Here is a 71,745-nt window from a genome sequence, read left to right on the forward strand (position 1 = left end):
TCAAAGTTCCTTCCATAACTTGCCACAAAGATTTGGGAGATCACATCTGTTACGCCTGCCTCAAGAGATCCAAGATTATGACCAAGACAAAAAGAAGTAAATAGCTCAAAACGTGCTTGATTGTTTTTTATCATTTTATTCCGTTACTGAATATTTTATGTATTGTTCACATAACAAACAATAAGTATCCTAACTTCGTGACTCAGTCAAACTGTCATAATAATATATAGTTCTGAATTTGTAAAGAAGGTACTCCCTGAAGCCCAAGGTATGTTATTTAGGGCTTGATAAAAACTGAAAAGAGCTTCAGCCTGAAGATAGGTAGGGTGCTGTTCAGACATTCTAGCTGACATTGGCTGGCATCAATGGTAAGACATGGTTGGGCACCTGCCAAAGGCCCACACCACAGCAAGGGCCCACTGAGAAGAGACCCCGGGAGTTGCCCCTCCTCTTCACCATTGCAACCTGATTGTTCACCTGCCTCTCGCTTTGGCCAGACATCTGTGATGGTGTGAAGTAGGAGCAGTAGATGCCTCTGCCTACTTGTTCACTGCCTCTCTGCCTGGCAAGCAAAGAGGTGGTAGCAGTGATGTGGAAGAGGAGGAGGAGAAGGAGCAGTAGCTGGTGAGAGTGCTGGTAAGAAGGCAGGCTCAGTGAGGGACAGGCCCATTCAGGGTGTCCTACCCAAGGGCCCTCCAAAAACTGGAGCCAGCACAGGACCCCACCTTCTCCCTTACATCATGAATGATTGCCCCACTCTCCTGCCCTCCATGCACTGGAGGGTGACAGCTTCCCGTGGGGAGTCTGATCTATTCAGGTAGGCTGTCCACACAACTGAGAAGCCATCTCACACAGTCTTCTAAAACGCATGGGGAGGCTACATGGGTGGAGCAGACTCCCGGTTGCAGGAGTTCACTTTCAAACTTGTGGAGAGTGGCAGGCCCAGGTGACAGGGACATGACCGGGGTAGGGGAGGGTTTGTCCATGAGTTTGTCCACACTTTCCCCAAACAAGATTCCAGTGGAGGCTGGTGGCTCTGATGTCAGTGGGGCAGCGAACCAGCTCTGTGTTTCAGTCAGAACCACTCAGAACTAGGGATGTAAGGATTGTGTAAAATCCATTCCATCTGTGTTTTGTGGATTGTCAGGCACCTTTAGTTCCGTTGTCCGCCCATCGACGGAATTGGATTTTTATTTTTATTTTTTGTTTCCAAATCTGTGCAAATATGCATTTGCACAAATTTGCCCATGCGAATTTCAACAAAATTCAACAAAATTTGGGAAAGTTAGAAAACCAGTCTGCAAGTCCATGGAATCTGTCTGACTGTGGAAAAGCTGGTCCACTGCAGAATCTATGCATCATATTCATGAAAATCTCAACTCATTTGGTTCCGTTGCAGATTTATCCAACATCCCTAGTCAGAACTCTAAAGGACCTATCCAAGGTACACCTTGGATAGGTCCTTTAGAGTTCTGACTGGTTCTGACTAAAACCCAGAGCAGATGCACCGCCCCACTGCCATCAGAGCCACCAGCCTCCACTGCATGAGTCTAACTGCATGCATTTTAGAATGCCTGGACAGAACATAGGGATGGAGACAAATGTAATATGTTTAGACCACTGGGGCATCCTCTTTCCTCTCTGGGGTCAAGCTCCAAAAAAGAAGGCAAGAAAACAGTTCTGCAGAGACCAGCCGTGCACCACTGATTGTCAGGGAGGGGGGCATGATGTCATCAAGAAACCTGCCCCCAATCCCTGCAGAAGTTTTGTATTTACATGTCCCTTTTAAAAATAATTAACAAGTTGACAAATGAATCGATACACACATAAACATTTGCACAGCCATTTTAAAAATAAAAAGGAGCTGCACAGTCCACGTAAAGCATAGAGGAACACCTGATCCGGCAAATGAATGCTCTCCAGTGGAACGCCATCACTCATGCCTTTGTTGAAAATTCTGTGCACGTGGTTTCCTGCTCCTGCTTCAGACTAGGGATGGTGTGAAACTTCAAGTTCGTGATGTGACCTTCCACTGCTCAAATGGTCTGGCCCCATTTTAAGTTGGGCCCAGCCCCCTTCAAGCTGGCCCAGTTCCAAATGAGCTTCAAACCCTGCCTCCTGGTTCCATGTCAGTCTTGCCCTACTTACCCTGAGCCAAATAAAGCCCCATGCTCCTTGGGAAAAGAAGAGATGGAACAGCCAGCAGGAGACAGGTAATTTCCTGCTGGGGAATCATGTTATTTTCTGGCTACGTGCCTCATAATCTCCTGGCTGGAAATGACACTCCATCAGTCTTGAAGGCATCAGCAATTTGATGTCCTCCAAATGTTTTGGATGACAATTCCCAGAATCCTTGTTCATTGGCCATGCTGGTTAGGGCTTATGGGAGTTGCAGTGTAAAACATCTGGAGGGCAATGGTTGCCAACCCTAAATTTACAGCTAAGGAGAGGCCTTGTGGGGATCCCTCCACCACCTGTTACCCGAGGGGTGTTGAACCTCTTTTGACCCGAGGGCCAATTTCCATTTTGGAGAATCTCTCAGGGGCTGCATTCCAGTGATGGGTGGGGCCAAAGGCAAGAGGGGCCAAAAGGAGCCAAAAGACCAAAACACCAGCATATTGTAGCGTAAAGCTCTTGTTGCCAGTCGCTAAGCCTTAGGAGAAACATTTCAAGCTTTGAGAAAGGGGGAAAAATGCACAGAAGCTGAGAAACCATCAAATGACCAGTGGCCAGGGGAAAGGCCATCTGGGGAACCCTAGAGGCCTGGATTGGGACCCTGGCCCTGAGGCTCTGCACCCATTTGTTACCCTCACTCTGGCTCTCCCTTCCACCAGATTGTGTGTGTTCATGTGTGTGCTGGGGAAAGGGGGACTAGCAGAGAAGGGCTATTTCAAGTGTTGATTGAGCTTTTCAAGTGTTCGTGATATTGCACCCTTGTCAGGCAGGAACTCATGAGGTTTTTGTAACATTCAACAGGAACACTTGAAAAGCCCAATTAATTTCCAGGATGAGCCAGAGATGGCGCAAGGTTACACATCCTTACTTCCCATCCATACCTGTTAATCTTTTCAGCACCCTGATTTGTAATTGATTCTTTCTTTCTTTTTCTTCCTTCCTTCCAGATTTGGCAGTTCAAACAACCATATGAAAAGGGGTTCTGATGATGAAGAGGACAGCCTTTGGAAGACTTTGGATGAATTTCCTTTCTAATAAGGCAGTGTGGAGGGGGAAAAGAACAAAATGAGGGAAAGAAAACCCTCTGCTTTCCAACAATTATTTCCATTGCAAAGCATTTGTCCTTAGGCAAGCACTTGTAGGGTGCTGACGATAACTGTTGTACTTGTTTGTTTCCATAGCCATGCTGGAGATTTCTGCTCTCTACAGGTGATGTCCAGTTAATTGTAAATAACATTTTGAAAAATATTATTGTATGTAACCAAAGATACTGTAAGCAAAATAAAAAAGTAGTCACTACATTAAGTCTACCTTGTTCATGAGGAGCTGCAACAGTGCTAGAAGGGTTCATTTTCTTTAGGTTAAAAGCTTAAAAGAAAAGTCACTAGAGGCACAATCCTATGCATGTTTAGACAGAGAAAAGACCTACAACTCCCAGCATGCCCCAGCAGCCATGCTGGCTGGGACATGCTAGGAGTTATGGGCCTTTTTCTCTGTCTAAACATGCATAGGATTACACTCTAACAGCATAAGAAAAGCAGTAGGTTCAGATCAATTGCCTCTCCACTGCACTTTGCCGTTGGAAATGTCTGCATCAGAATATGTAAAGATATTTTAACATCTTGAGAATAATAGTAATAGTCCAGGGGTGGGGAACCTGTGAGTTTCCCAGATGTTGATGAACTCCAACTCCTATCAGCCCCAGCCAGCATGGCCAATAGTTGGGATGATGGAAGTTGTAGTCCACAAGTTCCAACGGTTTCTCTCTCCTGTAATAGTCCATTCCTTGCCATTCACTTGCAGCTTCCAAAATTAAAAATATGTTCGGCTTTAAGAATGAAGTATCCTGTCTAATAGCTCTTGATATTCCTCTCTTCCATAAGCTGACTAGTCTACTTTGCATATTGCACATAGCTGTTGAATAGAAATAGCCTTTTTGCTCTGTATTAATAACCATTACTCCTGCTGTCTTTAACAATATTTGAGGGAATCACTAGAGCTGAATGTTTTGAAGTCTTGCACTATGAACAAGTTCCATTCAGTCTGACAGTGACTATCTCCCTTTTCAGACAGCAATGCATCTATGTTGACTGAACACATGTAGAGGAGAGTGGTTTTGCACTTCCTGTCCTGCACCCCACTGTCATCTTAAACCAGGGGTGTTGAAGCTCTTTCAGCCTGAGGCCAAATTCAGTTCTGGAGAAGCTATTGGGGGCCACATTCCAGTGGTGGGTGGGGACAAAGGCAAAAGGGGATGTAAAAACTTAGACATGTACAAACTTTCCATGCGTAAGTTCTGCATGAGCAACTAGGGACCCTGATTTTTGCATGTATGAGAAGAGTGCATGAGTTCTGTTCAGAAGTTATACTTTCCCCATAGAAGATCTCAGCTGAACAATGCTGTAGTTATTTAATGGGTGGTAGGTAAGCACATGCTTTGTTTCCATAAGGTCCCAAATTCAGTGCTTGGCACCCAACACTTAAAGGATCTCAGATGGTACGGTTGGGAAAGTCCTCTGCCTGAAACTCAGGTTGGCCACTGTCAGGCAAAGCAGATAATGCAGACCAGACAATACCGTGCTACGTGATAAATGCTGTTTTAGTCCTCGATACACTTGCTCAATAGGTAGCCCAGTCATAATTATTTATGTATTTATTTTATTTATATACCACTCTTCATAATGAATCAAAAACCAGTCCAGAAAGAAAAAGATACATGCACTAATAAAACAATACTATTAAAACCCGAAACAATTCAGCTAGATTTGCAATACAAGAGACTGTTCAAACAAAACCAAAGACTCAAAGATCTCCTGAAGCAAGTCAAATGGTCCCGAAGGCCAGGGTGAAGAGCAGGTGGTAGATGGTCTTAGGCAGGTGGCAAAAACAGAATTCCTGAAGACATCTGACGCACCTCCAAAAGCAGGGACTTCCATAACAAGAGTGCCACACCTGAGAAGGCCCTCTCTTGGGTCACTGCTCCCTCGGCATTACCCATAGGGGAGCCACAAGCAGGGCCCCCCCAGAGATCTCAAAGGCTGGGTTGGTGCATACCGGAAGAGGCGCTCCAACAAGTGTTTGGGCCCCAAGCCATTTAAGACAACATCAATACCATGAAGTAGGCTCAGAAGCGAATAGGCAGCCAGCGCAGATCACAGATGACACATGTAATATGACTCCCACAGTGCACAGTGCTCAATAATCAAAAGGCAGCATGCTGTACCAGCTGAGGCCTCTGAACCATCCTCCAGGGCAGCCCACACAGGGTGTATTCCACTAGTCCAGACACAAAGTTACTACGGCATGGGTCAATGTGGCCAGGCTATCCTGGTCAAAGAAGGGCCATAGCTGGTGAATCAGCCAAAGCTGAAAGTAGGCACACCATCTCCAGAGCCTGTCCTTCTCTCCCTCACATTGCCTCAACCCTTCATCTTTCTCTGTAACTCTTAAGTGGCTGCTGTGGTGGTGTACCAAAGACAATGTTTTGACTAGAAGTCTTGTGATTAACACAAATTTGCCAGTACAGATTTGACTAGGACAAACTCTGCTTGGTGCCACTAAAAGAAATTGCATTGATAAATAGCTTTTCTGTATCTTCTCCCTCCCTCCCCCCTTCTATATATATGAAAGTGTGTGTGTGTGTGTATGTGTGTGTGTGTGTGTGTGTACATAACCTCAGCACTATAGCAAGGAAGGCCCGAGTCATTTTGTGCATAGTCATTAAAGGTAACCCCAATAAAAATAAAGCAGATGGCTGAAACCTGAGCTAGAAATAAATATGCTTGCTTCTATAAGGTCTGTGCCCCCCCAAAATACAAACACAAAATATATTGGATTTTTTTTTCTTCCTATGAATGAAGATTTCTATATATCAGAAAGAAAAGTTGAAATGATGTGATGCTATGCAAATTTCTCTTTGGTTGTACAGCCTAGAAGTCAAGAAAATAATCATTGCCAACTGTGTAAAGCCACAAGCAGACACTAGGCAGGTAGCATACCAAGGGATGGCTATCTGTAGATTATTTATTACCCATACACCGATATTATTCATGAACTGGGAAAAGGCCAGGAAAAGAATGGAATAAATCAAACCAGCCTGCAGGCATAAGATTCAGGAAGGTTCAGGAGCTCCCACCTTTCTTTGTTCCTCACACAAAATTAATTGGTTGGATTAAACTCTTCATTTAAAAAAAAACCACCTCTTTTTGAACTTAGACTAAGAGAGTAAAGATGAATGAGTGGACAGCATCCCTAGATGAGTCCAAACGTCTGTAATCTGTATTGTTTTTGTGGTTGCTTTTTTCATGTGTCGTCCGAGATGTGAGGGCCAAACTAAATGCGATGCTAAGTATATCATTGCTAATCATATCAAGGTTTAAATATAATAATAACAACAGCAGCAGCAGCAGGTTGCAGGGGAGGATTTCCATCAAGATGAATGGCACAAGGAGGGAACGTTTAGTGCAGGGGTGTAGAACCTCTGGCTTGGAAGTCAAATGCAGTCCTCCTGGAGTCTCAGGGCAGCCTTCTGCAGTTCCCCAGATGGTCCTGCCCCCTTACCTTGGCCACACTCCCTTTCCCTGACCACCGAATGTTTGGTGGTTCCCCTGCTTTTGCGGGGATTTTGTCCCATTGGAAAAGCTTGAAATGCTTCTCCTAAGACTTAGTTACTGGCAGGAAAGAGCTTCAAGCTACAATGTGCTGGTATTTTTGGTAATTTGGCCTCATCCCTTTTGCCTTTGGCCCCACCCACCACTGGACCATGGGCCCAGACTGAATCCAGCCCTCAGCTGAAAGAGGTTTAACCCTTTTCTCACCCACCATGTTCCCAACAGCCCCCCACCGCTTCCCAATCTGCTATCCATTCAAAGAGAAAAACTTCACTTGGTGCCAGGGGGTGCTTTCCTTCTGTGGTTAATAAGAGCGGTGGGGGGACTGCATCAGGATTGCAGTGAGGGAGGAGAGAGCTACCTCCCCTCCCCACATGTTGCAGTTCTAAGAAAAATCCCCCTCCCCAGCTCCTTTTTGTTGTAAGCCCCAACATGATCACATTTAGCATCATGTCTAGTTTCATCTTTAGAAGGTATATGATATTGTTAATATTACTTTGAACATAATGTTATGTTATTTTGAATAGGATGTAACTAAGAAAATATATCCTGGGCTCACAGAAGGAAGTTCACTTAAAATTCCCATTTATGGTGGGATTACACATGCATTTTCATCATTCAGTGAAAGCGACATTGTTGAGTTGCAGGCAGGACCAGCGACAGGGTCAGGCATCATTGGGCATGTGCTGAGGCTCATACCCATTTGAGGGCCCACTGCCAGTTTCTGAAGCTTCCTGGCCCTGTTCCTCCTCCCCTCCTCCTTGCTGTTTCTGCCTGTCCACCTGCCTTCTCTTAGCATGCAAGCAATGAGAAGAGTGAAGAGATGAAGAAACTTCCTCTGCTTCCCTCTGGGCAGTTGTGCGGATTGGGCCCAGAGGATATGGGCAAGTGAGTGGGCAGCAGTGCCTTGGAGAGGAGGAGAGGGGGCCACACAGAGAGGGACCCAATTGAGGGCACCTTGCCCATGGGCCCCCCAAACTCTCATGCCTCTACTGGAGGACTCCTCAGGGGAGGAAGAGTTGGAGGACCAGGAACCACCTGTCACCAGCAATGCCCAGTAGACCAGGAGGAGTCAGGACCCTCAGGGGTGACTACCATGAGGACATCACCCATGGAGGACAAGCATTCTGCCTCTGAGGTGGAGGCAAAGAAACCCCCAAGGCTTTGGGAGAGATGCTGCCTGAAAAGACAGGAACTCAGATGGAATCCTAGATTGAGCTAGAGGACTCCTTGTGAGAAAAGGTCTACTTGTACGTGGGAGGATGGCTCACATAGAGGACCTTTTCAGCTGCAGCCACTAACAGCCCATAGCTGAAGCTTGGGTGGGGCTCTGACAGCCTCTGCATAATAACAGCGGTGTAAGGCTGAGAGAGTAACTAGAAACAATGTCGACCAGCTTCCTTTGAGTGATCGTGGGCATGAGCGTGACTGGCCTCGTCTCACCTGTTGCTGCCTGTCACATGGACTGAAGTCTGACCCTCTGCCTGCCTGCGCCTTGTCTGCTGTGTTTTCCTTGGAAGCTTGTTGCCCATGAGCTGGATTGTTGAGACCTTGCCTGATCCCTGTTTATGCAGACCACCTTGAAACTCTTGGACCCTTGAACCTGCAACTGCTAGGCTCAAACTTGGGAAAGGTGATACACCTGTTGAAGCTGGAGCTGTTTGCAGGTGTGAATTGATAAAACACAGATCAAGTACCAGAGCCGAATTCTCGCAACTTGCATCAACTGCAACATAATACTTTTCATTGAAGGCAGTTTAAATATTCATTTGAGAGTTACCAAGCGGTAAGTAATGGAATGATATCGAGTGGTGTACATGTTAGCTTATGAGCTGGGCTGACAACTCTTCCTCAAGATAAAACAGGGTAGTAGTAGTAAGCAAACAAGCAACTTGCTGCCACCATTACAGCGTTAGTAGGCATACTAATGCTCAGCAAGATGGATCCTCCGTTGGCTGCTGCTGTCTCCAGTCCTTCCTCTCTCCTTTGAACTGCTGTGTGCACGTGAACAGCTCCCTCCCCGTTTTCATACATATATGTGCAAAATAAACAAATACAGCCACAATAGAGCTATATAAAATTATGCATGATGTGTAGAAGTTCGAACAGGGGATCACCAAGAGCCAGACAGCTTTAAGTAAGCCAAATGTAGGAGATATTATTATTTTAGTAGTATTACTACTACTACATTTCTATCCTGCCTTTTTTCCTCTTGTAAGGAGCCCAAGGGGGCTTACATGGTGGTCTTCTTCCTCTCCATTTGAACCTCACATCAACCCTGTGTGGTAGGTTAGGCTGAGAGTGAGACCAGCCCAAAGTCACCAAAGGAGCTTCATGAGTGAGTGGGGACTAGAGCCCAGACCTCCTGAGTCCCAATTCAGCACTCTAACTGCTACACCACACTGGCTCTTGGATTCAGGGCAGATGAAAGGAAGCATTTCTTCACATACCACATAGCTATACTATGGGATTTGCTACAAGTTGTAGTGATGGATGCCAACCTGGTTCACGTTAAAAGGGGATTAGACAAATTTGTGGAGGATAAAGCTATCAGTGACTACTAGTCATGGTGGCTATATGGTAACTCCAGTCCTGGAGCCAGTACATTCTGTAGCTATTCTTACTTTTTTTTTCCCCTTAACAGATTTTCCTAGGTAGTAAAGAAGATGGAAGAAGTGGCAGAACATGAGCAGGTCATGAGTGGAAGACATTGTCATCTGGATCCCCTGTAAAATGATATAAATGAAGTAGGGTGATGGTGTGATAAAAAAGCCTCATCTGGAAGCCCCTTATGCTGCTGTATGCGAACTCTTGGGGAACACAAGCAGGAAGGTGCTGTTCAACTCATGTCCTGTTTGTGGACTTCTACAGAGGTTGGCCACTATGGGAACAGAATGCTGGACTAGATAGGCCTTTGGTCTCATCCAGCAGGGCTCTTCTTCTGTTCTTATGCTTAGGGGCATGCTGCATATCTCCTTGTACAAATGTGTCACTAAACAGACACTGCTCAAGCATGAACCTTAGGGTAACATGGACACACCAAGTAGAAACCAAATGCTCTGTCCATGCTCAATGTTGTAACGTTTTTCATTCTGTCGATATGGATAGAATACAAAAATAAGCCTCCATTCAATGAGAATGATGATACAGCCAGTGCTGTCATAACGTATCCCTCCATATTAGTCATGTCAAGAGAAAGGGTAACAGCCTGGTTTTCAAAACACAGTGTGGTGAGACCTTACTTTTCCTTAGTTGAATTAACCTTCCTTCCCGTCAAGGTAAATAATAGGTCTTTGTTTTTCATTGTAGAGCAATATGTTTCGGTCTTCTGCATCCATTGACTCAAATCCATTATATCAAATTAAAGAGGCTGTTTAAAGGCTAAAAACTAACAGCCAGAACAATCTCCTCTATTTCATGAGGAGGCAATGACCAAGTCATTGTGATGTCAGACACCACTTAGAGGGCAGGGCAGGCAGTTAGCAGAGTATACTGCACTGCACTTAAACTGAAAGGTAGGCTTGACACTAAAGTGCACCCTTTTAGCCCCGTTGTTCCTCTCTTCTAACTATTATTATGTGTATAACCTTCAACATTGCATGAGATGGACTGGAGAAGGGCATTAGTTCACTCACAGAGCTCATGCTTTAGGTCTCGGGTTCAATCCCTAGCATCTCCAGGAAGGGCTGGAAAGCCTCCTGCGTAAAACCCTGGGCAGATGCTGCCAATCAGTCAATACCAAGCTATATGTACCAGTCGTCTGAACGGTATAAGACATGATCTTTCTATGCTCCTAACCAATGAAACAGCAAGGATAAATCTGGGGGATGCCATGAGATTCATTGTGTTACGGCTGCTGGTGGAATATTCTATTGTTCGGCAGATTGCTGATTAATAGCCCTAAATGTTCAGCTAGTGTGTGTGTGTGTGTGTGTGTGTGTGTGTGTGTGTGAGAGAGAGAGAGAGAGAGAGAGAGAGAGAGAGAGAGAGAGAGCCCGCCTGCTGAGAGCTGATGGAAGGCAATTTGGGAATGCAAGGTATATCTCTCTGGAGACCTGCTATGGCATCCTGGTGCCCTCAAGATATTTTGGACTATAACTCCCCTAATTCCTTACCATTGGCCATACTGGCTGGGGTTTATGGGAGTTGTAGTCCAAAAATATCTGGAGGGCATCAAGCTGCCTTCCCCAGTGCTATGGGGTCATGGATCTGTTGCCTTATAAGAGTGCCTCTTTGCCTCCATTTATGTTCAGCTTATTTATCAGTAAATAAAGCAAATATTACAAAGACATCCTAAATCTCAAGAGTGCTCTCTCATCCAATGGCAATTAATCCCTGGTAGCAGTACCACAGGAATTTCCCACAGCTCAAAGAAGTGGGGACCACAAAACAATATTAATAAATATTAGTTTCTTGATCATCAAATATTTTGTCCCACTCAGGATCACCCGTCATTCCTTTTTTCCCCCTCAAATGCTGACATTGCTATCTTATAAAATAGATAGTAATGCAACCGTGATGGTGTTTAACACAGGCAGAAATGGTCAACTGGACAAATGCAACTTGTGTGTGTGTTTGTAATTGTATGTGATTGTATGTATCTACTATGAATTACCCCTTAAGGGAAATCAAAGCAAGGAGTCGTGTTCATGTAACTACCACCATGTAGACCAGGGGTGTTGAATATCTTTCAACCCAAGGGCCGGATCTCATTTTGGAAAAGCTTTTGGGGGCTGCATTCCAGTGGTGGGCAGGGCCAAAGGTAAAAGGAATGGGGGCAAAAATACTGGCATACTTTAGCTTACAGCTCTTAGTGTCAGTAACTAAGTCTTAGGAGAAGCATTTCAACCTTTTAGAATGGGGAAAAAAACTGCACAAAAGTGGGGAAGTGACCAAACTATTAGTGGTTAGGGGTGAAAGGAGATGGGGCCAGGGTAAAGTGACATGGCCATCTGAGGAACCCCAGATGGGCAGACTAGGACTCTGCAGATGGGCTGAATTTGATCCTGACATTCTGCACTTCTGATGTAGAGACTGACTTCAATTTTCCATAGTAGCTGTCTACTATGAATATACATAGTAGAATTTCACTCCTGCGAATAAGCTTAGTCCCTTCTGTCACTGGTCATTCATGTTCTTCAGGGCAATCAGGGCCTTCTTTTAATCTGAAATAGTGTTCTTTGGAAAATGCAAAATTAGCTCCTCCTTTTGGTAAGAAATCCCCTTGTTTTCAAGTTTTCTCTTCATCCCCACATTCTTTGTCAAGTTTATTTGTCCAAACTCTTTTTAGTTTTGCATTGCAACCTGAAAAGTGATCTCTTTCAGAAATGAAGTTGGCAGTGTTGCAAAGTCAGTTCTATTTACCTATTCAGACAGGAGTTATCTGTTCAGACTAAGCAAATGCAGATGCTGGCTGATTTGACCATTGCATTTTCTGTGTATAAACCTTCTCTGTAGCTGTTAAAGATGGAGGTCCACCCGGGCATGTCCTATTACAATGATGTACAAGATGGAACAGCCTTAGTAACAAAAACCTTGGAATCTACTGATCACCTGACTCCACTGCATATCCCCCCAGGCCCATCTGTGTCACCAGGCAGGTAAAGAGTAGCTCCTCATTGCTTATTTCTGTTTCCTTGGTATCTTGTTTCTAGCTGACTTTTGTATTATAGTAGGAAATATATGCATTGAGCTTCCCAGAGAGGCTCACCTGGTACCTATGTTGTGCTCTTTTCAGCACCAGGTGAAGACCTTATTTTCCCAGGCATTTTAGTCTTTCAGTTTCTGTTTTAAATCTCTTACTGTATTTTAAGTCTTTGCTGCTTGGTTTTACTTTGGGTTTTATTTTTATACTGTAGCTTTAAACTTCTATACTTTCATACCGTACTTCATCATGTTGCATTGTATGGTTGTAACTGTAGTGAATCACCCAGAGACCTATGACTATTGGCCATAAAGAAATGTCATAAAATCAATCAATCAATTGTGGCAGCAATTCTATGTATAATTACTTAGGAGTAAGCCCCTTTGAGTGCACTGGGACCTAATTCTGAGTAAACCCACATAAGATTGGGCTGTATATTTTGCAAGTAGAAACACATCAAAGAGCAGAAATTGGGCATATATCAATTGATAGATTTGTGGGCTAAGCAAGGGCCAAACTGGACATGAGGTTAACCGCATCTTTGCACTGGCACCAATGGGATCTTTCTTCCCAATGCAAGTGGCAGCTTCAGAAGTGTGGTATTTATCAGGATATCAGCAGGGGAGGAAAGGGTTAAATTCCCCAGCTGTGGTCCTGATAATCATCAGCCTGCCTCCTCTTCCCCAGGAGCTGCTACATTCATTTTTTAATGTGCATATTGCATGCAAGAAGGCATTTAATGTCCTACCTAATTTGATCCTGAGCTTTATATAGTGCCCTGACTGTATATTCTTGAAGGACAGAAAGTATCAGGATTTCCTCTGGAAATCCTTACTCTTGCTGAAATGTAGAGATTAGCTGCTCTGATGTGTTGCTTGTGATCCCATTATGGCTGCAAGTCCTGTGTCCGCTTACCTGGGAATCAGGCCCACTGAAATCCTCATGAGTTGTTTCTGAGTAAACTTCCCTAGGACCAGGCTGTGTGTCATCTTAAAGCCAATGTCTTGTGTAACCTTTGAAATTCAATAGAAGTTTTAGCATCATAAAACTGAAAGGTGTTACCTGTTGCCACAAGCAACAGGTAACACCTTTCAGTCTTCCCAAGATGCTTTACCCAAATACTAAACTGTGGTTGACTGCATATCTTACCCAGCTTAACCGGGAAACCTAATCCCTACTGTAGCTGTTGCAATACAAGCAGAAACGTCATGCAAGCCAGCCCTGCTGAAATTCCCTCTTTTAAAGTACAGCTATTAAAAGTGCTGGAGCCCTGTCCTCTTTTGCATCTGGGCACTCCACTTGAACCTCAGCCACTACAGAGGCATCCTTTGAGACAAATCCAGTGGTGTAGCGGGGCCAGGGCTCACAGGGGCACAGCGCCAGCAGGGATACTGACGTCATCTGCCAGTGCCTCAGAATTCCCTGTTCACTCTGAGCTTAGCTGCAATCTTCATAATAGCTGGGGTAGGGTGGGCACAGGCAGATGAATTTTCTCAATAACAGTGTATAGTTGTGAGCTATCCCTGTTGTCATGCAAACTATTTTGGGGGTGGCCTGGTCTTGAATGGGCAATTAATACTCAGTAAAAGACCTGCTTGCGGTGGAGATGTAAACAGCTAGAATTGGTTTGTTGATATGGATTGACACAGCTGCCTGCATTTTTGGACTCTCCTTGGGGGCATGGTTATGATGAGCACCTGCACTTCCACATTTGCCACTGCGTCACAAATGTGTCAACTTCTGCTTCCCTTTTCTCTTTCATATGAATATAAGTACTTGTTATGATGCTCCTATCCCAGTGTATGTTTTTACTGGTGCTGGAGAGCCAGGGACACTGCTCCACACAATCTTTGGAGAGTGACTAGGAATTTGGGCCTACCCCAGCTGATGCTACTGCATTCATGTCCTGTTGTGGGCTTCCCTTTGGTCGGATCCTGCACAGCTGTTCTTATGTTCTTACCTATCTCTATCTCTACCGGTGATGCACCTTGGCGCCAGTGCTAGGAGATCAGTGTTCTGCTTCTGGAGTAGGCTCAAAGTTTGATCTTTTCAGTCAAGAACAGCCTTCCCCAGCCTGGCGCTGTCCAAGACTACAGTTCCCAGCATTCCTGACCATTGGCCATGCTGGCTGGTGTTTATAGGAGCTGTGGTACAAAAATATCTGGTGGGCGCCAGCTTGGGGAAGGCTGGTCCAGAAACATTTGTTCCATTACTCTCCTTGAAAATAATGGTTGGCTTTGTATGGGTTTTATTTGTGAATTTGCGAGAAATATAATCAGGACTGCAAATCCAGGCAGTATGGAGGATCACGTTTCTGGGCTTCCCCCGCCATCATGTGGGATGTGTATGTTTTTACTCTCTGGGCCAAAGAGGTCACTCTTTCAATCTACTAACCTGGAGACAGAAGTCATGCATGATGCATTAACATTTCCTTTGGTTTCATCTTACTCAATGCCATCACCACACGCACAGCAATGATCAATCATTTGAATGCCAAGAACGTAAAGCCTGCCTTACTGGATCAAACCACCAAAGCTGCTAACGGCATCCAGATCAGCTTGACGTATGAAACAGTAAAAGGAACTCAACACACGTGCGTACCACTGGGATGATCATATTCAAAGCAGAGAAACATTGGCTAATTGCCCAAGGCGGGCTGTCAGTTTTAGGGTGTTGTGTATAGGATATACCGATTTGCTACAGACTCATCAACCACGCTGATGGCACAGAAGAGGTGAGAGAAATACTAACAAGTCAGTGTTCGGTAACTATGCTACGAAGCAAACGTCACTTGCTTAGAGCAGGGATGAGGAACCTTTCTTCTGTTGAGGGCACAACTCCCTCAGGGGTAATCTGTCAGGCCTGCATTCTGGAGCTGAAGCCAGTGCCAGGTGGGCCCAGAGCCAAAAGTGAGTGGGCCACCCCACCTCTCTCTTGCCAGATTTCAAAAGCCCCTTGGTCTAATTTCAAAAGTCCCCTGCAAGTGATCAATTGAAACCTCTAACAAGAGCAATCTGTCCCTTCCATGGCGACTGGCTGGGTGCAGGGGTGGGGGGAAAGAGAGAGAGAGAGAAGGGGGGTTCAGAAAGAGAGAGAAGGCAGTGGCAGAGAGAGAGAGAGGACTAAACTACACACTTCATTAAATACATTGTGTGCATATGGGGGCCCAATCTGGATCAGGACTACTGCAAGCAGGTTGGGGAGGTTTCAACCTTTCCACCCAGCCTCTACTTTTCTTTAAATTGAGCCTCCTCCCTCGTGCTAAAAAAAAAAAAAAAAAAAGAATGAATGAAAACTCCATTGTTGCCAATGGAGGGATTTTCTTTTTGCTTACACAGAAGTAAATAAAAGTGCAAGAATCAACTGCACACTATATTTTTAATATAGTTTAGCCCCCCCTCTCTCTCTGCCACACCCTTCTCTCTCTTTTGTTTACTCTCTCTCTTCCCACCTTTCTCCTTCCCCACCCACCCAGCTAGCTGCCATGGAAGGGACAAATTGCCATTGCCAGAGGTTTGAACAGGTCACTTGCAGAGAACATTTGAAATTAGGCCAAAGGATTCATGAAACTAGGCTGAACATCACAGGTTGCCTGCACCTGGCTTACAATCTCAAGGCTGCGGCTGCTTTTTCAGGACATTTGCTCTGGTTTCAGGTATGAGGAACTACGGGAAACATTCCAGCTGTGCAAGCCTGTCTTGAAAGCAGGGCAAGGATCTGGAGGGAGGGAGCCCATGTTGCCAGAATCTCACAGGAACTATGAGCCACCTTGTAAGATTGATCATGAACACCACTACTATGGCAATACCAGAGATGCCCCACTAAGGTAGGTTATTGGCATTTTGCTATGTCTTTTGATGAGTGGATATTGTCTTTTAGGGCATGATACTATGCATGTTTAGACAGGAAAAAAGTCCTGCAACTCACAGCATTCCCCAGCTAGCAGATGTAGGACTTTTTTTCTGCCTAAACATGCATAGGATTGCACTGTTAATCCAGAAGCAAATTCAGAGATGCTGGTGTCTCCTGACAAGTTAGAAAACGATGAGAAGTTACAAGAATATTTTAAGACAGAGGACAATTCTCTCCCCCCACCACCACCTTCATTGGTCTATTTGTTCCCTACAAAGTATGCTTGGGGGAGCTGAATGGCTTTCAGGTATGGTGAATACTTGCAAGGGTTACAAGTGGCCAAAGGTGTTCTTAGTATATATTTTCTTTTTTAAAACTCTTTTAAACTGCCACCAGCCACTGGAAAATCTAGCCTCAAATGTCCTTTTGATATAGAGTCATTCGGGGGGGGGGGATGATGGTTGCCCCCATAGGCCCTCCTCATATAACTGTAAGTACCCACCCCATCTGAACCTGCCCCCATCTCCCTGAATGCTGCAAAAAAAAAAATAGCTGGGCTGAATTATTTGGCCCAGTCCTCGAATAATTGCTTATTTTATTAAAAACACTCCCATATTTCAGTCAAAAATATTTACACGTAAAGTATCTTCAGTGTTCATTAATGTGGCATTGATGTATATGTACTGAAATCCTGTGACATCACCACATTAACATGTATGCTATCATTTGGCAAAAGTGCAATTGCAACGGCAGTCCTAAATATCTTGTGTGATCTTGGAACCGTGGGCTGTCTGCGGACTTATATGTGCCATCATTCAAAAATGACGTGTGCGTTTTACTCATGCCATGATTCGTGAGTATCTGGTTGTAACAGCCCATAGGAAAGTAGCACTTCTACTGCAACAGCGTGATTCTGCCTTTACCAATGGAAGAGAGTAGGGCTACAACCCTAAGCACATTTGTAAAACCAGTTAAACACAATGGGACTTACCTCTGAGTCAATATTGATAGGATTGTGCTATAACTGGAGTCCTTTTTGAGTTTAATGGGCCTTATTTCCTAGAAAGTGTGTTTGGGCTGCAGTCCTATAGCCACTTACCTGGGATTAAACCCCACTTAACTCAATGGGACTTACTTCCGAGTAGACATTTATAGCAGGGGTGCAGAACCTCTTTCAGCCCAAGGGCTGAATTCCATTTGGGATCTAGGGGCCTGCATTCCAGTTCTGGGTGGGGCCAAAACTCCAAATACATTAAATCTATCAGCATATTTTAACTCAAAGCTCTAAGCTTTAGGAAAGGGATTTCAACTTTTTAGAATGGGGAAAAACTGCACAAAGCCCAGAAACCACCCAACAATCAGTGGTTGGGGGAAAGGGGGAGGGATTGGGGAAAGGGAGGTAGCCTCCTGAGGAACCCCAGAGGGCTGGATTGGGACCCCTGGGGGGGCTGGATTTGGCCCCCGGGCCTGGACCCGGCCCCTGGGCCTGGACCCCTGCTACTTATGACTGCATTGTAAGTGGGTTGTTCCCTCCAGTGGGGGAAATCACCTTGCTGCCGTTTTCCATTAAATGTTGTGTTTGAAAATCCTGTGAGACGTGCACTGTGCTGCACGTGTCCATGAATTCAAGTGTCTCTCATCTATCCTGATAACACTTCAGCATTTATATGGCATTTTTTGAGCGTTCCAGGAGCTTCACGTGCATTATCTCTGTAACCCTCACAACAACAACGTAAGATAGATCAGCATTATTGCCCCCATATTGCGGATGGAGAAAGGCTGAAGCGAAGCAAGAGTGTCTCACATAAGGGCAGTTAGTGAGTTCATGGCTGAGGTGAGATGTGAACTGAAAACTTCTTGACTCGGGGCTTTTACTCTTGGCCACTGACTTACAACAGCTTTTATATACATCAGTGTACAGATCAGGGCTGATTTCAGATTTGAGGTTGCCAGTGCAAAGGGCATGCTGGTGAACTCCATTTTTACACTGGTGGTTCCCCCAGTAGGCTTCTGTGGAGCTGGCAGATGTAGAGCTGGGTAGCGACTGCAGTGGTCCATTGTTCACTGGATAGCCCCCAGTGGGGCTACTTGTGAGTGGCAGCGAGTCACTGCTGGCAAGGCAGACATCTACCTGTGTATCACAGGTCTCTGCAAGAAAAAGGCCAGTGGTTACACAATACTGGTTTAAAAGGGGCTATTTTATTTACTTTAAATCTTACAAGGGGGCTTCACATTGGATAATAATGATTGTGTTTGTCCTCACATGCCAAACCACATTGCTTGCTCTGAGCTAGAGCTAAAAGAAAGGTGGGGTGAGGCGGGGGGGGAGTAGAGGAACCATTAACGTGGACCTTCATTTTCAGCTAATTCTTTTTTACAACAACAAAAAATCACAGTGGAGTGATCAGAAGTCTCTTTGATTGACAAAAGGGGTTGTGGGGGGAGGGTAGAATAGGATGTGCTTACATCTATCCTAGTTGAGTGGGCTTTTATTACACATTCAGTGTCACTGACATGTGGGTGCATCTTCATCCCAAGGGTCTGCTCATATCTCCTCCTTGGATCAAAAACAACAAGAGTCCAGCAGCACCTTTAAAGGCAAATTTCTTATGGAATAAGTTTCTGTGAATTGGAGTCCACTTCAGTCCTTGAGTGTTCATGCCAGGATGGCAGAAGGTAGTTTGGGGTCTACTAGTAGATCTCTGGGTAGTTTGCAGTAAATCAACAAGGATTTCTGACTCCCCATTGTTTAACTAAGAGGTGGGAAACTTTTGGTCCTCCAGATGTTGTTAGACTGCACCTCTCAACATCCCTCACCATTGGCTATGCTGGCTAGGGTGGACAGGAGTGAACAGTCCAACCACATGTGAAGGGCTACTAAGTACCCACCCCTGTTTTAACTGCAGCAACAACTGAATGACCCCCTGCCTACAACACTGGAAGTATAAATGCTCACCTCCTATAATGCAATAGATTGAGGACTTAACAACACTAGCAATGTTCAAAGGGGTGTTACACAGGTGCCACGCGCCTGTAATAATTGAAACTAAGGCATTTAAAGCATCTAGTTACACTTTCTTCTTCTTCTGGTTGCTGTTCCTGTTGTTTTTGTTGAAATTTACAATAAAAAATATTTTTAAAAAATGACCCCCCTCCCTTCCACTCCAAAAAAAATTAGGCTGCTGAAACAAAGTCTGGGATTATTAGAAGTGCATTTGAGCACCATTCAGATCTGGTACCCAAATCAAATCCCTGGGCTCGGAATGCTTTAGTTCTTAGTGCCTGTCGTTGCAGCAGGCTGCAGTTGCGGGATCTCAGGATTCTAATAAAATACCAAGTAGATTCTGCCAGCATGAAGTCTGCCCTCCTCTGGTTTATGCTGTATTAAACCAACTAGTCTTTAAAGCACACGTCTTTTTGGTTGGTTTTGCTACGACAGATTAACAGTGCAATCCTGTACATACCTACTTAGCTGTAAGCCCCACTGATTGCTGCTTTAGATTTGGGTGTGGGGGCTCAGCACTTACAAAGAGCTGCTGTACATCAATAACTGAAGGAAAAGCTTCTCTCACGTTGCCTCCACTTTAAAATCTTAGCTGATTGAATACTGAGTGCTGCAGGATTTGGACTGCATTATAATAGTTTCACCACCCGATGGCGCCAAAATACACAAATGTACGGTTACAACTTAAAAAAAAAAAAAAAAAACGGGGGCAAACTGAAATATTTCAGTCTGAATGTTCATAACGCCTGGAAATAAGCAAGTTAAAGTTCTGCGGGTAATTCTAAAGGCTTTCCCCAGGATGTGTCCCAGGAACAGCTACTGCGGTCCCCATGAGATCCTCAGTGGTGTCCAGGGTTAGGTTTCCACAACTAGGTTTTGCCATTGCAAAGGGGGTTCCTCATTTTAAAAGGTGCCCGCTTCACCTGCAATGCTTCTAATGCTCTTGGTTATGTCTGGACAGACTTCATGTTAGGAATACTGCTCCGAGAAAGCTTGAACTTTATATGGAGAAGAAATTAGTTTGGTTCGCATTTTTAATGTGAACTTACCTAATTTTGCACTTTCAAACCAATGTGCAAACTGAAACTCAGTTATCTTTTGAAATTCACACTTCTTTGAATTTTGCAATGGAGTTCTCCAGTCCAAAAATGTGTACAAAAATGTGTATATCAGGGGAAAGTGAGCACACACAATGTGTGTATTAGTGAAAATATTGTTCAGAAATGCATATTAGGAGGGAACAGTGCTTGCAAAAAAATGTGTGTAAGGCAAAATTGCATACAAAAATGCACACATTAGGACAAAATAATGTGCGTGACTTTTCATGTGAACTTAAAAAAACACCTCTCAACATTTAAGACAAACTGAACTTCATACCGGAAAAATCAGAAACGGAGAGGAACTGAAAATGATAGATTCATCCATCCCTAACTACACATAGCTTAGGCTCCTCCACTTCAGATTGTAGGTAGGAGATTGTTGTTGTTGTTGTTGTTCAGTCGTTCAGTCGTGTCCGACTCTTCGTGACCCCATGGACCATAGCACGCCAGGCCTTCCTGTCCTGCGCTCTCTCCCGGAGCGTGCTCAAGTTCATATTCATTGCATCTGTGATGCTATCTAGCCATCTCATCCTCTGCCGTCCCCTTCTCCTTTTGCCTTCAGTCTTTCCCAGCATCAGGGTCTTTTCCAGGGAGTTTTCTCTTCGCATTAGGTGGCCAAAATATTTGAGCTTCAGCTTCAGTATCTGTCCTTCCAATGAGCACTCAGGCTTGATTTCCTTTAGGATTGACTGATTTGACCTCCTTGCAGTCCAGGGCACTCGTAAGAGTCTTCTCCAGCACCATAGTTCGAAAGCATCAATTCTTCGGCGCTCAGCCTTCCTTATAGTCCAGCTCTCACAGCCATATATTACTATTGGGAAAACCATAGCTTTGATTAGACGGACCTTTGTCAGCAAGGTGATGTCTCTGCTTCTTACTATGCTGTCTAGGTTTGCCATAGCTTTCCTCCCAAGGAGCAAGCGTCTTTTAATTTCATGGCTACAGTCACCGTCTGCGGTGATCTTGGAGCCCAAGAAAGTAAAATCTGTCACTGCTTCCATTTCTTCCCCTTCTATATGCCAGGAAGTGATGGGGCCAGATGCCATGATCTTAGTTTTTTTAATGTTGAGTTTCAAACCAGCTTTTGCACTCTCCTCTTTCACCCTCAACAAGAGGCTCTTGAGATCCTCTTCGCTTTCTGCCATTAGGGTGGTATCGTCTGCATATCGGAGGTTGTTGATAATTCTCCCGGCAATCTTAATTCCGACCTCTGATTCATCCAACCCGGCATTTCTCATGATGTACTCTGCATATAAGTTAAACAAGCAGGGTGACAATATGCAGCCTTGTCGTACTCCTTTCCCAATTTTGAACCAATCGGTTGTTCCATCTCTGGTTCTTACTGTTGCTTCTTGACCCTCGTACAGGTTTCTCAGGAGACAGGTAAGGTGGTCTGGTACTCCCATCACTTTAAGAATTTGCCACAGTTTGTTGTGATCCACACAATCAATACTATGGTTGAATTGTGTCCCTCCACCCTACATTGCTATCCCTGCAAGTAAAAAGCTAGCACATCTGGGTGGGAGATGGTTTCTAGCCAATCTGGATAGCTCCATCCAGTGAGAATGCTGCTAATCCCAAATGAATTTCATGAATGCCCATATACCTCCCCACTGCTTGGAGTTTCTAGACAGATTTCTGGGACTAGCAAAATTCGCACACAGGACATTTGCCAAATTGTGGACACTTCCTGTAAAAACACAACAAAATTACTTCAGAAAGTGAACCGGCATCAAGGTGGAGAGAGAAAGGAGAAATAAAGTGAGACAGATTTTATATACTGATTTGAGCTTACCAGCCAAATTTCTGGCTATATATGTCCATTATCTCTGCTCTAAATCTTTAAGTAGCTTTGCATGACAGTGAGTCACTTTACAGTCAGTGCAGTGAAAGGTACAAGTTTGGTTCCAGGTGACCTTCAGGGTTTAATCAAGAACATTTCTCTATGCATGATGAATAATACATGAAAATATAACCATTTTATCATGTGAATAGTTTTAGCACATGAAAAAGGCAGCTAGATGGTCATTTGTAATTACATGTAATCTCACAGCCATGTTTTTAATTTACAGCTCTAGGAAATAGAGAAATACAGGGGAGACCTGCAACAAAATATTGTAGTTAACCCTCTTCCAGGATACTCAATTCCATTCCCCCTCTATCCTGGTTTTCCACTATTTTCTCCCAACAAACACTCTGTATCTCGGTATCAACAGCACAGTTGGGGAGTGCTTGTGGATTTGGCGTTAACTGGGAAAACTGAAGTGGCAGCAGTGGCAGGAGTACTTTTTACCAGCTTACGCTGGTATGACAGCTGTGACCCTATCTGGGGAGAGAGGATATTGCCTTGGTTATCCATGCTTTGATGACATCCAGGCTGGATTCCTGCAATGCACTCTATATGGAACTGCCTTTTAAGATGGTTTGGAAACTTCATCTGGTGCAGAATGTGGCCGCCCAAATATTGGTGGGGACTGGGTGTTGGCTCATGTGACACCAACACTGTGTACATCTCTGAGTTCAATTTATATTCCTGGTTTTAACCTTCAAAGCCTTAAATGGTTTGGGCCTGTTACTTGAAGGACCACCTTCACCTGTAGGTGAAGCCGATCCACACTTGGAGGTTGCCAACAGCTCTTCTTACTTGTCTGCTTCCAAAGGTGGTTAGGTTATGTTGGTGAGTATGAGGAAGGCCTTTTTGGTGGTGGCCCTGTACCTCTCCAGTAAGGTTCCATCAGGGGCTTGTCTGGCTCCTTCTTTGCATGCCTTCAGGAAAACTCTGAAGATCCACCTGTTTTTGTTCACTTTCCCTTGAATTGTATTTTAGGCTGATGACTTCAGTTGCTATAGTTGTTTGTGGACTGGATTTTGGTTGTATTGCTACCAATTCTTATTTTTATTGATTTTTACTGTTTTACTGCTGTATTGTTTCCTTACTATGTATACCACCTTGAGAGGGTTCCATCCATAAAGGAGGCCTTAAAATGTTAAATAAAGTATTATGTAGTCACTAAATATGCTCAGTCCTCAATCAGCTGTTGGGGTGGCGGGGAGGGGGATCCCCTAAGAGTTTTTGTATTTCTTATATTCTTTGTCTCAATTAGTCCCGTTTTGGCTAGTTCAATATTACATGGAGCGATGGGTGAAATTTACAAAGGTTGCAGTATACCCTTAAGCCATTCAGACAGATACAGCTGGAGTGATGATCAAACTGGTTAAATTACAATTGTTTTTGAATTATGCGCAGCCATCTTGAGCTTGCATTTGTATGGGTTGGAAAGAACTATCCAGTGTGAAAATTCATGGATCCAATCCAGTTCCCTGATCATTTGGCCTCATGAATGTGTAGAATCTATATTAAAAACACTGGAGTAAGTGCTTTGTCTCCCTTTATTCCAGACTTCCTAACCTGGCGGAAAATTCAGCTGAGTAAGTCTATGTAATTTACATTACGTTCTTCCCAGTTAATATAAATAAACCTTGTGTAGCAGGGTAGTATGTTCCAGGGTCTCCAAACATGCCTCACAGGCTGAGGGGTGCTGTTTGGATGGAGACCTGGCATAATATTGTGGACCCTGAACTCTGTGCGATCCCACCCTCCCAGGGTGGTGTTGACTTTTATCCAGTTCTTATGTAGAGTACAGCCTCTGTACGGAGGGGTTTATGTTGCTCATTCTTAGGAACCATTTTCTTTTTGTGATATTAATACAATTTGGATGAGTTTGTTGCAGAAAAGCTGTAGGTTGCAACTGAGGAGATGAAGTTGGGGCCACTATAGATGTAGAGCTGGGCAGAGGATTAAGGTGGTGGGAGGTGATGAGGGGAAGGCAATCGAGATACCTGCGTGCTCTATCCCCTTCCAGTCTGCCTTCCAAACTCAGTAATTCTGGTGGCTTGCCTGCAGCCCCCTCTAGACTGAAGGTGCTGCTGATGAATGCCAGGTTGGCTACTCAAAAAGGTAGCATCATTTCTGAGCTTATAGCTGAAGAACATGCCGACTTGTCTTGTGTTACCGAAACCTGGTTGGAAGAAGAGGAAGGAGCCAGTCTCCCCCAAAAGTGTCTGCCAGGATTTCTTGTGCAGCACAAAGCTTGACTAGAGGGGTGGGGAGGCAGGGTAGCCTTGGTCTATAGGGATTCTGTCCCCCTGGTCAGATGCCCCATCCAATAGTCAGCCAGTTTTGAGTATCTATACCTGGTGTTGGGCACCCGAGACAGGGATTCGGTCGGTGTACTGGTCACCCCGCTACCCAACAGTCTCCCTGGCTGAGCTGACTGAGGTGGTCTCGAGTGTGATGTTGAGGACCCCAAAGTTTATGGTCTTGGGGGACTTTAATATTCATGCTGAGGCTACTTCCTCAGGAGCGTCTCAGGATTTCATGGCTGCCATGTCAACCATGGGCCTGTCTCAAATAATACCTTCCCCAACACATGTGGCAGGACACACTTTGGACCTGGTTTTCTGTACTGGATTGGGAGAAAATGATCTGTGGGTGGGGGAGCCAGTAGTGACTCTTTCGGCATGGACAGATCATTATCTGATTAGTTTTTACCTTCAGGCCACCTGTAACCTCCACAGGGGTGGGGGAGCAAATTTGATGGTCCGTTCCCGGTGGCTACTGAATCCAGATGGATTTTTGAGGTCTCTTGGGGATTTTCCTGCAGGCTTAGCCAGTGGCCCTGCTGAGGTCCTGGTCACCGCTTGGAATGAGGAGATGACCCAGGCTATTGATATGATCACTCCCAAAAGTCCTCGACCTAGTCGTAGAACTGTGTCAGCTCCTTGGTATTCTGAGGAGCTGAGGGTGATGAAACGACTTATGTCGACGATTAGAGCGCAAATGGCAGAAGACTCAGAATGAATATGATCGAACACAGGTAAGAATCCATTTGCGGTCTTATTCTGTGGCAGTGATGGCAGCAAAGAAATCCTACTTCTCTGCCACTGTTGCATCTGCTCAGTGTTGTCCAGCGGAGCTCTTTCATGTGGTTAAAGGCCTCTTGGGTGTAGGCCTTGGAACACAAGAACTCGAGCCCTCAAACATCTGCTGTGAACAATTTGCCAGACACTTTGCAGATAAAATCGTTCACATTTGTGCCGACTTGGATGCTATTGTTTTGACATTATCTGATATGGATGGGGCTGATGCACTATCTAGTCATGTTATGGATACCGTTCAGCTTGTGCAACCTGAGGATGTGGACAAACTGCTTGGAGGACTGAGGTCTACTGCTTGCCCTTTAGATCCTTGCCCATCCTGGCTTGTGAAATCTGCCAGAGCTGGGCCAGATATCTGGACCTCGGAGGTGGTAATTGCCTCCTTGAGTGACAGCAAGGTCCACGCAGCTTTGAAAGAAGCTGTGGTGAGGCCCTTGCTGAAGAAACGACATTTAGATCCTATGGTTCCAGATAATTACTGCCCTGTGTCAAATTTGCCATTCTTGCGCAAGGTGCTGGAGCATGTGGTGGCCTCACAACTCCAAGCCGTTTTGGATGAAACTGATTATTTGGATCCATTCCAATCAGGTTTCAGGCCTGGTTATGGGATGGAAACAGCCTTGGTCGCCCTGGTTGATCACTTACGCCAGGGAATGGATGGGGGGAGTGCAACCCTGTTGGCTCTTCTGGACCTCTCAGCAGCTTTCGATACCATCAACCATGGCATCCTTCTGGATTGTTTATCTGGATTGGGCTTGGGAGGCACAGTTTTAAAGTGGTTCCGGTCCTTTCTGGAGGAGCGGTCTCAGAAGGTGGTGCTGAGGGACTTCGGTTCCACCCCATGGCCATTAGCCTGTGGGATGCTGCAAGGTTCTATCTTGTCCCCCATGGTTTTTAATATCTACATGAAACTGCTGAGGGAAGTCATCAGGAGGTTTGGGCTGAAATGTCATCAGTATGTGGATGATACTCAGCTCTACCTCTCGTTTCCATCTGCGCATCCCAGGCAGGCTGCGGAACTCTTGAACCAGTGTTTGGAGGCTGCTTGGGGATGGACGAGGGTGAACAAGCTGAAACTTAATCCAGACAAGATGGAGGTACTGTGGGTTAGGAAACCAGATGGAGGTGTACAACTGGTCTTAGATGGGGTTGCACTCTCCCTGAAAGACCAAGTGCGCAGTCTGGGAGTCCTCCTGGACTCTGAGCTAACCGGGGAAGCCCAGGTGGCTGCGGTGTCCAGGAGTGCTTTTTAGCAGCTTAGGTTGGTACACGAACTACGGCCCTATCTGGAGAGGACAGACCTTGACTCAGTTATCCATGCACTAGTCACGTCCAGGCTGGACTACTGTAATGCACTATACGTGGGGCTACCTTTGAAGACGGTTCAGAAACTCCAGCTTGTGCAGAATGCGGCTGCCCGAGTATTGGTGGGGGTGAGGTGATTTGATCACGTAACGCCTATACTGTGCCAGCTGACCTGGTTACCAGTGTGTTTCCAAGCCCAATTCAAAGTGCTGGTTTTGACCTTTAACACCTTAAATGGTTTAGGACCAAGTTACTTGAAGGACCACCTTCACCCATATCAGCCTAACCACACTTTAAGATTAGAAAGAGAGGCCCTTCTCATTTGCCTGCCCATGAAAGCAGTCGGGTGGGTGATCACACATGAGAGGGCCTTCTCTGCAGTGGCCCTGCACCTTTGGAACAAGCTGTCATCAGAGGTCCGCCATGCTTTGTCATTGCAGACTTTTAACAAGGCCTTGAAAACATATTATTTTACCTTGGCCTTCTCTTGATATGACTGCTATTGTTGCTGTTACTGCTGTTAGCATTGTTGCTGGTTTTATTGTTGTCTTTTATTGTTTTTGTTTTTATGTTTTCACCACTTTTAATATTTTAACTGTTTTTATGTACCTTATTGCTATAAGCCACCTTGGGAGGGCTTCTGCCCTGAAGGACAGCCAAGAAATACATACATACATACATACATACATACATCTACGACGGAAATCAGGATGTTCCTTTTGTCAGATATAGGACAGTTTGTCCTTGTATTTATTTATTTATTTATTTATAAAATTTATTAATCGCCCATCTGACTGGTCACCCAGCCACTCTGGGCGATGTACAACCCTCATAAAACAATTTAAAACAATAAAATTTTAAGTCCTTTAATGTAGGTCCTTTGCCTCCATTGCCAACAATGGGACTTATTTATATACACTGTTCATAGGATCTGGCTGATCATATGTAATTTTATTCTGTTTTCTTTTCTTAGATATGGAGAAATCAATATATAGAAGGAAGACAAAGTAGTATTTGTTTGTCTAAAATCCAGTCCTAACCAACACGGCCTACCATTACCATACAATGCTCACTGGTTGTGTGTCCTTGTCAAATAGTTAAAAGATCTCCTCCTGTGTTCTTTAGATATGTGAAGTATCCAAAATATAAGACACCAGGGACCCTTCTGGTGGAGAGCCGCTATCGGCCTTTTCATCCCTACATCCATGGCAATGTTGACATCAGAGGTAAAGGCCAAGACATCATTTGTCTGAGGGTTTTGTTTTTAAAGTCTTTACTGTTCTACGATATGGTATTTTTTCTCAGTGAAAGACTAACAAAATGTGTGAACTTAGGATAGCCATAAATCATATCTCAATTGTGTAAGACAACAGACTACTGAATTCAGAAGATTAAGTAAATTCCGCACATTATTTGGGGGGGGGGGGAGCACACCAGAGGCCGGATGCAGTCATGCTTAAGAGTAAACTCACTGAAATCTGTGGGACTTTATTTTAATGGGTCTGCTTTAAGTATGATGAAGTCTGGATACGATCCCATAGCTGCACTTCCTATTTTTGTAAGGCCTCTTACCTTTTTTTAAAAAAAGGCATGCAGGGCCTTGCACATCTCCCCTATCCCCCACCCCATCTCACATATTTCTGTCTTAACATTGACTCTCCTCTTCCTCCAACTTTTGCATAATGCATAAAACTATTCCTGGATTCAAGAGAAAGCAGCTGAAGAGGAGAATTACGTCAAAACCGAAACTACTGATTTGGTTCACAAGAAGCCAAGCCATAGAAACTGCCTTTCCTGTTGAATGTTGGCTTCTGAATCCAAGCTCCACACTAGAGATATGAATGCCTGGAGAGAAAAACAAACCCAGAGAAAATGGGGGTGGAGGTTTCCAGGGATTTTTGGAAAATTTGGAAGATTTTTTTTTCTGGGAGTTTTCCCCATTTTTGTGGGTTTTTTCCAAGCTTTCACATCTCTGCTCCACACACTGGAGTTAACTAAATGGGTTTACTAACAGGGCTCTGTACAGCTCCCAGGCAGGGCTCTTAAAACAGGCCTGCAGCGGTTTCTCTCTAGTCCAGTGTCCTCGTGCCCTCCAGATGTTTTGGACCGCAACTCCCAGCATTCCTGACCATGTTGGCTGGGATGGATGGAACCTGAAGTCCAAAACATCTGGAGAATGCCAGGTTGGGAAAGCCAAGGAACGGGGGAGGAAGCATCTGAAGGCTGGGAGGGCAATGCACAGTTAATTCACTGTTCCTGACCACAGCACGTAAACAACATGCCCACAGACATGGATGGTGTATAAAAAACAGCAGTAATGTTAAGAAACCCTCTTCTTTCATCAGTGCAGTCCTGCTTCAGTTCCCTTGCCACCTCTCTGTGCAATGCAAATATGTGCCTCTAAAAGCAGGGCATTTACAGCAGTGGCCCGGACCCCAAAACTGTGGAATGGCCTCACTTTGAAAATGAGGGATTGTTCCTCCTGACTTGAATTTTTAGGCAAACTCTCCTTTTTTGCCCTTTTGCCTAGCCTTTCGTATATCCCATTAGAGCAGCTTTCCCCAACCTGGTGCTCTTCAGGGGTGTTAGACTACAACTCCCAGCATTCCCAGGGATGCTTTTGACTGGCTGATATGTGTGTGTGTGTGGGGTTGCTTTTTATTGATTGTATTGTTGCAGCTTTCTTTTCCTGCCCACCCCCACCCCCCCAAGCTGATTTGATCACTTACCAGCAAAGGGGCATATACACTTTTAAAATAAATAATAATTAACATATTGCACATTCAGAGTTCGATAAATGTGTTGACAACAACACTATGGATTATATGATAGGCATCTGGAAGTGATATTGTAAAGGCCCTTAAAACCACAGTACGTGTATCCCATTTAAAAGTACAGATACGCATGCTGAAGTGTTAAGAAGCTTTTAATCATTAAGGACTAATGACACTGAGCAACAGCAGGTCAAGCTGAATTAAAGAGCAGGTCTCCCTAGCCACCCATCCTCACAATTCTGAAGTAGGCAGTGTAATGTTTGCCTAGCCAACAATGCAGGGTTGCAAGACACTGTACAATAGTGGGATTAATATCCCTGCGCCCTTTTAACTTTTCCAATCCTGACTGGTCTTTAAACTGGCTCCTTATAAGAAGTATAGAGGTGGATAGATTTTCAGGTTCTATTTTTGTTTTGCAAGGGACCATCAGAAGACACAATCTATTCCAAGCAAAGCTTATCAGGTTAAGAATTATGGCCTCAACAATTGCAAAGGCCTCCCTTGAGGACTGGGTTCTGTTTGCTGTCCTGTCTGTGTGTTCCAGTATTGACAGCAAGATCATTACAAACAGCTTTCTACTGAAACAGCTGCAATTTACAAGACACTTACACATTTCCCCTCTTCTACCATAATTATTAAAAGCACCCTGCAAACCATTGTATTCTATGCACTCCAAAGCCAAGAACAGCAAAATTTGAGAAGTGCAGGGATAACTGCACAACCAGGGAGTCACAGAAGCTCTCTCAAATCTTTCCTGCTCCCCCAGCTTTCACTATCTATATATTTGAAATTCATGTTTCTGGCAAACTCTCTGCTTCCCTTATAATGGGCTTTACTACACCTTTCCTCAGCCAAGCTACTTTTTCTGGAGTTGCTGCTACAAATAAGTGTGTCCAATAATTTCACCTCTCTGTATTTGAAGTGATGGGATGGGTATTATGCATTCAGACAGGCAGAACTGGTTCTGAAACATACAAAGATAGAATGATGGCATGGTTTTGTTTTCACTTTCATGACACCTTTAAAAGCAGTAAAATGTGATGAAAGAATACAACAAACAATGCCAATTTTGTGCTAATCTGGATTTCAGCAGAATTCTTGCAGCAGAACTCAAACCAGGAAAGAGACCTGTGTGCTGACTTGAGCTTGTTAATTGTCATGGTTCAACTGAGTGTGTTCATCTGAATTTTACAGGTCACCCCTCTAGAAATGAAGATGCTGGTGAACCTTTCGATATTAATAGAGAAGTTGTAGGGCCAGGACAGCAGGGATCCTTTTGTGTAGGTAATCGCTACTATGGTTGGAAAACAACAATAGGGGAAAGGCCATAGCTTCATGGTAGAGCACATGGTTTTCATGCAAAAGGTTCCAGGTTCAATCCCCGGCATCTCCTGGTCGAGCTGGGAAATATCCCCATCTGAAAAATCCCAGAGAGCTGCTGCCATTCAGTCCAGGCAATACTAAGTTAGATGGACCAATGGTCTGGCCAGGTATAAGGCAGCTTCTCATGTTACTAACACTCATCCAACAGTTGCTTAGGAAAAATTAAACTGTTTTAAACAGATGGTGGGAGTTAATCGGGAGCATCCAATGTTAGTCCTACATAGAGTAGACCCTTTGAAATGAATGAGACTTAAATTAGTCAGGACATACATGTCCCATTCATTTCAACAGGTCTACTCCACATAAGACTAACATTGGATACTACCCAATGTCTGCATAACCCATTAGCTACTATTATTTTCTGCAGTCACTGGAATAATATCAATTGTGATGATGAAGTATTGATTAGTCTCATTACTCTGAACTCTATTTGGGAAGTGGATTCAGCACCTCAGCGTCACCATTTGTTTCATCCTGAGTAGACAGATTTCTAAATGTTTTCCATTTAATTTGAAAACCTATCATGCAGCAGTATGCAGTCATATGCAGCAATATTTGTTTATACTTGTGTCATTTATTTTATTTATATTTATTTTTTCATGCCAGATTTCTCAGTTTGCAGACAGAAGTGGTCAGACATATGATCCCAGTGCTTCAGCGGCTGGAGTTCCTAAAGCCACTTTCAAACCCCCAGAGCTCGACATCTCATATAGAGCTGCCAATATGCTGGAAAATGTAAAGAAAGCCCTTTGGCTGTCAACTTACAAGCGTGATTATACAGGTACACATTTTTAACAATTTGAAGTGCTACAGAACAATGTAGGGGGATAAAACACCAATATTTTCAGATAATCATGTTAAAGTTTGTTCTGTATCTTCTTAAAATATTACTTAGAAATTGCAAAAGAAAATTATTTGAGCATCTTTAAAAAATATTAACAAAAGCTTCCTAAATTAATATCTGTTTTACTTAAGGTAGAGGTTCTATGAATCCCTTGCTGCTGGATGACTATGATGCCAAGATTATTGGCAGAGCAACTGGAGAACTGGGCAAAGAAGTAGAGCTTGTAAGTATGGCAACTAGCACCTTCAACCTGATCCTACATATTAATTTTGTTTGCAGTAGCACAGGTGTTATTAATGCATGCTGATGAAAGTCTAGAAAAGGTCAGAATCAAAAAACAATGTCTTGAACATGACTTTTGCTTTATTTATTTATTTATTTATTATTAAATTTATTAATCGCCCATCTGGCCGGTCACCCAGCCACTCTGGGCGATGTACAGCGTACAGTAAAACAGTTTAAAACAATAAAATTCTACAGTAAAAAAGACTTTCTAAAATACCCTAACCCACCCCAACCCACTTTACAGTGCCTACAGCTGCTTTCCATCTAGGTGCCTTAGCTGATCACAAGCTGACCACGAGCCAGCAATGCAATGTAGCTGCTAAAAGAGCTAACGCAATTGTAGGCTGCATTAATACAAACTTAGTGTCCAGACCATGAGAAGTAATACGCCCTCTTTAGGCGTTTGCCAGCAAGGGATTAGCTGTAAACATGGAGGGAGCCAGGGACACACTCTTTGGTCCCACCCCCTCCACTCTTGCCTCCCTCCATTGACAGGGAAGGTCTGCAAAGGTTAAGGAAGGGCCGCAGCTCAGAGGTAGAACATATGCTTTGCATGCAGAAAGTCCCAGGTTCAATCCCTGACATCTCCACATAGGGCTGGAAAAATGCCTGCCATGAAATTCTGGAGAGCCACTGTCAGTCAGTGTCAACAGCAGTGGCCTAGATGCACCAATGGTCTGACTCAGTATAAGGCGGCTCCCTATGTTCCTAAGTGTATTGTAACCATGTTCAGGTGAGCACTATAGGATGAGTTTGGGAATCCTGTTAAGTCTGGGTTCCCAGACACGTGGGACAGTGTACGAACATTTAGTTGAATGTGTTTGTGCTGCCCTTGCAGACTTTCCCCGTCAACACGGGGATGTTGAGAATTGCATTTAAGTAGCACATTCTTTAAAAATTCAAATTTTTCAGTAGGGAGTGGGGAAGGCATCTGCTAATTATCAGGATCAAAGCATTAATAGCAGATTCAGATGAGTTAATTTATCAGGTCCACTGAAAGGGAGTAACAGGTTAAACTCTCCTTCCAGCCCAGCTGGGATCCTGATAATACTATTTGCATTTTATTTAGGGTGCAATCCTGTGGGGAATGGGAATGCTCCAAACTCAGAGGCTTATGCCCATCCACTGGAGAGCAGAAGGAGTAGTGGAGGCGACTGCCAGCCTAGCCGAGATGTCGGGGATGAGGAGGGAAAAGGCTGGGGGCTAGAAGATTCCTCATATGGTGGCCTCCCCAGTCCCCTCCCCTCTCCTCCCATGGGAACACTCCCTTTACCTTCCCTCTGAGGTTGCTGTTCTGACCTTGGAGAGGTAGCTGGCATGGTTCTCTCTGCACCAGCTGCGAGGGGGAGGAGGCAGGGAGCTCAGACTCCTGGGTCCAAGGTCAGAGCGCTAACTCCAACCTTGGATCCAGGAATCCAAACTATCCTATCCCCCCACCATGCTGTCTAGGGGCCATAAGATTGCTCTCTTAATGTGCTTATTAAATACACATTTAATGTCATGTCTCATTTTTCATTAAGAGCTATATCTAGACATGATCACTGTAAAAAAATAAAGGCTGAAGAATTTATTTTAAACCATATCTTCTTCAGAGAGAATCATTTCCATCGGAAACTTATCAAGTAAGACCGTTGCATGGACGCATTGCCCATGCACTTCAAGGCAGACAATTTCACATCTCGGACCCTCGACAGCAGGACTCTTCAGATGTTCATGGGCATCTGTGTCTTTGCACAGATAATTTCATCATACCCAGATATTCGGAGGGGTCGCAGAGCGGTGGGAAAACGTCACCAAGTCCATTTCAGCAGCGTCCTGGTACAGAAAGTGGAGCAAGGAGAAGGAATGAACACTTGCTTCAGAATCAAATACAGCTTCAATTAGTTGACCAGGGAGAAAGCCATCAAGAAAAGAAGCTACCATGGAACAGATTTCGGAAAATTACAGATACCTGGAAAATGGAGCATTTATACCAAAGGCAGCTTGCGGTTCCACCTGAACCAGAGCCGCTTCTGAAGCCCACGGATTCCATTTGCTACGAAGATTTGCAACCGTCCCGTTTAAACAGATACATCGTGTGGCACCATCCTGTCAGCCTCAGTAAACCAACCTCAACGCATCTGTGCTTCAAAAAGATCGCCGACGTCCCGGCTCTCCAGTTTGCTTCTAATCTCAAAGAAATTGTAACGAGCTCCCCATTCCCAGACTGGATTCCCAATTGCGGGGTGCCTCGCCCACAAATGAAGTTACTAGATATCCAGGATTCTTTTAGGAAAGGGGAAGCCATCAGGCGTTTGAGTGACTTAACTAGAGGGGGAGTAAGGGACCTGCGCGATCATGACAGGGAAGGCAGAAAGCACAGATTCCATGGCATTAATAGCTATTACTTCAACTGACACATTTCCTCCTTTCAAAAAGCAGAAGGTAGGAGTGATAAAATCTCAGCCAAAGTCTCCACTTACTGCTTCTCATTGGCTTTTTGTTGCTTATATTTCATTATCCTGGTTGTACAGTTTACTCAGGAAGCATTAATTCAATGTCCTCTAAAGCAGGGACGAGCAGATAGCAGATTAGGATCTATTAGTAGATTTCTTTGGGTCCTGAATCCCAAGTTTCCCACCCCCATGATAAGTACAGTCCACTAGCCTGAAGTCTGCTCCCACTGCCAGAAAGGCAGGCCCTCTGATTGTGGGGGGACTCCAGATGAGACTGAGCCCATGTTCAAACAAACTCCTAATTCAATCAGTGAATGCATGAGGGGTGAGAGGGAGTGCACCTGCTACTAGCCACGCCCCTGGTTTCTGTGTGTGTAGTTAAAAGTGGGAAAGGTGCTCGTCTGTGCAAACAGTTGTATGTACACAGAGTCCCCTTCCGTGCGCTCACTAAATGTGTGGATATTAGGAGCATGCCTGAGGAGCATGCAGAGATGGGAGTGTGGCTAGCAGCATGTTATCCCTCACACATTCAGTGAACTTGTGAGTGGGATGTGTGAAAAAGTGACAAGGCTACACTTGGGACTCTGATGTGCACTTGGTGGTCTGCACAAGCATGGGCCATCCCACTTGCTGTCAGGCCAGAAAAGCTCCACGGGCTTCCCCGGTGCACCCATGGGGGTTCTCCTGACATTGCAATGGATGGGAGAGCCTGGTTGTAACAGAGCTCGGCGTATGCAGTGAAGCTCGAAAGACGCATCCCAACAGCAGCTTGCTGTGAAAAAGCACCTGCCATTTCCTCTGCAGCCACCCAGGACCAGAGTTGCCCTTTAGCACAGGAATGCATAACCTTTGGGGGCCTAAGAGCTGTATGTGAAGCTGGCTTGGGGATCAGGGGCCGCACACATGTACACTGACTCATGCATACATATGCATGCATCCCAGCAATCCCGATACACATTGCTCCTTCCTCGCTGCTAGATCTCCAGGGGAAAGAGTAGAGGTGAGGGGATATTCAGGCGCAGTGGGAAGTCCAGGGCACCCTTGCAGGAGTAGAATAAAGGCCTTGGGAGCTACAGGCCATGCACCCCTGCATGAGCAGGACACCTAAAAAATTAGCCATGGTATTGTCGAACCATACAGGTATTTATTAAAAACAGAACTCAAAATTAGGTGGCAGTAAATCACTAGCTAGACTTCAAAGAGATTCGTGGTTTCTGAGGAAACACTACAGTGAATTCAGGAGACCACTAACCAAAACACTGCTTGCTTTCATGCTGCACAACTCTTGCTCCATTCACGGGAACAAAGCAGTGGGGCTGCTCCCACACTGTAGCAAGAAAATCTAATCCTACTGAGTCCTCCCTATTATGGGGCTCTTAAAGGTACATGATCTCCATGCTGCTTAGTGCTTACCAGGTCTGAACCCTATGTGATGTCACATTATTTTGCAATCTTTTAAATTTCATTTCGCAGTCTAAAAGGATTTTTCGCTCAAGGAGGATTTGTGTATATAGATGCTTCAACAGGTCCTCAACAACAGCAGGTATGCTCCCATTTGTATGGTGTTCTGCACAATCATGAAGAAAGAAAATAAAGAACTACAGGATGTCATGGCACAGTACACGGTGGCATGGAAACACCTTCTGTCAATTTGCTTGCTTTTTGCAGGAATGCAAGTTAGAGCTCTGATAAGCATAAAATACACAGAATACAATATGTTCAACCCAGTTGACTCATAACAGTGACCTTTAAACCATTCAGCCACCATAACGCTTTTCCATTTAATTGGGCTTCATCACAATCTTAAAAAAAAAGTAAACTTAACACTTTTAATCCTTATTTTAATATTTTACAGGAGCACAATCCTATGTACACCTACTCAGAAGTTGTCCCACCAAATATGATAGGACTTATTCCCAGGATCTACCATTGTTGGTTTGTTTCTTCTTCCCAACAACCCATGGAAGGGTCCCAGGTGTAAGTTACAATTATCTCAATACCTGGTAAAGTCTAATTTGAACATCTGCAGCCTCCCCTCACTTTCCATCTTAAGATGGTAACCAAATGCAGACTCCATGGCTTTATCAGCAGCCACTATTTTCCTCTCCCCACCCCCATCCTCATTTTTTGTTTGATTACAATGACAAGATCTGAAGATCTTAAAAGTTTGCACAGTATTTTGTGACCTATGAGCTGGCCTAATAAAATCTGACTTAATAATATGGATTTGTTCAAACTGGTTTAATAATATGGATTTTAGCATTTTTCTTTTGGAGTTCATAAGGTTGTAACTAAAAGTCCATGGCTTCAACATAAGCCAGATTTTTTTTGCCTCCCTGCCCCCCCCACCCAACCACACACACACACACACACACACACTGTTTACCATCTCGTCTAATGAAGTTTGAACATTTCCACACTATTTTGTGATATTCTGGTTGTCCAATATGGAGTTTGGGTTATTACTATTTCCTTATGGCCAATACAACTAACTTTGCTTTTTGTAGAGCTAAGATTCTAACTCTAACAAGAAATCTGTAATACCTTCCTGATACAATTCAACATTATCACACATGGGACTAAGACTGCAATGCTATACTTGCTTTCTAGATAGTAAGCCCCATTGAACTAAATGGGACTTACTTTTGAGAAGATATATATAGGATTGTTGGACTCGATGGCCTTATAGGCCCCTTGCAACCCTATGATTCTATGACTATTCTATGATTGCACTGTAAAAGCAGTTTTTTTCCCCCCATTCTTACATAACGCGAACGTGAAAGCTACTCCAGCTAGAACGTACATTTGATTTGAAAAGAGGCTTCATCCTCCCTCCCCCTTCTTGTTCTGCATTGCATTTATTCACACGTACTTGTGACGCATATAAAAAACGCTCTCCGGGCTCTTTTTCAAAAGGGTGCTGCAATAGTTCTCAGGCCTAGATCATTTACTCTGAACGCATAGTTAACAGAGGCGCTCCAACTTCTATTGCTTGGGGATTGCATCACTGCCTGCCGGCCTGCCTCTTTCCTACGGAGACTATCAGCAAATGCCCCCCTCTGCTCAAACACCGGTCGGAATCCCCGTTTGCGTCACGCTCACGTGACCCCTTTTTAAAAAGACAGGCCTCTCCCCGTCGTTCTTGACCTTGCCACTATCATGCTTCTACGCCCGCGCAGCTCCCGCCCTCTTCTTGCGTCCTCCGTCATTGCGCAAGGCCGGAGCCGGCTCACCCGCTTTCCCCTTGGGCTCAACCTACCTTGACTGCGTCAGGTCGTCATGACGGGCGCTCGGGCCGCCCAATGGCGCTTCCTCAGCCCGGATCCCGATTGGCCAACCGGCAGAGGGGGCGAGCGAGGAGCCCTGGGTGGGAGGTTGGCTGTAGAGGCACCGGTTACATAGCTGGGTGCCCTTGGGCTGACTCTCCGGGACTTTGGCAGGAGCCGAGCGAGTGGAGCGCGGGGCAGCGGCTGCGTTGTGCGCCTTGGCCTGGTAATGAGGAGCTACGTGGGGGCGGGGAGAGAGCCGGGCGGCGCGTGTGTGAGGCGGGGCCCCCGAGCCGCAATCTGAGGCGCGGAGGGCGGCGAAGCGGGCGGCTGCGGGGCGGGCCTGGCCTGGCCTGGCCTTGGCCCGAGCGGAAGCCGGCCGGCCGGCGGCCGGGCCAAGGCGAAGGAAGGCTGTGGTAAAAGGGCCAACGTCGAGCAGGCCACCCAGAGAGGAGAGGCTTTGGGCGGCCTTCGCGTGGCCCGAGGCAGTTGCGCAGCCTCTTCCTGCGCGCCGGACTACAGCTCCCAGCATCCCCAGCCAGCATGGACCACGGTCCCACACTATTCCACGCGCAGGAAGAGGCCTGCTGGGGGGAGGCTGCCCTTCGCGGCCTCGTTTTTCTGCTTTAGCGCGACGGTTCGGCCTCCCGCTCCACTTCCCGGGCTTGGGTCAGCGTGGCTCTTCCTGTAACTTCTGGCCCGCTTTGGGACTAGCCGCTCTCGGAGGCGCTACGCGCTGCACGCCGTGACACACATGCGGCAGCTTCAGCCAGCACCAGGCATCCACCCTTACATGGTACATGCGGCGAGGGCCGAGGCGGCGGCTGGTGCTAGGCCCGAGTTCCGCGCGACCTTGCCCCGCTGCGTTAGATGTTACTTTATTCTTTTCCCAACCTGCTGCCCTGCGGATGTTTCGGACTACAAGTCCCAGCATTCCTGACGATTGGCTATGCTGGTTGGGGCTGATGGGGGGGCTTGTAAACCGGAACCTCTGGACAGCGCGCCAGGTGGGGGGGGGGGAGGCTGCTCTAACGCCACCTAAGGCCAGGGGGGAAAGGAGGAAATAGCGCGCCGTCTTAACTTTGGCCCCGGGTGACCTCGTGCCCTTCAGAGCGGGCATCGGAAAGGATACGGAGAGCCCGATCTTATTTCCTCCAACGTTTGACACCCCACCCCTGTATTTGTGAATGGGGCTGAAGGATGGGGGTTGAGAGCTAGTCCGTGTTATGAGGTCCTGAGGATGCTGCCTTTAACGCTGCACCTCAGAACATGACATGGAACTAAGATCCATTGAGAACACAGGGCCTGAGTAAACGTGGTATGAACTGTGTTGCATGTGTTTAATAGGGGCCATGGTAAAAACAGTATCTGCCTTGCTACGGGGGATTAGCCCAAGGTTATCTGTTAGCCTATTGTCAGTGGGTGGACAGTCTCAAAATCCAGTTAGGACAAATGGCTGCCATTCAAGACTGTGTCCCCGATTTTTAAAGGGTTAATCTTGTTTCTACTCTTAAGTTTGCATATTTGTGCCCATCAACATACATGTTTCCCCATAAGAGTAGGAAGCTTGAGGGGCATGTATGTCCACAACATGACATTGATTGACAATCTGCCCCATAACCCAACCTAAAATGTGCTTTGAAACAAGTCCCAAGTAGAGTGCCTAAGATTGCAGCCTCATAAAAATTTCCCGAAAGTACAGTTATGGCCTTAGTAGGAAGTAATCAACTGCTTCACTTGCCCTTGTTACATCCTTTTGGGTGTGGTGATGCTCTAGGCCCTAGAGCAGAGCTTTCCAAACTGTGTAGGTGTGTCCCGGGAAATGCAGAAAATTGTGCGGAAGGGCACCGCAGAGCTCCCGTACTCGCGTTTGCTTCCCTTGGCCCCTCCCCCAGAACTTCCTAAAGCAGCTAATGTTAAATCAGCTAAGGCTTAGCTGCTTTAGGATCATGTGGCGTCTTGACATAGGATGCACGTGATTGGCGGTGTTGGAGCAGTATAGCGAGGTAGAGGCGCAGGGCGAAGAGAGGGGAGGGGAGGCGCCGCCCTGGGAGCAGAGCTTGGCCAGCACGGAGAAGTGGCAGCGGCCACCAGCCCTGCGAGATTTTGAGCGCCCTTCACAGACTTCTGCACCGCACTGCTGCGCGGCCAGGCCAGAGTAGCGCGCGGGTGGAAACACCGCCTGGGACTGGGACCGCACCAAGCGGGCCATCCACCATCTTGGCCAGTCGAACGGAGCTCAGTGGAGGCCAGAAGCCTCAGAATCAGCGTGCTCCCAATCACCCGGGCGAGCGCAGCTGCAGGCTGTCACCCAGTAAACCCACCTGCTGCTGGCTGAAGGGAGGCCACCCTCCCAAACCCAGTGTGGCAAACAGCAAGCCACTCACCACGTGGCACTTATACTTTGATTTCTGTCATTTATTTTTATTTTTATTCTGCTGTAATTGTGGATTAACCACCCACCGGCAGTGTAGCACCAGAGAGTGCTGGAACTGGACTCTGCACATAGGCATTGCAAATATTTACAGCAATATAGCTTTGTAGTGAGACATATATATTTACACCATTTTTGTTGGACTTTTGCTTCTCTACTTCATGTGTTTTTGCAGCTGAGCTCCTACCTGGGCCTATGTGTCCTAATATGTATTGTAAATACTTTAGTTAATTTTGTTTATTTTTCACGTTTTCTTGCACATATTTACATACTGTTACTCATAAATGACAACAATGTATGTTATCTTACAAATCATATATTTTTAAAAATATAAATGAAAGGTTTTCATGAGATATGTTGTATCCCCATACATTTTGTTATTACAACTTAGGTATGTGTCCGTATCTCTTATAATGGGTTAGTTTAACCTCCAGTTTGCTAGTAAAACTGAATTACCGTGTCACGAAATGATGCATGTCTAAAAAGTGTGTCACCAACATGAAAAGTTTGGAAAGCTGTGCCCTAGAGTGTCATCGAACCCTAAAGGATGTAATAAGGGCAGGTGTCTTTTTCTTAAGACTTTTAAGAAGTGCCTAGAGCTTTGCATAACTATCACATACACCTTGTATGAACCCAACTGACCTCAGACTACTTATGACTGTGTATTGTCTTTTCAGCATTGACAATGGGAGACGCTGAGAAGGGCAAGAAGATCTTTGTTCAGAAGTGTGCGCAGTGCCACACAGTTGAAAAGGGAGGCAAACACAAGACTGGCCCAAATCTTCATGGTCTGTTTGGCCGGAAGACTGGTCAAGCCGATGGTTTCTCTTACACAGGAGCCAACAAAAGCAAAGGTAAAATGGAAGTGTCTCACTAACCTTACAAATCAGATGCAAGTGTACCACTAAACTGTTAAGAACCTAGTAGCAGGGAACGAGGAGAACATAGTCACAGTCATGTACAATGAAATTCTCCAGCAGAATAAATTCCCACTCTGGTGACCAGGGCATTATGGAATGTGTTCTACACCATCCCAAAATTCAGCCAATTGCAGTTTTGGTCCCCCATGTGCTTTCTTCCCATATTTAACTGGCCAGTTAATTTCTGTCCTATCTGGAGACAGTCTCCAAACTTATAGCAACTTTGAGCTTCCCTTTCCTTATAATGTAGCCCAGAATAAGTTAGTGTCTTTCCTGTATCTCCAGCCCTTACATGTTAGTACAGGTCAGGTTGGCTGGCTGGGAAGAAGTTCCTGCTGAATAAGGTGTTGGTGCCATGGAAGCACCACCTAGTGGTTGCATACAGTTGGCAAGCATTAAGACTTTGATTGTCACATGAAAGCTAGAACTTTTAAAAATGAAAATAAATTGTCACGTAATTAACAAATGCCCTTTTAGAGGAAGATTTAGTTTATTTATTTAAAACATTTTTACCTTGCTCTTCAGCCAGACAGGGTTCTAGAGTGACTTACACATCAATTTAAAAAAACAAGACAGTTCCTGCCCTTGGCCTTACAATCTAAAAGATACCGCACAAAAAGAAAAAGGGATGGAAAGGGAGAAAGAAAAAAGCAAACTCTAGCACCAGTTCTTAAATTATAGTTGTTTATCATGACCAGTTGTGCACTGCAGGGCAGTTTCCTGTCTCTTTGTGGCTCTGGCTTACTTCTGTCTAATGTGGCATGCCATGCTATAAGTAACATCCATCATGTCTTTGCAAAATGAGGGTTTCCTGGGGGGTTGGGTAGGAGCTTTAGACTCCTCATGTCCTCAGTTAAGCTCCAGTAACAATAATGAGCCTACAACTATATATAAAAAAGTGACACCCCAATGGTTGGTCTAATGAGGTACTGCTTCATGACGATCTTTTAAAGGTGGCCCTAATTGCCTGATTTGTTTGTGTAAATCTGCTGTTAGCCCTAGTTAATTTTATATTTATGTGCCATGCTTTGCATGCTGCTTAACTTTGGCCCAAAGTATGGAATTATCGGGGAAGAAGGATGCAATGGTTTTTAAATACATAAATCACTTATTAGATCTATAATAATATTTTTACTTCCTAGGTATAATCTGGTGTGAAGATACATTGATGGAGTACTTGGAAAACCCCAAGAAGTATATTCCAGGAACTAAGATGATCTTTGCTGGCATTAAGAAGAAGGGGGAGAGGGCAGATCTAATAGCATACCTTAAGGAATCTACTTCTAAGTAATAGCTATCTACTGCCTTATTTATTTCAGCAAACAAAAGGAAATGACTCTCTGTGATGAGATTGGTTCTTAAACTTTCTATTTTTACATGCATTGAATCTATCACTTCAAAAATCTTTCTCGTCAGCCAGAGAACCTTGATCATGAGTGGTTATTAAAACATATGTACATGTCATTGTCATAATTTATAGAGCTGTGCAATCAGGTTTGAAGGAGTACAGTCAGGATAACTATCATGTTTCCTCATCATGTAATTAAAAAACCTTTCAGTGTGTCTTTTTGCTTTTTCTTTATAAATAAGTTCAAGTGCATTTGAAGCAAGAACAAATTTGAAGCAAGCTTTCCATCGCCTCAGGCGAGTACAACTTGCCTAGTTATGTCTGTCTCATTTCTGTTGTGCTCTGCTGTGAAACAAATCTTACCCTGATAACCATGAGCTATAAAGTGCGAAGATAATTAGGTGTACCAAAGGGCTTGTAGATGTCCAAAAAAAAGTCTGACTAACAAACTATTTGAACAATAGTACCCTGCCGTATGCTACATTGCCTGCTGGTTTTGCTGTATAGGAGAGGGGGTCAGGGAAAAGAGTCAAAAGGTCTTTTGAGTACGTAAGGAGTTATATATGTGTATGTATGTATGCTGAGCAGACCATGGGATGTTGTGACTTCATTTCAAATGTATTATATGTAAGTGATGAAGGAGCTAATAATCCAGCTGTTTTTACCAATTATCCATATTTTTATACCACATTATAGCAATGTGCAAAACCTTTTAGAGCAGGAATGCAGAACCAAGAAGTGGTGGTGGGTTGAATTGTCCTCCCTCCCCCCACCCCCTGGACCTCTGCTGGCTGGGTCATAGCAGTGGTTGTGGCCACACCCACTGATGTAATCAACACTGCCCATTTTGCCTTTCTCCTTGCCGAGAAAGGGATTTGTTTGGTGCTGGCTTCATCCCCATAGGGGCAACAGTGTCAGGTGAAGCCAATCAGCCAGTGCTAGGAAGAGCGACTGTGAGTCCCCAGCCATCTTCATCCCTCCTATCTGAGATCTGAGACAACAGCAGGGATTCCCCTGTGCAGTATTCTATCTTTCCATTAGGAGGGGGAGCAGCACACAAGGGAACCCTGCTGTTATGTCTGATCTCAGATTGGAGGGGATTCTTCACAAAGGGATTCCTCCAAGGGGATGGGGTTAGGAGGCCAATTTCTGCCCCATTCTTCCTTATCACTAAAAGACTGAGCTAAAAAATTTAAGTTAATTCTTAGACTTCCATATGTATGGCTTATAGGTATAAAGTAGGGTGTACAATCTTTTTGCACCCAAGACAATGCATATACACAGATGCAAATGCACACTATATGCTATAAAGATACATTGAAACCAGATTACATATTCAGTGTAGCTTCCATCATACACAATACTGTTTGGATGAAATGACCAGTTTGAGCAATAAGGATGTGAAGAGAGATGTACAATTTGTCAAGTGCATTTTTACTCCCATTTTTTAAAAATGAGGGAAATGAACAGCTTCCAATATGCTTAGTTTTAGGCATAGGGTACCTAAGCTCAGTTCTGGTATCTCTGTTTGTACAGTAATGGTTTGAATTACTCACTTAAAAAAACTCTCACTTATCAAGTGCTCCACAGCTTAAATTAAACTGTTAGGATTCATGTATCTTACATGTAGCATTGCCCATAAGAATAAACATTTGTGTTTAGTTTTCTTTCGAAATAAAAATGAAATCTGAAAAGTTTGTGGAATTTTGAGCGTATATGAAGTAGTACAGAAGGGCTGCATAGCTGATGAGAAAGAACTACTAGAATGACTAAGGACAATCATATGCATCTTTAGACACTACAGGACTTTTTTCTGTCAATATGCATAGGATTGCACCCTAAGGAAACTGGGCGGTTATGAAATATAAGGACTTCCATTTGACACTAAGGCTATCAGTCAATTCAATAGTTATGCTGACTGATTAAGTTATGCAGATGGCACAATTTAAATTATGTTACTTTTTGGAAACCATCCCCCCATATTCTTTTCTCTCTCACTCTGGATCATCACCCATACACTCTTCTCATCCTGGTTGATCACCTATAGAGAGACTCTCTCAGTCCCCCCCTCCCCAACACATATTCAGCCACCTCAGCGGGCCCCAAGAATGGTGCCTATGGGCACCACATTGGTTGTTGTTGTTGTTGTTCAGTCGTTCAGTCGTGTCCGACTCTTCGTGACCCCATGGACCATAGCACGCCAGGCCTTCCTGTCCTGCGCTCTCTCCCGCAGCGTGCTCAAGTTCATATTCATTGCATCCATGATGCTATCTAGCCATCTCATCCTCTGCCGTCCCCTTCTCCTTTTGCCTTCAGTCTTTCCCAGCATCAGGGTCTTTTCCAGGGAGTTTTCTCTTCGCATTAGGTGGCCAAAATATTGGAGCTTCAGCTTCATTATCTGTCCTTCCAATGAGCACTCAGGGTTGATTTCCTTTAGGATGGACTGATTGGACCTCCTTGCAGTCCAGGGGACTCGTAAGAGTCTTCTCCAGCACCACAGTTCGAAAGCATCAATTCTTCGGCGCTCAGCCTTCCTTATAGTCCAGCTCTCACAGCCATACATTACTACTGGGAAAACCATAGCTTTGATTAGACGGACCTTTGTCGGCAAGGTGATGTCTCTGCTTCTTACTATGCTGTCTAGGTTGGCCATAGCTTTCCTCCCAAGGAGCAAGCGTCTTTTAATTTCATGGCTACAGTCACCGTCTGCGGTGATCTTGGAGCCCAAGAAAGTAAAATCTGTTACAGCTTCCATTTCTTCCCCTTCTATATGCCAGGAAGTGATGGGGCCAGATGCCATGATCTTAGTTTTTTTAATGTTGAGTTTCAAACCAGCTTTTAAACTCTCCTCTTTCACCCTCAACAAGAGGCTCTTGAGATCCTCTTCGCTTTCTGCCATTAGGGTGGTATCGTCTGCATATCGGAGGTTATTGATAATTCTCCCAGCAATCTTAATTCCGACCTCTGATTCATCCAACCCGGCATTTCTCATGATGTACTCTGCATATAAGTTAAATAAGCAGGGTGACAATATGCAGCCTTGTCGTACTCCTTTCCCAATTTTGAACCAATCGGTTGTTCCATGTCTGGTTCTTACTGTTGCTTCTTGACCCTCGTACAGGTTTCTCAGGAGACAGGTAAGGTGGTCTGGTACTCCCATCACTTTCAGAATTTGCCACAGTTTGTGGTGATCCACACAATCAAAGGCTTTAGCGTAGTCAATGAAGCAGAAATAGACGTTTTTCTGGAATTCTCTTGCTTTCTCCATGATGCAGCGAATGTTGGCGATTTGATCTCTAGTTCCTCTGCCTCTTCGAAACCCAGCTTGGACTTCCGGTAGTTCTCGGTTCGCATACTGCTGAAGCCTAGCTTGTAGGATTTTGAGCATCACCTTGCTGGCATGTGAAATGAGCGCAATTGTGCGGTAGTTTGAACAGTCTTTGGCATTGCCCTTCTTTGGAATTGGAATGTAAACTGACCTTTTCCAGTCTTGTGGCCACTGTTGAGTGTTCCAGATTTGTTGGCATATTGAATGCAGCACTTTAACAGCATCATCTTTTAGGATTTTAAATAGCTCGGCTGGAATACTGTCATCTCCGCTAGCTTTGTTGTTACTAATGCTTCCTAAGGCCCACTTGACTTCACTCTCTAGGATGTCCGGCTCAAGTTCAGTGACCGCACTATCATGGCTATCAGGGACATTCAGTTCTTTCCTGTATAGTTCTTCTGTGTATTCTTGCCACCTCTTCTTAACCTCATCTGCTTCTGTTAGGTCCCTGCCTTCTTTGTCCTTTATCATGCCCGTCTTTGCACAAAACGCTCCCTTGAGATCTCCAATTTTCTTGAAGAGATCTCTAGTCTTTCCCATTCTGTTGTTTTCCTCGATTTCTTTGCATTGTTCATTTAAGAAGGCCTTCTTGTCTCTCCTTGCTATTCTCTGGAACTCTGCATTCAGTTGGGTATATCTTCCCCTTTCTCCCTTGCTTTTCGCTTCCCTTCTTTCCTCAGCTACTTGTAAAGCCTCATCAGACAGCCACTTGGCTTTCTTGCATTTCTTTTTCTTTGGGACGGATTTCGTTGCTGCCTCCTGAACAGTGTTACGGACCTCCGTCCATAGTTCCTCAGGCACTCTGTCTATCAGGTCTAATCCCTGAAATCTATTCCTCACCTCCACTGTATATTCATCAGGGATATGATTTAGGTCATACCTGAAAGGTTTAGTGGTTTTCCCTACGTTCTTCAATTTAAGCCGAAATTTTGCAAGAAGCAGCTCATGATCTGAGCCACAGTCAGCTCCAGGTCTTGTTTTTACTGACTGTATGGAGCTTCTCCATCTTTGGCTGCAAAGGACATAATCAATCTGATTTCGATATTGACCATCTGGTGACGTCCATGTGTAGAGTCGCCTCTTGTGCTGTTGGAAAAGAGTTTGCTATGATCAGCATGTTCTCTTGGCAAAACTCTATTAGCTTTTGTCCTGCTTCATTTTGTACACCAAGGCCATGCCTGCCTGTTATCCCGGTGATTTCTTGACTTCCTACTTTAGCATTCCAATCCCCTATGATGAAGAGGACATCTTTTTTTGGTGTTAGTTCTAGAAGGTGTTGTAGGTCTTCATAGAACCGATCAACCTCAGCTTCTTCGGCCTCAGTGGTTGGGGCATAGACTTGAATTACTGTGATGTTGAATGGTTTGCCTTGGATTTGTACTGAGATCATTCTATCATTTTTAAGATTGTACCCCAGTACTGCTTTTCCCACCCTTTTGTTGACTATGAGTGCTACTCCATTTCTTCTAAGGGATTCTTGCCCACAATAGTAGATACGATGGTCACCTGAATTAAATTCGCCCATGCCTGTCCATTTGAGTTCGCTGATTCCCAAGATGTCGATGTTCAATCTTGCCATCTCATGTTTGACCACCTCCAGCTTACCTTGATTCATTGATCTGACATTCCAGGTTCCTAAACAATATTGTTCTTTACAGCATCGGATTTTCTTTTCACCGCCAGACACATCCACAGCTGAGTGTCCTTTCGGGTTTGGCCCAGCCGCTTCACTCTTTCTGGCGCTACTTGGAAATACCCTCTGCTCTTCCCCAGTAGCATATTGGACACCTTCCGACCTGAGGGGCTCATCTTCCGGCGTCATATCTTTTAGCCTTGTGATACGTTCCATGGGGTTTTCTTGGCAAGAATACTGGAGTGGGTTGCCATTTCCTTCTCCAGTGGACCACATTTTGTCAGAACTCTCTGCCATGACCTGTCCGTCTTGGGTGGCCCTGCACGGCATAGCTTATGGCTTCACTGAGTTACGCAAGCCCCTTCGCCACAACAAGGCAGTGCTCCATGAAGGGGTTTTAAAGAAGACTTCCATATTATAACCATCTTGAACAAAGAATTCATTATAAGGAATGAATAAGGATTTTTAGTTTCCTTAGTTAAAGAAAAGAATGGTTAATAAACGTATAGATAACCTGTGTGTGACTCTTGGGGGTGTAGAATGGAACTGATGGCCATTGTTGGTTACCCCCTGCAGTGGACATTTAAGGCTGTATCTTTTAACTTCTAGTCAGCCAAATGAGCATGGGTTACTGCTGCATCCTTAGAGCTAGATGCAGCATTTTATTTTACCCTGTATAGCATCCTTTTCTATATGCAGGATGCAGTCCAGAGCACACTGTGCTCAGAAGCCTAGATTGGGATAATTGTACCAAGTTTGTTGCATTATTAAAGCAAGTTCACTCAATGAATAGACTTTAACATGCAGTCAAATACAGTACCGAGTCTTGAGTTTCATCATATTTAATCTGGGGTGGTGTGTATGTGCAGCCTGTGTGATCCATCCACCCCTCTCTGTGGAGGTCAGCCTCTTCAAGCACAGCGTCTATACAGTTTCCTGCAAGGATTTTTTTTTAAAAAGCCTTATGGGAAAATACCCCCTTCTACAAGGTAATTTTGAATTAACTCTTCAAATAATGAATGGTTAGCACTGGTTAGGCCTCATCTTGAGTACTGTGTCCAGTTCTGGGCACCACACTTTAAGAAGGATTCAAACTGGAGAGGGTTCAGAGGAGGGAAACAAAGACGATCAGGAGATTGGAAACAAAGCCCTATGAGGAGAGCCTGAAAGAACTGGGCATGTTTAGCCTTGAGAAGAGAAGACAGAGGGGAGATATGATAGCGCTCTTCAAGTACTTGAAAGATTGTCACAGAGAGGAAAGCCAGGATCTCTTCTTGATCATCCCAGAGTGCAGGACACGGAATAATGGGCTCAAGTTACAGGAAGCCAGATCCCAGCTGAACTTCAGGAAAAACTTTCTGATTGTTAGAGCAATACAACAATGGAACCAGTTCCCTAGGAAGGTGGTGGGCTCTCCCACACTGGAGGCATTCAAGATGAAGCTGGACAGCCACTTGTCAGGGATGCTTTGACTTGGATTCCTGCACTGAGCAGGGGGTTGGGCTCAACGGTCTTACAGGCCCCTTCCAACCCTACTATTCTATGATTTTATGAATTCCTTGTTGAAGATGGTTATAATATGAAAGACTTCTTTAAAAATGCCACAAATTTGATCAGATAATTGTTTGGTTTGGCCAGAAGAGGGAGCTAAAATACTGGATGAAAAGTTCACTTCTACTACTACTACAAACATAGCATTCTCTTGTGTGAAATTATTGAACAGTTTATGGGCTGCTTCAAACCTTACCATTTTTCTAGGAGAAAAACACTTCCCTGTTGGAAAAAGCACAAAATGCAGGTGACAGCCAGGGTGATGAAGTGGTTAGGGTGTTGGACTGGGACTCAGGAGCCCTGGGTTCTAGTCCCCACTTGGCCATGAAGCTCACTGGAGGACTTTGGGCTGGTCACTGACTCAACTTACCTCACAGGATTATTCTGAGTTGAAAGAAAGACGGGATATAATTGTAAGAAATAAATACATAATTGCATGTGATTGCACATTTACTTATTTCACACACTGGGAACCTGAGGCCAATAGAGGCTTCCCAGCCTGTGAACATGCAGTGATATATATATGTCCAACCTTCCCCAACCTAATACCATTCAGATGTGTTGGACTACAATACCCAGCATCCCCCAGCCAACCATGCAGGGGATTGTAGTCCAACATATCTGGAGGACACCAGGTTGGGGAAGGCTGCTATGTTATGCCTAATAGTTACATGTGTACTACAACTCCCATAATTCCTGACAGGCTTTTGGGAAATGTAGTCCCACGACTCTATAGTCCTATTACCCATGTGGTGATCACCATGTGTTTATATTCTTACATTTGTGTGAGTTCATTGCGAATGAAGGGGGCAATATTATCCTTGGATAATCTGATTTAAATTAGGAATTAAAAAAAATGGTGACAAATCATCAAGAGTCGACAGGATAATGTATTAATGTGAATTCTTTCCATGATTTGAAATTGTTTTGCCCTCTTTTTGTCTTTTGATGTTTACTTTGTTAATTTTTTATATCAAAAAAGTACTTCCCATTGGCTTCAGTGGGACTGTACTACCAAGTTACTCCACATTCACAGACAAAATATGAAATAAAGTTCCATTTGCAGAAAATCATTCTGCTACAGAAAACCCTCCTTTATTTTCATTATTATTGTTCCACTTTAATAAAGTAGCTAGCTAAAGGACAGTGTGACTGTTCCTTGACTATTCTGCACATATCAAGTGACATTGTGAGTTCTTAGACTTTGATCCCTCTTGTGAAATGCTAGACTCTCAGGTCCTCCATTAGATGGTCTGATTGAATTTCAACACGCTCAATGTTATCCTTTAGATTTCTGCCCTGGATCAAGTATTTACCTGTGTGGCACAGTGACTCCATTAGTTTATTGAACTGAATGGCAGACAGGCAAACAAAAGATGGAGAGGAGAGATTGCAGCCATGGATGGGAGTTATGGATTAATGATTCATATTAATGCTTGTAGGAAAAATAATCCAGAATGTTCCCTAAAACAAAAGTTTGCACCAGGCTCCCTCACTGCCATCTTGAACAAACAGGTGGGATGTTGTTTGCTGAGGAAGGAGCTGGTAAGTGGGGGCGGGAAGTATCCGTTACTGGCCAATTTTGAATGGTGCTGTTTATTTTGATTGGCTAAACTATTTGCTTCCCTGCAGCAAATCTAATCAGGTCTCTTTCAGGATTGTTCCCCTGAGGGTTTTAAGCCTATGCACTCTCCTGCCTTTACCAATGGGATTCTGGTTGTCTACCTTTCTGACTCTTAAAACTTGATTTGATGGCAAAGGAGTTGTTAGGCCTGTGCCCAAATATATTCCCTAGACCCCTGGGTGTCCGTTGGTGCCAATGGAAACATTTTTCTTAGCTTAACTGCCATGTGGGGGTGATTTTCAAGGCGGATTGCAACAGCTGAGAGAAGGGTTATCCTTCCCCACATGATGCAACATCCCTCAAACACAGAGTGCTTTTGGATTAGCACTCTGTAACATTTTTGAAACTCCATTTTGGTTCAGATGTTGCCATTTGGGGTGGGTGGGAGGTGTGAATTATGCATGACAAACCCTACTCTTTGCATTTTTTCACAACATTGCAAATTAGTTGTAATAGAAAAGGAGCTATTGACTTGGGGTGATCTGGGGCAGGGTGCAAATTAATTGAAGAATTTCTGTTATCTGATGTAATTTGGATGAGAAATTAATTGGCTGGATTTGCTTTCTGTGAATGTTAGATAAATAATGGTAATTATTTCTAAATGTGCATATGCAGATACACATTAGCATGTGCACACTTTATGTAGATTTGTTTGCTGTGTGCCTGGGCCCCAAATTTTTTAAGTGCCTAGCAATGCCCCTGCTTGATGGGCTGCTGCTAGTTGCTGCTTCTTTACAGAGCTGGGAAGGATCCTTCCTCTGTTACCAGCACTGGCATCAAAAGTAGGCATGGTTGGGCTCCTGCCGAGAGCCCACACTCTGGCAGGGGCACACTGACAAGAGGCCCTTCAAGTCGTGCCTTCTCTTCACCACTGCAATGTTTTGGTTCACCCTAGCCCTGTTACCAATTACCTAATTGGCCTATTGTTGGCACAGGCCCTTTTCACCTTCCTTATCAAGTTTCACCTCTCTGAAGTTTGTTGGCTGTGAGGAGTGGAGAGGGTGTTGTGTGTTTTGTTGCAACCGTTGGCCCTGGCTAAAGTCAGGGGGGAGAGTTTGACAGACGGAGGTCAGGTTTAACTATGGTGAGTTGCTAATCTGGCGTAAACAAAGTTTGAGGGGTGAGTCAAGAATCCCAGATAGACTTAAAATTGTTCCAAAGGGCTTAAAATTCCTCCAAAACTCTGGTGGGGAGTTCTTAATTATGCTCCTTTTACTCACTGTATTTTATACCAAACAGTGAGCTTAAAATTTAATTGGACAAAATTCCACAGGTGCTCAAATTTAGGAGGAGTTAATTTGTGTTAAATTTAATCTCAGCGTATAGGTGCTCTATAGATATGCTGGTGATGTGTCTGTTCTTAGGGATGCTATTGTGCTGTGGTTTTATGGCACATTTATTTGGTTGACCCAATTGTTTCACAAGGCCTTTTAATCAAACTTGTGGTCTGTTTAAAATCCATTTTATGTGCACTGTGCTTCCTTCTGCTTCAACCCCACAACCCTATGTGTATGTACTTGCAAATACATCCACCTGTTACAGTGCAAACCTATATCTGTTTACTCAGAGCGAAGTCCCAATGCATTCAATGGGACGTTCTCCTACGTAAGTGGGTCTAGGATTGCAGCCTCAAGTGCCAGGCAAAAAAATTGATGTGGACTTTTTAAGTAGTTTTGTTGCTGACTGCTCTGTTATCTGCTGGCTGTTTTATTTGTATATATTGTATGTTTTACACTTTGTACACTGTCCTGGCATTTTGATGAAGAGTAGTATAACAATATTTTAAGTAAAGGGGTAGAGCACATGCTTTGCATGCACAAGGTCCCATGTTCAATCCTCAGCATCTCCAGGTAGGGCTAGGAAAGTATCCTGCCTGAAACCCTGGAGAGCCGCTGTCCATCAATGTCAACAATACTGAGCAGGATAGACTGATGTGCATAGTCTGGGCTCTTTATTGCAAATGCCAGGTAAATGTGCATAGTCTGGGCTCTTTATTGCAAATGCCAACTTCTATGTTCCAGTTCTTTGCTATTATTTTTGGGCAATCCAGAGAAAAGCAGGTCTTTTAGTGATCACATCAAGGCAAGAAAAAGCAAGAACAACAGAGTTTTCATTTTGCAGGCTATGATTTGACACAGTACTTCACTCAAAAAGTTACCTCACACAAAAACATTTCAAAGGAACAAGTTGTCCTCTATCTGAAAACGCTGAATAGGGAATCAAGTCGCTTTCACCAACCAAACGCCCTTCAAAGGTGTCAGACTGCAACTCCCATCAGTCCCAGCCATGGCCATACTGGCTGGGAATGACAGGAGTTGCAGTCCAAAACATAAGCCGGGCACCAGGTTGAAGAAGGCTGGAACGGAGCATATTTTTTAACTACAACATAACTAGATGGACTCGAGAAATGTGAGGCAGGGTAGATGTTTAATTTGTTTTGGCAATTGAATATCATTTTTTTAAATGCAAATGGTTGTCGTTCTTGGACCCTTTCCTTCCAGCTGGCAAGCTTTACCTATGAAGACACTGCAATTTTGATCCAGTTTCTTCTCTGCAATCCTGAGCACACTTTCCAGACAGTAAGTCTCACGAAACGAATTAGGACTTACTTCTGACTAAATGTGCTTAGTGTGATGCTGCATGAGCCAATGCATAGACAGACTCCTAACAGTGCAGTCCTATATGTGTCTACTCAGAAATAAGCCCCTTTGAATTCATTGGAACTTACAGGGAAGTGGGTATAGGACTTCAGTTTAAGTGCCAAAACTGACATTACTTTACCTCTGTATCTAGTAGCTACTCTAGAGTAGGTTCAGGGGTCCCAACCTGAATCTGGACCCTAGCATGGGGGAGGTAAGGGGGCTTTTAAGGATCAGGGACCCTTTGCCTACTCCAGAGCAAAAAAGAAGAAAAGGTGTGGGTGCTTTCAGACAGTAGGGTCCTAGAGCTACCAATAAGAAGGCACTGTGCAGCTCTTCTGTCTTTTCTTTTCCACTGTAGGAAAAAAGACAGATGAAGTAGTGGGAAAACGGGAGGGCTACAAGTGGAAGATGGTGACAGCTTCCCCCCCACACACACACACACACCATTAAAATTCCACAAATGAGGCAGAGCAATTGTCGATAAAAGCCTGGCCTGGAAGCTGCTAGATACTGATTTAACGTAATGTGCATTTTGGCCCTTAGGACGTGTTTGTGAGAGTAGGCTGTTCCATGTCCTCCACTAGTGCTCTGTTAAACAGCTAATGCCATTTATGCAGGCAGCATCTTATCTATATTCAACAGCTTAGATATCTGGAAGGCAAGCCCTGGAGTTATCAGTACCTTGCCTTTGAGGAATTATTGGTCTGAGCCAGGGACAGAGGTGTGAACTTGCAAAGGACAACCTTTAGGGCATATGCACTCTTTCCCTGTCAGAAACATATACTGTCCGGGCCAGAAATATTGGAACAAGGATAACTGTTTTGGCAGTTGCCCTCTGTACACTACCACACTGAAGTTGAAAGGAAACACACCCAGATGAGAGCGAAGTCAGGACTTTCAGCTGTAATGCAAGGGGTGTGACAAAAGTGGGGCACTAACCATTCAGGAAGTACAGCCAGTGGCATACACACACACCCATTGTTGGTGGCTCATAAGTAATGGAACAAATGGCTGACAAGCAGCTGCATGGCCAGGTGTGGCCTGTTTCCTGGGTACCCCATGACCAATCAAGCAGATAAAAGGCCTGGAGGTGGTTCTGAGTGTTACATTTGCATTTGGTAGCTGTTCACTGGAACCCCCAACATGAGGTCCAAAGAGGTGTCCCTGTGAGTGAAGGAGACCATCATTAGGCTGAGGAAACAAAATAAACCCATCAGAGAGATAGCAAAAACATTGGGAGTGGCCAACACAACAGTTTGGAACATCCTGAAAAAGAAGGAATTAACTGGCAAGCTCAGCAACAGCAAAAGGTTTGGAAGACCACAGAAGACAACTAAAGTGGATGACCGCAGAATTCTGCTCATGGTGAAGAGGAACCCTTTCACAACATCTAGCCAGGTCAAGAACGCTCTTGAGGAGGTAGGCATGTCATTGTCAACATATACAGTCAAGAGACAGCTTTATGAATGTAAATACAGAGGCTTCACAACACGGTGCAAACCACTGGTAACGCTCAAGAACAGACAGGCCAGATTAGCCTTTGCCAGCAAACACCTAGAAAAGCCTGCCCAGTTCTGGAATAAGATTCTTTGGACTGATGAAACCAAGATTAACTTGTACCAGAATGATAGGAAAAGTATGGAGAAGGAAAGGAACAGCTCATGATCCAAAGCATACCACATCATCTGTCAGACATGGTGGAGGCAGTGTTATGGCATGGGCATGTATGGCTGCCAATGGAACTGGGTCACTGGTGCTTATTGATGGCCTGACTGCTGATCAAAGCAGCAGGATGAATTCTGAAGTGTATAGGGCTATACTTTCTGCTCAGATTCAGCCGAATGCTGCCAAACTGATAGGACGCCGCTTCATATTGCAGATGGATAATGACCCAAAACATACAGCAAAAGCTACCCAAGAGTTTCTCCAGGCAAAAAAGTGGGATGTTCTTCAATGGCGAAGTCAGTCACCTGATCTCAACCCAATACAGCATGCTTTTCACTTACTGCAGACAAGACTGAAGGCAGAAAGACCCACAAACAAGCAGCAGCTGAAGGCAGCTGCAGTAAAGGCCTGGCAAAGCATCTCAAGGGAGGAAACTCAGCATTTGGTCATGTCCATGGGTTCCAGACTTCAGGCAGTCATTGACTGCAAAGGATTTTCATCCAGGTATTAAAGGCGATCCTTAAGTTTGAAATGATGTTGGTTTGTTCCATTACTTATGAGCCACCAACAATGGGTGTGTGTGTATGTCACTGGCTGTACTTCCTGAATGGTTAGTGCCCCACTTTTGTCACACCCCTTGAATTACAGCTGAAAGTCCTGACTTCGCTCCCATCTGGGTGTGTTTCCTTTCAACTTCAGTGTGGTGGTGTACAGAGGCCAACTGCCAAAACAGTTATCCTTGGTCCAATATTTCTGGCCCTGACTATATATTGCATATACATTGGTGTTGCTTATGGCACTGAACATCAGAGGGAGATGCATGTCTCCAAACACTTTGGGACGTGCGCAATGGAGCCACCTTTAAAAGTTCATTTAAGAAAACAAAACAAAGCTAGCCACACTGGTCTATGAGGGAAAAAAGTCTGCAGTTAGGCAATACCTTTATTATGACCATTGGTCATGCTGGCTGGGGCTGATGGGAGCTGGAGTCCAACAACATCTGGGGGGCAGGTTCCCCACTCCTGCTTTACACTGATCATTTATATATGCAACCTGTCAGAGAGCATACAGACTTCAAGTATGGTGGTGGCAGTATTTGCAATGCAGTGTCAGCAGCCAGTATCCCTAACTGTAGGGATATTCAGTCCTCTGGGAGCTTGGATGCTGGCTTTCTTTCTAGGCTATTAGCCAACCAGGCCCAAAGACCAATAAGCCTCAACTCTTTACTTTTGATCTCCATTCTTATATCTTCTTTGTGCACCATACAGCATTTCCTGTGTTTTGTCGCTTGAAATGTCCATCTATTTACCAGTTCCTGTATGTTTTCTGACCTGCTTCCTGTCCCAAACCTTACTGCTGTCTGTTTACCTGTGACTCCTTCTCCTTCCTTGATCCTGCTCCTTTAGAGTAGCCTAAGTTGGCTGAATCATAAGCACATTGAGTTGGATCCAAACCATGTTTGTTGCACTTAGGTCCTATTGCAATCAAAATGAAAAGTTAATCATGACTACATGCAACCAACTTAGGCTGGATGGATCCAACCAATTTTCTAGGTAGTAGATATGTTTAGCATTGGGCTGTGATTCAAACTTTGCCACTTTGCAGGACTAGGAGTTTATACCTGTAGCTACTCACTTTTCTGAAGTCCTGATCTTCTGAGGAAGTACGAATTGTACATGTTTTGGGAAACGTTGCACACTATGAATGCAAGTTCATGCAAACTGTGCTGCAGAGTGATTTTCCCTTTAATAGGAGGAGCATGAAGGTGGTTGGTGCTGTTTTGCAGAGTGCATTCAGTGTAAGTGTAAGGTTACTGGCCTCCTGGCTGCCACAATTCAGCTAAACTAGACAGCCCAGGGCAAGTCTCAACGTTCCTTCATTCAGCAGAATGACTAACCTCTCCGCAAATTCTTTCTGTGGAGAAGTGTTTTCACAAGACTGTTTTGCCAGCTTTTAGTTAATAGGAGACTCCTGCTGCCTGAGAGTTAAGGAACTTGGCTGATGAGGTACAAAGAATTACTATTCTCTTACTTTGAGAATTGCATCTGATGAACATGCATGACGTGGAAGCTTAGTTTCTGCTAATATAATTAGAAAGAAAATCTAAAAACTTCCTAAGCTCCTTATTGTGCTAGAGATAAATCTAAGCATTACTGCCAAAATATGCCTTCTGCCATAGGCCTGAAGATGAAAGCCTTCCAAGATGAGGATTTTCCTCAAATTCTATTTTATGTCACTCTTCCTGCTACTTCGTAAGGAACTGTAGAGATACACACACACACACACACACACACACACACACGCTATTATGGAACAGCAGGTACTATGCAGATGGGGTGGGTGGGTTCAGGAAGTATCCCCCACCACCCCAGACCCAGGATTTAGGAATGAGGAAGGCCTGGCGTGCTATGGTCCATGGGGTCACGAAGAGTCAGACACGACTGAACGACTGAACAACAACAACTGTGCAGGCAGAGAACAGTGAAGGAAAGGGGCAACAGTGTCAACAGATAAACCTCAGACAAAGCAGCAACCAGCTGTAGACATGGCAGGCAACTATGCCTGCTAGGGTGGCCATGTGTTTTCTTTTACAGAGGATATTCCTCCATTTGAAGAGCTGCCAGAGGACCATCCTCTATCTGAAGGCCAGCCCTGTCCAATTCCAGTTTAAAGATAATAAACAATAAGAACTGTTGCTCATCAACAGTTAGCAGCTGAACAGGCAGTCACTGAGGTCACCTGGTGATAGTCTTCCATACGATGGTGAGCATACTGTATTTTTATTTAAATTCTAATTATTTCTAAATTTGCATCTATTCATATCAATTAGCATATGGAACTGCTGTGCAAATCACTGTCCTCCTTGTTTGGGGGTGATGCCTTTCCTCTTTTGGGGGTAATGCTTAAGTGTCCACCCGACTTCCTGGCCTTCCCTGGAGAAGGGACACAGAATGCTACTGGTGCTGCAGCTCAAAATGCTCCTCCAGGCATGGCCTGAGACTGTAGCCTACTTGCAAGGGCCTACTTGTGAACACAAGCTTATTCACAAGTGAGAACCTACTCGTGCACAGAAAGGTTAGGGGGGTGACAATGAATGTTACTTGGAAGAGTCACCGGAGAGGCAGAACAAGGAAGAAACTGAGGAAAGGCTTCTGGAGCTTCTTTCTCAGCCAGAGAAAGACTAGTGTTGAGGTATGAGTGAGATCCAACCACCTTCTGGAGCCTTTGACAACCATTTGGCATGGTTGACAAGTTGAATCGTAAGGATCCTACTAGAGAATGTGAAATGTGTTTTCCACAGTTGTGGTGTGCCCTTCCATAAAATACATTTTTTCACCTGAAAGGGAGTTGGCGATGCCTTTATTATGCATAGGCATTGCTAGCCCACCCAGGGGGTGTCTTCAAGCTGCCATCTCCACCTCTTCTGTATTAAACCCACCAAGAACATCAGTCTCAGGTGCATTCATCAGTTCCACTTCTTCCTCTGTGTTCCACACTCCACATTCACTTTCTCTTTTGCATGTGGGCCATTTTCAAAGGCTTGTTCACTGTGTCCATAGAAGTTAGGCATACTTTTTAAAGCCTGAAGTGCAAGCTACATAGCTTGTGTTTTTCTTTAAAAAATAAAATCAGATCTGGTGCTCCTATGATTTGTGATTTTAAGTAAATGGTAAATTTATGTTTTGGCCATCCTTCTTACAACACCTCCTGTGCCCTAGTCTAGCCTCCAGAGGGAAATCTTTCTTTTTTTCCACTGATCTAAGTAGTTCATCCTCTTCCAGAGGGAATGTCTGTGCATAACGTATAAGTAATATCCCCTTAATTTGTCACAGCATCAAAATAAAACTGACCTTTCTTATGTTGTCCAAGTGCTTAAATGTTGAAAGACCTATATAAAGCACAAAAGGCATGTCATGTCTATAAAATACCCTGTATTTGTTCATTAAAATTGGGGGAGGGGGGATGGACACATTGCTTGCAAAAATTGATCCCCTCACAGAGCATCTCTGTTCATTTTCTTATGTATTGTCTTATACGGTGTATAAGAACAGAATTATATTCATCTGGTGATAGTCGAATGTGATGGGTAAAGTGATGCACTCTGCATGCCTATTGATGGTTTATGAGCAATCATTTACAATTTGGCAGACAACACTGGACTTAACTTTGATCTGTTTGTGGGGGGGGGGGATCAATGTAGATGGCAACAGTCCAGCACAGAGTTAAGCACTTAATCTCCCTAAAATCAATGTATTTAAGCATACCTTTCAGTGCTGGATTATGGCCAAAGACTGATACTTTTGCACATTGTAAGTGCAGTTTCAAATACCACTTTTTTAAAAAAAAACCCACAGGGCCAGCCTGGCCATGCAGTTGGGTGAACCAATCTGCTTCAGGCAGTACCATAAAGGTGGACAGATGAAGGCAGAAACTGGTGTCTGGATTCAGCAAGATAGTTTAAAACGTTGGACCCAGAAGGGGAGGCAGCATTTGGGCTGTACTTCAGGCAACTAAAAGTCTTTGGCGGTGGGAGGAGGAATCTTCCCCCCTCCCAACAAAAGAAATGACTATTTCTAGACACTGGAAGATCCACAGATCTTTACACGCAAAAGGATCCTGCAGGGCATTTCCACAAGAGGCTGTTATTGCACCATTGCTCTGACTTACTGACAGAATTTTACAGGAGATCTAGACAGGGTCATCTGCCACCCATAGCCTTTCCATGTTTCCCCACTGCTTCTTCCAACGTTTTTCTAACCAGGGAAAGCCCATTAAGTAAGAAAAGGTGGAATGGCTGCACAAGGCCTTCTCGTTGGTAGTGCCAGCCCCCCCCCCCCCCCCGGTCTGGAAGCTCACTGGATGCATGGATTATGGAGACCTTTGATGAAGCTATGCATTCACTTCTAAATAAAATGAAGCCATTGTGGCGGTTCTTGCACTGCCTTGCCATCTGAGCCAGTGTGGGGTACAGAGGAATGAGTTGGGGTACAAGAGCCCCAGCTTCAAATCCCTGTTCAGCCCCAAAACTGAGCAGGGGACCCAAGGGGGGGGAGAGTTGCTTTTGCTTAGCCTAGCCTTGCAGGGATGCTGTGTGGCTAAAACATTCTTTCAAGGAAAGTTTTCCCAGCTCCTGTTGCTCCAAGACACCATTGTGGGACTGGTGACTCCTGGATTAGCAGCCTGTGCTACTACCTTCCTCCCCCATCAGTTCTACCTAATATGGTTGCCAATCTTTTTTATGTGGGTCTCCCCTGCCTTTAAGAGCGCTCAGGTAGACAGAATCTGAGCTTAGATTACAATGGGGAGAGATGAGGGGCCTGGTTCCCTTACCTTTTATGATGGGCCCCAGGCCCCTTAGCCTTAGTTTTAGAAGACTCATTGGAAACATGATTCAGTGAAAACTGAAAATAGAGCTTCGGCTATTGGGCAGTACAGAAAATAATGCAATAAAAGCAGGCTGTCAGGATTGTGGATTTCATTTGGGAAATTCCTGCCTTTCCCCTATAATTTGACCTTCTGGAAGGCAAGGGGGGGAAGGGGGAAGTTTCTGGATTTGCCTGCCACTTCAGGGCTGAGGGGGTGGAGGAGGAGAAGCTCCAGGCTAGTTGAGGATACTGTGCAGGCCAGATTCAGCCTATGGGCCAATAGTTCCCCACCCTTGACCTAAATCATGGCAGCAGCTTATATTTGTGTTAATGCTATTATAGTACGTGTATGCCACTGTACATGGCTTTTGTATGCCATACAAAAATGTATGCTTTGTATTTGTAAAATGTATTTTGTATGCTACACAAGTGGTCCTCAAAGTGGCTTATAATCACAATATAAAGTTACATATTAAAAACAAAACATGCCATCCATCAATAAAGTTATGAAACATCTATAATAAAGCAGCATCCAGCAGAGACTACAAATCCAAACAGGGAATCATTCAACAAACATTCATTTATCTATAGTACTATCCTATTGATATCTACTCAAAAGCAAGTCCCATTGAGTTCAGTGGGGTTTACTCCCAGGTAAGTGCAATCCTATGCCCACTTACCTGGAGTAAGCCCTACTGGAGTCAATGGGACTCGCTTCTAAGTAGACACCTGTGGGATTGAACTGTAAAAAGGAGAGTCTTCACAGCCCTTCAGAAGGTTGAGAAGTGACCAAGCAAGCCTCTGGAAAAAGATTTCCAAAGCCTAGGCAACCACAACTGAGAAGGCCATGTCAATATAGGCTCCATGTTGGATGCCAGTTCTCACAAATGGTGCTTTTGTGTGAGCGCTGCCTGGCTGCAAGACTAGTATTCAGTGGTCCCTCTGTGCACCCAAGGCACTTGCATAGGGGGCTACCATAAAATGGCTATGGGTAGGGCTCAAGCCCCTGGAAATTAACATTCATGTAGGGAAGTTCCATTATGTAAGGACTGCGTTCTTGCAATAATGATCTCTGAATCACAGCTGTATAAGCAAGTTCTGTTTTGTGTCCTTGACTGCCTTTTCTCCTTCTCCCTTTGGGAGAATGTTCAATTATTGCCTCCCCAGACCAGAATTTGGTATTATTAATTACAAAGGTAGGGCTTTAAAGATCTAACAATAAAAAGTATGTAACGCTGGTTGAACATGCCTACTGTTAAGATGGTTATATGATAGGACAGAGGAAGTGCCTGCTGTATGAATCACTCAGTACCCTGCCTTGGTTGCTCAATCTGGATTCCTTTACTCCATGGTATCAATCTTCCTTTCAAACACATTTGAAAAATACCTTGGGCTTGAGTGGTGCTTAATGCACTTTGCTCCTCTGTCAAGTATTCAGTAATAATGGCTTTTACAATTAAACAGAATGCACACACTGTTGCTGTTCTCCTAGGGCAGTCCATGGCATTCAAGTTTAACGGCTGACCTAAAATTTGAAGTGCAGCGTCAGGAGAGAGAGAGAGAGAGAGAGAGATTCCATTGGAAGATGAAGAGTAGTTGGTCCAAGAATCGGATTGAAAATGCATTAGCAAGACATTATTTCATTTTGATGCATTAAAAAGTTAGTATTTACTGGAAGACAAGAATTAGATTGGCAGATGTGACTGAGCTTTTGGTTATTTAAAAAATTATTCATGACAAAAGTGTCGAAATCCTTTGTCATGTTCACCTTTTTCTTGTTAGAACAGCAATTTGGAGAACATTTAGAGTTTATTTGTGTGGGTTTTTATCATTAGCACCATGTGAAAAAAATTACACTGCAAAGTGGCGTAACATTTGTCAAATAGTGCTGCAGTGATAAAGATGATAAGGAGAAAGGCAAAGCTGTGGTCAAATACACAGAGAGAGGCACTTAAGACCATCAAAAGCAATGGGTTTAACCATGCCTAATTCTTTGACGGATTGTGACCACACTGTATTTGCCTTGCTCCTAGACTTTCAGGGCTGCTATGGATAGCCCCATGTTTCTCTGATTACAAGTACCCTCATGGGCTTGCCTGTTTCTTCTTCACCTTCTTCTCTTTGCAAACTGCTTCTGTCATTCTTTTCTTTCCTGCAGTGCTATCTGACCTTGGTTTGGATATCAGTCAGTCCCCAATCAAGTGCACTGTTCCTCTGAGGCTGCTGTCCAGTTTGAAGATTAGCTATCATGGCACCATTCCCATTCCATAATGGCTACAGGTCATTGGGCTTGAAGAGCAAAAGGACACTTTTTTTTCACAAATCAGAAGTTCAGTCTCCAAGTTTCTTCCAAGCAGCATTCATGGAAATGAGTAAAGTCAGCACAGAGCATGAAATTGTCCTTTGGATGGTCAAAGTCCATACTAGAATTTTGCTCAGATCAACAAGTGGTCTATAGTTTCTTGGATTTGCCTCCCCCCACTTTTTTTTTTTTAGATGGAGAAATCATTTCCCCCTCTCAAGACTTCTGGAACATCACCAGGTACAGCCAGTGGCTCTGAAAAAAACATCTGCAAGCCCTTTCAGCACCCTAAGATAATTCACCTGGCCCCAGAGACCTGAACTCAAAGTAGCTGACAGTTCTCTGTCTCCTTACCTCTCCTGGTCTGGAAGTCCCTCCAAGTCCCTTATGTCATGTGTTCCTCTTGTCCCAAGCTGAACACAGCTACTGCTGTGGGAGAAAACTGAGGCAAAACGGAAGTGGAGCAATTCCACATTCTCTCTGTCACCTGTTAGCACTTGGCCATCTTCCCTAAGTAGCAAACTTGCCTCTTCCTCCTTCTTCTTCTTCTTCTTCTTCTTCTTCTTCTTCTTCTTCTTCTTCTTCTTGCTGCAAACATAGCCAGAGAAGCCATTTTGGTTGTTTTTAGCATCCCTTGCCAGCCTCAGCCCATTCTGGGCCTAGACTTGTTGACAGCATCCTTACAGTCTCAGTCTACTCAGCTATCCTCTCCTTGACTTTATGTCACACCTTCCATCTCCTATATGTCTCGGCTTATGAGAGAGCCCCCTGTGCACCCACACTGGCTTCTTTAGATGTTTCCCACTTTCTCTTCTCAAGAGAATAGTGTGTGCGTCCGCGCATATGCATTTGAGAAGGGGCGGTGAGGGGGAAGGCTGTGGGGGGTTGGGGTTGGCCAGCTGTCCTATTTTACAGAAGACAGTCCTCTATTTTGGAGAGCTGACAGAAGGCAGTTCTCTATCCATCATCTCTAATTGATGGGCTGTCCAGTGCAAGTTTGGTTTAAAGCTGAAGAACCATAAGCTGGGAGAGCAGAGAAAGGGCCTTGAAGCTGCCCCTTCACCTGAACGGCAGGCTGAGCAGGCCCACAGCTCACTTGATCAGTCTTCCCCGCTATGGTGAGACGTATTGTATTATTTCTAAATTTCCGCCTTAAATGTACATATGCAAGTGTTATGCAAATTGATGTCCTCTCTTTTTGGTGATACAATTACTCTTTTTTAGCAATATGTAGGTGGCTGCCTTAGAGAGAGGGGGCAAGGGGCTTACCAGCCCTGGCCATACCACCACCAGGCCAGAACCTACCTACCACTGCTTTCAGGAATGCCTACCACTGGGATGAAGCCCCGGGCTCACTGCCCATCACCATATGTGGCCATCAGATACAAATGGTTGCCCACCCCTGCCACAGAGGGAAGCAAGGCCTTCCCACCCTCCCTCTACTGAAGGCAGCTCCACAGTCTGAGGGGTGGGGCAATTTGAGTTTGAAGCTGCTGCCCAAAAACAGAGGAGGTTGCACATCAAAAAGAAATGCTGCCTGTGGGTTGAGAAAAGGGAAATGTGCCTTACCTTCTCAGTGCCTGAGGTCTGTGCTTAGTTTGGGGCTATAGGGGACAGGGCAAAGATATTCTTGTTGATTGTTAAAATTGTTTGGATGTTTGTGTATGTGTGTGTGCGCTGTCCGTTTATATTTTTGTATGTAAACTGTTTTTATATTATGTACAGTTTTTCAGGTTTTTAATCTCTGTAAACCGCCCAGAGAGCTTTGGCTATTGGGCAGTATAGAAATGTAATAAATGAAATGAAATGAAATACAACAGCAGGCCTGGTCCTGCTCCTTCCTCCTCCTGAGGCCGTGGCCTCCGTGATCGGCCTCCGTGCCTGGCCGTAGAAAAGTGGGGGACAACATGGGATTGGGAAAAGGATTAGAAAGCTGGACTGCATAGACGGCAGCAGCAGCAGCCCTGTAAGGATGAGCAAATTCTTTGTTTCAGTTCAGTTTCTTGTTAGCTTTATTTAAAATTGTTATCAGCGACTAGATACCAGAATTCTGATGTCTTCCCTCGGTCTCCTTTCTCAGGTAGGTATTATGTATGTGTGTGTGTGTGTGTGTGTACATATATATATATATATATATATATATGCATTTTTTTCATTTTGAAAGGCTGATAAATTAATATGGCTATAAAGAAAGGTTACAAATATTCAGCAAAGCAATCTATGGTTGGGGGCGGGGGGTGAGGAATTCTTATGAACATCAGTTTTAAATAGGTAGGTTTTCCCACATTAGGATCCTCCAGACATTGGAGATGTTGCTGGGAATGTGAAAACACTTAACAGACACCAAAAAAATAAGCGCTCAAGAGCAGAAGGACCCCACAGTCCAAATTAGGCAACCCCATTGTTGTTAATGACTGTATTTCCCACATGTTTGCCCTGGGGGAGAGGAATCCATGATGGAAGCTAAGCAGGGTCAGCTCAGGTTAGTACTTGGATGGGAGACCGCCTAGGAATCAGGGTTCCTGCACTGAGCAAGGGGTTGGACTCAATGGTCTTCTAGGCCACTTCTAACCCTATGGAAGTGGCCTACAAGACCATCTTGTAGGAAGTGGCCTACAAGACCATGGTACATGGATCATGATTCTCTGAAATGCCAAGGAAGAGAAGGGAAGCACTGAGGGAGTACTTAGCAGAGATGGGGGGACAGGTTTTGTGCTGGGTGCTATGTGCACATCTGCCAGCTTCTTCTGGGAAGGACCAGCTGGAGGGCACTGAGATAGAGGCCATAAACCAGGGTTGGGCAACCTGTGCCCCTCCAGATGCTTTGGCCTCCAACTCCCATCATCCCTCAGCACTGACTATGATGGCTGGGGCTGATGGGAGTTGTAGGCCAAAACATCTGGAGGGCCACAAGTTGCCCACTCCTGCTTTAAACCCATGATGGCCTGAGTATTTACAGGCTGGTGCTCACTTGGGCTGCAAGGACTGCCTTCTCCCATATCAGCCTACCCAGGAGTGAAGGTCTTCCACTGTGGCCCTTCCCAGAGTACCACCGCCATCAGAAATTAAGTGGGTGGCAAGAAGAGAGAGGGCTTTTTCCCATCAATGGCACCCCAATTCTGGAATTTCCTCCCTAGAGATATTCGCCTGGCAACTATGTTGCTGCCTTTCAGGTTCCAGGTTCAAATACTTTTATTCTCTCACTGTAAATGAAGTGTTTTTGTGTGGGTTTTGTGTGTGGGTTTTTAAGATCTGAGAGAAAAGGAAGCTATATTTTAAATGCTGTAATTGAGTCACCCATTCTGCTGTGAGAATCAGTTTTGAAGTTGTGGTGAATTTGGAAAATGCTGTTGTTTTATGTGTGCACGCTAGTATTTTAATTATGTTATTGTAACTTTCTGTAATTTCTCATTATGAGCCACCCTGGGATCTATTTGTATGAAGGGTGGCGTGCAGATGCAAGGGTGAAGAACATTTGGCCCTCCAGATGCTGTTGGGCTGCAACTCCCATCAGCCCTATCCAGCAAAGCCCATGCTTGGTGATGGACGATGGGAGTTGAGTGCCACCTTAAGTGCCATTTTATTGACATAGAGGCAGGGTACAAATCAAATGAATAAATAAATTTAAAAAATGGGAGTTGCAGTCCACATGTTCTGCATCCTTGCCTTAGATAAATAAACTAGAGTTTTAATAACCCCTTTCTGGTTCTCTTCTGCTGTTGAGAGAAGGATTAATGTAGTGGTTATAAGACTGAGCTGTGAATCAGGCAGTGCTCATTCAAATGTCATATTTGCCATGAAATCACTGGGTGATCTTAGACAAGCATCTCTTCTCTCAGCCTGAATTCCTCCCGGTCTACAATAAAGAGGTGCTTATCCCCTGCTCTACAAAATGCTATATACATCTGCAGTGCTTATCCCCTGCTCCACAAAAGGCTATATACATCTGCAGTGTTGTTGTTAATACTCACAGTATTAGCAGAGATCAATTGACACTCAGTGAGCCTTATTGATGGACAAGAGCATCACCTTTTTTTGCACAAGCACCAACAGTGGATGCATGGGAGGTGGAGGGAGCCACCCCCCCATTAGGAAGAGTGAGGCAGCTGCTACTCTTGTGTTTCACAAAAGGCAGCAAAAATTGTTAGTTATTTAGAGAGCAATCCCATGGCCCCCAGACAGTGTCTGAGGGGCTATGGGATTTTTTGGATTCCTGGATCCAAGCTCAGAGACAGCGCTTTGATCTCACCCCTAAGAGTCCAAGCTCCCTACCCCTTGCAGCAGGCATGGAGACAACTGCACCAGCTGCCTCTATGAGCTCACAAATGCAAGCTCAGAGAGGAGGGAAAGGGGGCGGTTCTGTGGGAAGAGAGGGGAAGAGACTGGGGCAGCCAGTTTATGAAGAATCCTTTGGCCACTCCAGCCTCCTTCCCACCCGCTTCACAGAGCCCCAGCTAGATGGGCAAAATCGCCCATCTAGCGAAAATGCAAAGTGAGCAGAACATAGAGGTTATGATCTCCTTCGTGCTCCTCCCACCTACATAGGAGGCTGACGGGCATCAGGATAGGATTGCACCCTTAATGTATTATTGTATTTTTTACTGCCAGGGAAGGAGAGAGATGCTTGCCGGATTTTCTACCTCAGGTGTCAAACTATCCTGACTGGCCTTGGATACCACGGAGCTTGATGTGGGGGTGGGGTGCCATTTGCTTCTCCACCTCAAGCTGCAAAGTGTCTTGGGCTGGTCCTGGGGGTAGAGAACAAAAGGCCAGGCTCTTGAGTTGCAAGTTTTTGCCAGGTGTCTTAACTTTTCTTCCCCTAGATTGGGGGGGGGGGATTAAACCTCATTCAGGCTGAGGGATGAATTCTATGTCAGAGAAGCTCTCAGGGGCCACATTCCAGTGGTGCGCAGGGCCAAAGGCCAAAAATGCCAGCATGTTGTAGTGAACAGCTCTCCGTGCCAGTCACGAAGCCTCAGGAAAGGCATTTCAGCCTTTTTGAATGGGGAAAAACTGTGCAAAAGCTGGAAACCACCAAATGATGGGTGGCTGGGAGGGGGGGCATATTTGGCCCCCAGGCCTGAGGTTCTGTACTCAGAATGGAGACCCAAAGGAATTAGTGTCATTCCCCCTATTAATTGGTATAATATCTTAGACCAATTCATTCACTGGAGCTTCAAAAGGACAGAGTGTCTTCTCACACAATGGCAATTAGGATGGAATAAACGAGCAAGAGCTCTGTGAGACATTTTTCGTGTCAACAAACATCCAGATATATCACAGTGGAATTTGATATTACTGAAATCATGCCACAGTTTATGCTCCAGGGGACTGTTTTTGTACACTGTGACCTGCCATGTAAATGAACGACGCTAGACTGATCATTTCAGAATTTCATTGAGTACATTATGTTAATATGTACTGGGGCTCAACAGGGAGGATCCCTGTCATAGCTTTCAAAGGTACAGTGGAATGCAAGCTTAATAAATGCTAGATGTTTATCTTATATTGTCTTTTGCAGCGGTATGCAGAGTTATACCAATAAAATAGTCATAAAACAGCATCTCTTGATCCTTCTTTCCCAGAACATTTTAGTACATGAGTGCTTTCAAAATGGGATTTAGTGCCTGAAGTTCTTGTTCTGCACCCTTACAGAGAACTTGTCTATTATACAACAAATGTGTGTCTGTTACTGTTGTGGGGGATCCAAATGTCTTTCCCCCAACTAGTGTATCTGGTGCAGAGAGACCATGCATTTTCTCTGTGCTCATATCCCAGTATTTTATTGCTAGGGAAATTGTCATGCAGTTTTGTCCAGAACATCTGCACTTGCCTGCAAATATCCAAGGGATAACCAGAAGTAATTTGGTGTTAAATTACTGCTGGATCTTCCAGTTATCTAACAGCACAATGGAAAATAGGACAGGCACATGATGCCATTGTCGATGCAGGCAGGAGTTGTGCTGCTTGATCCTTTACATTTGATACAGAGGCAAGAACCACTGAATTCAATGGGATCTACTTCCAAGGAAGTATATGTAGACTGCAATTTCTCTGCCCCTGCCCTCCAGAACTCAAAAGGCAAAATATCACAGTTAGGGATGGACAAATCTTAGTTTCTCATTTCTTCCAATCTTAAGTTCAGTTTGTCCAAACTTTAAGAATTTGTTTTTTAAAGTTTTCATGAAAATTCATATACCTGTTTGTGGGCATTTCTCCTAATGCATTCATTTTGGTATGCCATTTTTCCAGTATAAATGCATTACTGAACATTATTTTATAGAATCATAGGGTTGGAAAGGGCCTACAAGAACTAACGTATGCATTTTGTGTGTGCACCTTCCCCTAATATACACATTTTACATGCATATTTTGGCCTTTCGCAAAATTTTGTCATTGCAAAATTCAAAGAAGTGTGAATTTCAAAGGATAACTAAGTTTCAGTTCGCACATTGGTTTGAAAGTGTGAAATTAGGTAAGTTCATATTAAAATGCAAACCAAACAGATGTCCCCCCTAACCCTACCATGGATCACCAAACCTACTTGGATGTCATTACTTCCTCCTGATCTCAAATGCTTGGGGGCTGATTGTGCTTGTTGGAGGCTGGCTCAGCCATTGATGCTCATCACTACATTTAAAAGGACTTCATTACTCAAGACTAGAGGAATTGTAGCTGAATATGTGAACTAGACCCACTGAAAAGTGAAATGAAATATCTGTCTTTGCTGGCTCATTTGCACTTGCAAGTCACCACTTGATGCTGTGGGGTCATCAAATGATGAGGAACATGCACATGTCAACCAGCCCTTAGTGATAAGGTGAAAACGCTTGGCACATACTCAAAGCACACCCATTTATTGTTGCTTCACAATCCCATAAAATGAAGCTGCCTTATACTGAGTCAGATCATTCGTCCATCTAGTCTAGTGTTTTCTACTTTGTCAGGCAGTGGCTTATCAATGCCCTAGAAGAGATCTTTCCCTTCCTGCTGCTACTGATGATCTTTTGGCTGGTGGTGCCAGGGACTGAACATTTAAAGCATGGACTCTTCCTCTGAGCTGTGGCTTCAGAGTTTCTGGGTTGAAGTTTGCCCCTGAACAAACCAATGTCATCAAACCTTCTCAAGTCTGTTTTGAATTAAGCCTACAATTCCAAGTATATGCACCAGGAAGAAAGCCCTGTTGAACTCAGTGGGACTTTCTTTGGAATAGATATGTTTAGAGTCCAAGTCTACTTTCTGGAAGAGAGTTTCTCCAGCTTGGAGCAAAACAGGATGGCTCAACCTCTCATGCCAAGGGGAGGAAGGTATGAGCACTAGCCATGCTGAATTAGATCAAGGGTCCATCTAGTCCAGCATTCTGTTCACACAGTGGCCAACCAGCTGTCTATGGGAGGCCCACAGGCAGGATATGAGAGCAACAGCACCCCCCTGCTCATGTTCCCCAGCAACTGGTATACAGAGCCACACTGCCTCCAATATTGGTGATAATAATATATAGCCATCATGACCAGTAGCTATTGATAGCCTTATCCTCCATGGGTTTGTCTAATCTCCTTATAAATCCCTCCAAGTTGGTGGCCGTCACTACATCTTATGATAGTGAATGTCATACTTTAACTGTGTTATAAAGTCCAATCCTGTAGGATATTTCAACAGGGGACTGGACTACCCACATGATTCTGTAGAAGTGATTTTAAGATCAGACCAAGAGTATAGAGCAGCTTTCTCCAAACTGCTGCCCCCAGATGTTTTCGACTTCAACTCCCACCAGCCCCAGCCAGCACAGCAAATGGTCTGGAATGCTGGGAGTTGTAATCCAAAACTTCTGGAGGGCACTAGGTTGAGAAAGGCTGGTACAGAGTAGGTACACAATCCATGGTCAGGCAATACCTTTATTAGGACCAACCAAATATGCACAAAATTGTGGGCATGTTTCTGAGATCTCCAGATCTCTTAATGAGGCAAGATGTTTCAAAAAGCAAGGGCAGGGTAGAAGAGGAGGGAAACAATGGTTGATTTGATGGTGAACTCATGAAGTCTGTATAGCCAGAATCTTAAAAACAATGGAGGAAGAGTAGCAGGCTCTGTTTATCAGGTGTCATGCAGGTTTCAGGTTACACCTAGGTCTGTTGGGACAAACAAACATATAATGGCCAATTCCCCCATTTCTGAAAATATAAAATGCAGTCATTACTTGGATTTATCTCCAACCTTTTTTTGAAACACAAAAGTTCCTTGGTAGGCGGAGAGAAAAAGCGAAGAGAAACTTCACAGTTTTTATATTAGTAAAACTGAAGATTAATTTTGAGTCATGTACTAGGTGAAAAAAAGTAAATTGAAACCAAATTGAGGCAGTGTTACCTAGTGGTTATGGTTCAGTATGTGCTATGATACAAATTATTTCCTATGTCTGTGTTTTAATTTGACAACATGCAAACATGATCGAACTCCAACTCAATTTCTCCATCTCTTATTCAATGAAATGTTATAACATTTTTGAGAATCAATGAAAAACTATCCTGGAAACAAGATTCCTTGCTTCCAGTTTGAACAAGTAAGTGTTTCTCTCCCCTTCCCCCCTCCCTGCTGCATATAGTTATTCTTATTGTTCTTTTTCCCTGGGAAAAAGGATTTTGAACTTTTCCATGGGCTTTTCCATGATGACTGAATCATCGGAGCACTTATATCTCAAGCAGCTGTGTGCGTTAGAAGGAAATTCCCCAGCTACTGAAGAACAGTCATGCATCCTTGAGTCCTCCTGTTTGCCTTTAGTATCCCAGTAGTTAATTTGCGTTTGTTTACATGCTGGAGCTTAACATCAGCAGGAAACCACATCCACTGACCTTGAAGAACTGACCCTCATCCCAGATGTTCCGTGGATGGATCGTGATTACTCCATGTGGTGAGGGGAAAGATCTCTGTATATGCTCAGAGACAATCTTTTTTATTACTATGCATGCTTCACGCCATTTTGCCCCTCCTCCCCTGCCTGCTGTGAGGTGATGGGCAACGGAATCAGTGGAGGAACGAGTTAGTGGAGCAGCTGTGCTTTTAAAGATATAGGGAGGATTTCTGGGTTGAGATCTGGCAGTCCTACTTGAACCAGCACTGGGAATGGTTGCAGGGCCCCAAGCAAAATTCCCTCTGGTGGACTCCCTCCTACATTGGTAGCCACCTCCACAGCAGCCTTACTTGCTGCGAGGTGCAAGTAGCCCAGGTCAGCAATGGCTTCAAGCGTAGGCCACACCCTAGCAGGAGTCCGCTAGCAAGAGCTCCCTGGAGTTGCTCGTTTTCTTCACACTGCAACCTGCTGG

General features: G+C 44.5%; 3 protein-coding genes across 3 annotated transcripts in view; all 3 read left to right on the forward strand.

Moving 5' to 3' along the window:
* Positions 1 to 3,210, forward strand: part of NPVF (neuropeptide VF precursor) — a 12,687-nt gene extending 9,477 nt beyond the window's left edge. Inside the window, exons 2-3 of the mRNA XM_084859821.1 lie at positions 1 to 96; positions 3,123 to 3,210. The exon at positions 1 to 96 is cut by the window's left edge and continues 278 nt beyond it. Of these exons, the coding sequence (XP_084715947.1) occupies positions 1 to 96; positions 3,123 to 3,210 (184 nt within the window). The remainder of the gene's footprint in view (positions 97 to 3,122) is intronic.
* Positions 3,211 to 9,850: 6,640 nt separating this feature from the next.
* SPMIP4 (sperm microtubule inner protein 4) lies at positions 9,851 to 34,370 on the forward strand. The gene is made up of 9 exons (XM_084859822.1): positions 9,851 to 10,063; positions 12,243 to 12,385; positions 16,085 to 16,255; positions 23,785 to 23,814; positions 27,754 to 27,854; positions 30,597 to 30,682; positions 31,392 to 31,566; positions 31,761 to 31,852; positions 33,507 to 34,370. The coding sequence occupies exons 1-9, from the start codon at positions 9,851 to 9,853 to the stop codon at positions 34,308 to 34,310; spliced, it is 1,815 nt and encodes a 604-aa protein (XP_084715948.1). The 3' UTR covers positions 34,311 to 34,370.
* A 3,362-nt stretch (positions 34,371 to 37,732) lies between these two features.
* Positions 37,733 to 44,008, forward strand: CYCS (cytochrome c, somatic). The gene is made up of 3 exons (XM_084858531.1): positions 37,733 to 37,841; positions 40,727 to 40,903; positions 42,112 to 44,008. The coding sequence occupies exons 2-3, from the start codon at positions 40,735 to 40,737 to the stop codon at positions 42,258 to 42,260; spliced, it is 318 nt and encodes a 105-aa protein (XP_084714657.1). The 5' UTR covers positions 37,733 to 37,841; positions 40,727 to 40,734; the 3' UTR covers positions 42,261 to 44,008.
* Positions 44,009 to 71,745: the final 27,737 nt, after the last annotated feature.

Source organism: Heloderma suspectum, chromosome 5 (assembly GCF_057233095.1).
Source record: "Heloderma suspectum isolate Gila_16-S chromosome 5, 16-S_ref, whole genome shotgun sequence".
Classification (NCBI taxonomy): Eukaryota; Metazoa; Chordata; class Lepidosauria; order Squamata; family Helodermatidae; genus Heloderma; species Heloderma suspectum.

Bases quoted from the DNA above. Each gene is read 5' to 3' on its own strand.
- SPMIP4 (XM_084859822.1), top strand. From the start codon at position 9,851: ATGCTCAATGTTGTAACGTTTTTCATTCTGTCGATATGGATAGAATAC. The intron at 16,256-23,784 runs GTAGGTTATTGG...CCTTTATTCCAG, and splicing joins ACCAGAGATGCCCCACTAAG to ACTTCCTAACCTGGCGGAAA. The intron at 23,815-27,753 runs GTAAGTCTATGT...TGTGTTCTTTAG, and splicing joins CTGGCGGAAAATTCAGCTGA to ATATGTGAAGTATCCAAAAT.
- CYCS (XM_084858531.1), top strand. From the start codon at position 40,735: ATGGGAGACGCTGAGAAGGGCAAGAAGATCTTTGTTCAGAAGTGTGCG. The intron at 40,904-42,111 runs GTAAAATGGAAG...TTTACTTCCTAG, and splicing joins AGGAGCCAACAAAAGCAAAG to GTATAATCTGGTGTGAAGAT.